Here is a 72,089-nt window from a genome sequence, read left to right as displayed (position 1 = left end):
GCTGTGGAGGAATAGTAAGGTCGAGGAGGCGACCTGGGAGCTTGAGACAGCGATGCGGGATCAGTATCCCGAGTTGTTCAGGTAAATTTCAAGGACGAAATTCTCATTAGGAGGGGATAGTTGTAACGACCCAAATTCGCTATTAAGGCTTAAGGGCCTTGATTAGTGTGCCTGGAGGGCATAATGGGAATTATGTGTGGTTTTAATGATTTAGATGCATGATTATGATTTAAAACATGTTATATGATTGCTTGAGTATTTGAGATGCATGACTATGTGTGTTAGTATGCATGTAGGCCTTGATTAGGTTAGAAGGGCATAATCGTAATTTTGGCCATTATGGGCATAACTGCTTCGATATATGTGATAATTGTCGAGACCACATTATTATGTGGATATATCCATTATCTGTGACTCGAGACGATCCTAGTGAGCAAAGTAGCGGAAAAGTCATAGCGGGGATTTATACCCGGCTCGGGGTGAGCTCAGGGGTATAAATGGGAATTTAGCGGATATACTGGGGTTTATTTTGACGTTGAGGAATATTATTGGTGATTAATTAGGTATCGGGAACTAAGCGGGAAATAATAAAGACACTCGAGGAATTAGCGGGAATTGGGTGAAATGACTAAAATGCCCTTAAGTGGACTAAAGGGTTAGAATTAATAGGGAGGGCATAATGGTCATTTGCTTTACAGAAGTTAAATTATACTAAGGCTTTATGTTAGTGGAATTTGTAGAATATCAAAGAAGTCTGAAAAAGAAGGAAAAGGAAGGGAAAAGAAAGAGGGAAAAACAGAGAGAGTTTCTCTGAGTCGGTTCAGGCTTTCTTCATCTGTTTCTTGAGGAATTTTTGGAGTAAAGCTCAGAGGAGAGCTGGGGTAACTAGACATCAAGGATCTTGACCTAAGACTAAGGAATTGGCAGAGGTTTAGCAGGGTTTCATTAACACTTGAGGTAAGATTCTAGAGTTCATCCATTTCTGTTTCTGGTTTTTGAGTTGTGGTGTTAAGTTGAATTGAATGGAACTTTGGAGAATTCAGGCTTAAGGCTAAGGAGAAGCAAGCCAAGGAAGCATAGGGATAGCTTGTGGGCGAAATCCTATCAAAGGTATGAATTCTAAGCTCTAACTCTGATGTTCAGCTGGTTTTTGTTGGGTTTTAGAGTTTAGAGGTGACTATGGTGAATTCTGAGTTTGTGGTTGCATGTGCTTGGGCATTAGATGTTTGGGGTGCTTGGGATGAGTGGAGTGTGTTCATGAAGTTGTTTTTAAGTTTGGGTAAGAGTTGGAAGAGGTTTGGTTGAGGTTGGATCGAGAAAATCGCAGAAGAGAAATTTTAGTGCTGGGCTGTCTGTGACTAGCGCTACAGCACTAGCCTTTGGGTGCTGTAGCACTAGGCCATAGTGCTGAGGGGAATTTGGCTTCTGTCTATAGTGCTGTAGCGCCCTCCCAAGAGCACTGTAGCGCTACCCTGCCTTCTGTAGGGGATTTTAGGGTTATTTGCAAGGGTTTTTGACCTAAGGTTTGGGGTTTGATTCCACCACCTTGTTTGGTGGAACTAGGACTTCCCGGGGGCTCGGGATTGGCCCCGGGACTAGGTTTTGAACTTGAGGGTTGATGATGACTTTGGCCATGATTGTGTTTAGGTGAGCGCTAGGGCTCGAGGGGGACCGTGCTCAAGGTGTCGAGGGATCAAAGCTTGTGAATTGAAAGGTAAGAAAACTGCACCCGGTTACATGATTGTGATGGGACTAAGTGCTCCCGAGAATTGTATCGTGTCAATGTTGGTATCACGCCATGGGACATGTAAAAGCGGCCTAAGAGTGTCGTACATACTATTAGCGCACAGAGTGCGATTTGGCCACTGGGAGCCATGAACACTGGGATAACAGAGGGAGCAGCCTGTGTGCGCTAGCCCTGGTTATCGTTATAAACTGTGCATGTTATGAATTGATATGCTTAATATGTGGAATACTTGACTATACTGAGTGGTTATTTGACTGAGGCTATGTGATGCAATGTGAGATATTGAACTGAGTGCTAAATGCTTATGCTCTGTTGTTGTTGTGTTTTCTTGCTGGGCCTTGGCTCACGGGTGCTACATGGTGCAGGTAAAGGCAAGGGCAAGCTGGACCAAACCTGAGGTGGAGAGCTCCGAGGTGTAATGTACATAGCCAGCTGTTCGATCACCATGGTCGAGGAGTGGTCCAGGACAGGGATTACCTAACCACTTGTTTTGCCTTAGTATGGCTGGCTATTGTATCTGAGTCTTACAACTTTTGTAAACGATCTTCAAACTTGTATTTCTGGGATCCCGTGTAATCAGATAATGTTTCTTAATGAAAAATGTGGCTTTGAGACAAAACGCTTTTAACCCTAGTTCCTTTGTAGCTTCTGTAACACGATTTTAAATAAATGACTTGATTAGCAAGTCCGGCACTTTATAAACACACAGTGTAACGATCTTGGCTATCCAGGGCGTTACATATAGTTTGTTAATTAAAGTTAACCAAAAGACCTTTCTCTCATAAAGGCTTAAAAATCACATAATCGTTTAGCTAATACATAGAGATGTATGTTGAACCTTTTAATGTTCAAAGCTAAAAGAAATAATGAATAGTGAGTCAATATTGATTGACATTTATTTTTGATATGTTTAACTTTGATTGAATGCAAAGAAATTTCTAGAAATTTTCATGCAACATTTAAAGCAAAGTAACTTAGAGACTTACTTGATCTGGTCAAAAGGAAGTCTAAACTTGAATTTAGAATTCAAGTAATTTGCACGTGAACTTGGAATTCAAACCCAACTCACATACAACTAGAATACTAAGCAAAATTAGTATTTTGGAAATGGAATATAATCATATGAGATAAGATTAAATAAATAATGAATAATCATTATCGTCTTAATTTTAACACTTGTTATACTCTATACATATTTGATTGTACAACATCAAAGACTTAGAAGTTGGGACTCACAAGTGGTTATGTGAATAAATTAAAAAAATTCCATGGAGTCATATAGTGAAATAGTTTAATAATAATAAAAGATTACAAAAAAGTTTGTATCTCTTTAATACTACTTTAATGAAGCATGATTATTATAATCACTATATTTTCTAGTTAAATTGTACTAGAAATAATGACTACAAGTCAATTAAGTAAGTTATTGATAATTAACAATGATAAAACCAAAGAATATCACAAATTATATAAGGCATTTTTGTAGTGGGAGCATTAGTTAGTAACTACTCCATCACAAATATAAATATAGTTTAATTGTGTGTGACACATTCTAACTATACTTCATTCACATACTAGTATATAAAATGAAAAAGGTTTTTTTACGGAAAACAATGGTTGAAACACCATGAATCTAGAAATGAAATTTTTAATTCTATGACATATGGATACTAACATCCAACTAAAGTTCATTGAACTTCAGTTTGAAACAGGACATTCAAGATGAAGAGGAGAATAGAGGAAAGTACAGACTTTTCAAAATTAGGTTAATAGCCTAAGGCTATGAACAGAAAGAAGAATTTATTACTCGAATAAATATCTTCTATTGTAATCAAACTTGAATCTGTTTACATACTCTTATCCACTGCTTTACGCATGGATTATGAGATTAATTTAAATGGATGTCTAAGTAGTCTTTACTCAATGGCTAACATGACAAAATCATTTGAAGATCTCGACCAGAAATATTATGTTGTGATTTTTATTCTTAATATTGACAATGTTCTAATCATTGGGAATGATGTAGAGAAATCGTCAATAGAAAATAAATTGTTAGCTGAACATTTCTAAATATTATATTTAGAAAAGCCAACAATGTTCTATACATTCAAGTCTATAGAGATTGAAAGAACAATCTTTAGGCATTGTCTCAAGCGACTTATATAGATAAGAAGCTTAAATGCTTTAGTTTAAAAAAATCCAAGAAAGACTTTTTGCCTTCCCGGTCAGGAGGATGTATTATCTAAATAATAATGCCCATTTGTTCTTTTACTAGAAAAGAAGGACATGAGACATTTATTCCTACAACTCAGTGATAGACTATTTAATGGATCGAATGTTGTGTTTTCAAATTGACATTTGTTAAAAAGTGGGAATAGTCAGTAGTTGTCAATCCAATGATGGATTGAGTCATTGAATAATTATAAGGACTTAATTTTGAGTATCTTGAATATAATAGAGATTATATATATGTGCATTTAGCCAGTGATGTAAAAATCAAAAGGATGAACTTCTTTAAATCTTTAAAGATTGATATCATAATCAACTTCCATAACTATGGAGGAGACACATTAATTTGGGAATGTATTAGACATTTCAGATCAGTATGTTTCACCACAAAATCCAAAATATAACAGCTACGAGCAGTTAAATAGGCTATTTGATTTAGTTAAGTTCATTGTCATTCTAGAAAGGTTTTTAGACTAGAATAAACAACTAGTAACTCATCGCGAAAGCAATGGAGATACAAATATTCTAGAAGAACTAGAAATCATGAGAGGGTAAAGCACATGAAATGAAGTATCATTTAATTTAAGACAATTTCACATAATTGCTGTAATGATCTTAAATTTAACTTCAAAATAGTTTCTTACAAAACTATTACAAAGACTTTATCAGACAAGTTCGGTCAGGAGAATGTGATTGACATATTGAAAGAGATGCCTCAATTTGCTTTAGGGTAAGTGGGAGATTGTTGGGAATAGTGCTCCTAAAGCAATTGTAGTTGACCAATGTTTTAAATGAAATAAATAATTGAATTGAATTATTATATATATACTATGTCCGATATTATGTTGATAATATTAAGTAAATATCATAACTGTGCTATGTGTGTACTACTACACTGATACTATATCAGTGTTGTTTTTATTTTATTTATTTAATTAATTAATAATTTGAAAATAGTTTTTTCAAATACGTGGCCAAGTGTTTAACCTGTCAGCAGGTGAAGGCTGAGCATCAGTGACCAGCGGGGTTGTTGTAACCTTTAGGTATTCCTGAGTGGAAGTGGGAAGACATTACCATGGATTTTGTAAGAGGTTTACCAAGTATAATGGGGCTACATGGCTCGGTGTGGGTGATAGTATACAGGTACACCAAGTCAGCTCACTTTTTACTAGAGAGGACGACCTATACTGTGGATCAGTATGGGAAATTGTATGTGAGGGAAATTGTACGTCACCATGGGGTTCCTAAATCTACATTATCGGACTGGGATCCCATATTTACCTCTAAGTTTTGGGGTGGGTTGCAAAAGTCTATGGGGACTCAATTGAAGTTCAGTACAGCCTTTCATCCTCAGACAGACGGATAGCTTGAGAGGACAATTCAGACATTGGAGGACATGCTTAGAGCATGTGTGCTAGATTTTGAGGGGTCTTGGAGTAAGTACCTTCTGTTGATTGAGTTTTCGCATAACAACAGTTATCAGTCAACAATTGGAGTAGCTCCGTACGAGATGATATACGGAAGAAAGTACATATCGCCCATTCATTGGGATGAGATGGGAGAAAGGAAGTAGTTGGGACTGGAGATGGTTCAGAAGACCAATGAAGCTATTGAGAAGATCCGAGCTCAAATGCTCGCGTCGCAGAGCAGACAAAAAAACTACGCTGATCCTAAGCATAGGAATGTGTAGTTCAAAGTAGGGGACCACGTGTTTCTGCAAGTTTCGCTGCTGCGAGAGGTGAGAAGGTTTGAGAAAAAGGGCAAGATGAGCCCTAGATTTATATGACCATTTGAGATCTTGGAGAGGATTGGGCAGGTAGCCTATAGATTGTCTCTGCCACCATCGTTATCATAACTTCACGACGTATTCCATATCTCTATGATTCAGAAGTACGTCTCAGTTACAACTCATGTGTTGAGATATGAGGATCTGTAGTTACAGATAGATTTATCATATGAGGAGCGACCAGTACAGGTCCAAGATAGGAAAGACAAGGTTCTATGGAACAAGAGGATTCCTCTAGTCAAATTATTAAGGAGGAATAGAAAGGTCGAGGAGGCGACCTAGGAGCTTGAGTCAGCTATGTGGGATCAATATCTCGAGATATTCAGGTAAATTTCGAGGACGAAATTCTCAATAGGAGGGGATTGTAACGCCTTGGATAGCCAAGACCGTTACACTGTGTATTTATAAAACTGCAAGACTTGTTAATCAAGTCATTTAGTTAGAAACGTGTTACTGAAACTATAATTGAACTAGGATTAAAAGATTTTGGTCACAAAAGTTGCATTTCATATAATTAAACATTTCAGTACATGGGATCCCAAAAGAATTAGCGTTTATAAGACATTTTATAAAATTTCAGGTTATAAGTACAGCTACTAGGCACTCTAAGGGCAAAACAGACATTTAGGCTTTCCTGTCCTGTACCACACCTTGGCCGTGGCGGCCGATCAGCTGACTACATTCAGCCTCAAAGTTCTCCCACTCAGGACTGCTCGATCTTACCCTAGCCTTTACCTGCACCACGTAGCACCCGTGACCCAAGGCCCAGCAAGAAAACAAAATAACAGAGCATAACCATCAATTAAACAATCAGATAACTCAAACAGTATAATCATATACTCAACAACCCAAAATATCCATATAATTAGGCATTTAGCATACCAAGCTACTCAATTAACATTAATAACCAATTCACATATAATATACAGGGTCGACGCCCTTAGGTCGCAACTCCAAATCATCCCATTGACTCTGGCCCGCTTAAACTGAGCTCAGTGAATATTAAGCTGTCCTCAACTACCAGTGGCCGAGCTGTACCATGTGCGCAAATATTGATTTCGACACTCTTAGGTCGTTAATCATATGTCCCATGGCATAATACCATCTATGACATCATATAGATATAGGGAAACTCTTGGTCCCAACATAATCACATATTCAGGTGCAGTTTTCTTACCTTTGGATTCTGGTAGCTTTGACCAATGATGACAACCCTCAAGCACGATCCCTTCCGAGCCCTAGCGTACAACTAGACATGGTCACAATTTATAACCATTACCAAACTTCAATCCGAAAACCTAACCTCAGGACCAATCCCGAGCCCTCAGTAAGCCCAAATTCCACCAAACGGGGTGGTGGAATCAAACCCCGAGCCCCTAGGAAAATACCCTAAGAAATAACCTAAAAACCCCCTTCTGGATAAAGGATAGCACTACAGCGCCATAAAGAGGGTGCTATAGCGCTACAAGAAGAGCCAAAAAGCTCTGAAACAACAGGGCCTAGCGCTGTAGCGCCCAATGACTAGCGCCTAGTCACAGCACATCCAAACCCAGACTTTCTTCCTTCGATTTTCCCCGAGCCAAACCTCTCTAAAACTCATCCAAACCTTAACCATATCCCAAAACAAGCCTACCAACATCTATAACACATCCCATAAGACCCAACCATATGAAAATCAACCACATGCACCCCAAGATAAAGAATTCACCATGATTGAGCTTTAAGCTCAAAACTCAGCAGAACAACAGAAATTCAGGATTTTAAAGCTAGAACTTCTTACCTTTGATGGAGGATTTCGACCTAGGTTATCTTCCACACCTTCTTAGCTTTCACTCCTCAAACAATAGGCTTAATTCCCTAGACTATCCATCAAAACTTAGCTTAGAACAACCATTTCAACACCAAAAACTAGAACTAAAAAACACTTTGAAACTTACCTCAAATGGACTGAATTACTCTTGCTAACTCCTCAAGACAAATCAAGGGGCCAAGTGTGAAGTCTTAGCCTAAAGTTCCTCATAATTTTAGTCTCAAATTCCAGCAGAAAGTGTGAGAGAAACCTAAATCGTGAGAGAGAAAGCAAGACTTCTGTTTTTCCTTCTTTCCTTTTATTTTCCTTTTGTCTCTTCCCTTCCTTCAGACTTCTAAATTTTTCTACACATTCCACTAAAGCAATAAAGCAAAAGTAATACTTATCTCAAATTTTTAAACAAAATGACCAATTTTCCCTCCCATAATTCCTAAGCCTTTAAATCAATCTAGGGGCATTTTGGTCATTTGCTCCCAATTCCCGCTAATTTCTCGAATGTCTCTAATATTTACCGCGTACTTCCTGACACCTAACTAATCACCAATTATATTTCTCAATATCAAATAGACTCCAATATATTTCCTAAATTCCCAGAAATACCCCCAGGCTCGCCCCGATCCGGGTATAAATTCCCACTGTGACTTTTTCGCTAGACCGCTCACTAGGATCGCCTCGAGTCACAAGCTGCAAATATATCCACATAATAATGTGGTCTCAAAAATTAACACAAATATTTACATTTATGCCCTCAACGAGACAAAATTACGAATATGCCCTTATAACCTAATCAGGGCCTACAAGCATACTAGTACACATAGTCATGCATCACATATATCCAAATAATCATATAAACATGCTTTTAATAATTTAAGTCACATATAATCCAGTTATGCCCTCCCGACACACTAATCAAGGCCCTTAAGCCTTAACTCTCTCTCTCTCTCTCCCTCTCACTCACGATTTCTCTCTCTTCCTCTTCTTGTGTCATGACACTAAGGGGAAATCAGAAGGAAAACTTGAGGAATTAACTGAAGAATTTGAGCTAGAAGTCAGGGGGAATTTAAGATAGGAACAACTATGTGATCCCTGAAGGTAGAGGCTTAAAATTGAGGTAAGCATTATGTTCTGTTCTGTTGGAATTTAGATTTCTTAGGATGAATCTGTTTAGATTTCTAGTAAAGCGTTATTGTTGGTTGAGAGGATGGGATCAGTGAATTTTTTGTTATTTTATTCTTAAGATATGTAATTAAGAGTCCTAGACTTGGTTTGGGTTTGGGAGTATAATTGAGGTGGAATTTTGAAGATTTAGCTGGGAAAAATGATGGAAAACCCAGGGGATTTTGGGTTCACGGGGGCGCGTCGCGACCCAGTTCATGGGCGTCCCGGCCCGTGTACCCCAGATGGCCTTGGGAGGGTTGCTGATTGTAGGGCTCGGCCTAAGGGCGCCGACACCTAATTTTTTGAGTTACTGATCGAAATATTTGTTAAAAGTATATGTTTATTGTTGTATAGTTTTATATTTGTATTCTGCTAATTAGTTAAACTGATTGGATTAAAGATGATTACATGCTCTTGTTGTTATTCATGTTTGTTGTTTATGGTTTTCTTCCTGGGCCTTGGCTCACGGGTGCTACGTGGTGTAGGCAAAGGCAAAGGGAAACTGGGCCAACCATGAGTTGGAGAGCTCTCGGGGCCGAGTGTACATTGTCAGCTGCTTGACCGCCACGACCGAGGGAAAGTTACAAGATTAGAGCTCTAAATTGTATTTTTCCATTAGACTGGCTTTTGTTGTATCATCTTTTGAAAGTTGTGTTTACCACATTAACCCTGTTTTTGGGATCCCCTGTATCAAACATTTGTTTTAATGAAAACTAACCATTTATGATCAAAATATTTTAACCCTAATCTGTTAGTTGACTTTAGATTCACATTTATGTTCAAACGACTTGATTAGCATGTCTTGTACTATTTTAAAGTACACATTGTAATAGTCTTGATTATCCAGGGCGTTACAACTTGGTATCAAAGCGGTCTAGGTTTAAGGGTTCCTGAAGACTAGTTGGGCATGTACACTTGCCGCAAAAGACAAGCTCGACTAATGGTTTGGTAACCATATATGTGATTATATGCATGCTTATTAGCATTGATGTTGTATTTGAATAATTCTTTAAATGCTTGTTTGCGTCCTGATTACATATTGTTTGTTGAGTTTTGATGTTGGACCATGGAAAGAATGTGAACCTGTCATCATTGCCTGACTGTCGAGTCATTGATTGCAAATAGACTTGGACAGCTATTCTTCCAAGGCAATCAATGCGACTAGCTGGCACAAGAGTTGAGGCTAGAGATGATGAGCAGACCAGAACCCTCCGCCAGTCCCTGATAAATGGCAGAAAATACTTGTTGATATGCAAGCCAGGCTATAGATTCAGGAAGAGCATATTCACCTTTTGAGACAACAGGCTCTGTCAGGGAGTGTTGCACCTATTGTGCCACTTGCTGTGGCGCCAGCTGTACAGCCACCTGAGGTTGGGAACAGGTGGGAGCTGCTTTATGAATGATTCAGGAGATAGCACCCTCCATCTTTGAGGTAGGACCAAATCCACTGAAGTCTAAACAGTGGATGAATATGATTTCCTCCATCCTAGACTTTATGAGGGTGGAAGGTAATGACAGGATGGTTTGTGCCACCTATATGCTTATTGAGGATACCCGTATTTGGTGGGAGGTGGCATCACAAACTCGGGATGTTTCTACTTTAAATTGGAATGGGTTCAGAGATCTGTTCAACCAGAAGTATTACAACGTTGCGTTAGGGTAGCAAAGGTGAATGAGTTTATGGGGTTGGTACAGGGCAGCATGATAGTTACAGTGTATGCCCTGAAGTTTGATAGCCTGGCAAAGTTTGCACTAGACTTAGTGCCTACAAATGCAACCAGACAGAAAAAATTTGTGTGAGGGCTTAATGCTATGATAGCCCGAGATGTGAATATCACATCAGTATCTAGGGAGATGACTTATGCTCAGGCTATTGAGAAGGCTCTTATTGCTAAGGAGATAGAGAATCAGCTGGAGGGAGAACGCTGCGAGATGATATGTTCGCAGGGAAATGCCTCCATATATAGGGTCTGGTAGGGGCGGAGGCCCTAGTGATCAGAAGAGGAAGACCCTAACGCCTTGACCGCTGTTGGTCCTGATATGAGGGGCTGGGGTGCTCAGGGTGACCGCCAGGGAGGCAGTGAGACATGGAGAAGTTATCCAGAGTGCATAAGATGCAGGAAGCGCCATCTGGGCCAATGTCAGGCCAAGTCTTGTTACTTGTGTAGGGTGGTTGGACACCTCAAGAAAGAGTGTCTGACACTGAAAAAGGAGGAACCAGGGAAGGTGGACAGCTTGACTCCAACTAGAGTGTTCACCTTGGCGCCGGTAGAGGCCGAGGCTAGTCCTCAGTAGTGATAGGTCAACTTTCTAGTGCTGGCTCTTCATATACTGTATTGATTGACTCTGGTGCTACACATTCGTTTGTTTCTTGTAAGGTAATTGATAGATTGTGTAGACCTATTGAGTATTTCGCTGCGAGGTTTGGGACTATACTGCCTACAGGGGTGCTAGTAGTTTCTAGGAGATGGATTAGAGCATTGTCAGTGATAGTGGATAGAAGGGAACTATCAGTAGATTTGATTGAGTTGGGTATGGATGATTTTGATATGATTTTAGGAATGGATTGGCTAGTCAGATATGGGGCCACTATAGATTGCAGGAAGAAGATGGTGACTTTTGAGCCTGAGGGCGAGGACCCCTTTGTTTTTGTGGGTGCTATGCATGGACCCCACATTCCTATGATATCAACACTGAGGGCTAGGGACCTATTACAAGAAGGATGTATAGGTTTTCTAGCTAGTGTGGTGGATACCACTAGAGTTATGCTAGTGGGGTTGGGAGAGACTAGATTTGTATGTGACTTCTTGGACGTATTTCCTGAGGACTTACTAGGACAACCACTGCACAAGGAGGATTAGTTCGTCATCGAGTCAGCATCGGGTATAGAACCAGTGTCGAGGGCACCATATAGGATGGCTCCGGCAGAGTTAAAGGAGTTGAAGATATAGTTATAGGAGCTTCTAGATTTGGGGTTTATCAGACCCACCTTCTCATCAAGGGGTGCTCCAGTTTTCTTTGTGAAGAAGAAGGATGGGACTCTGAGAATGTGTATAGACAATAGGGAGTTGAAAAAGTTGACCATCAATAACAAGAACCCCTTACCAAGGTGTTGACCCACGATTTGGCCAACTGACACGGAGTCAGAATATGCTTGATATGAATGAATGCGTAGAGAAAAACGTAATGACAAAAGTAAATAAGACACAGTATTTTATAGTGGTTCGGCCCCAAGATCTGGTAATGACCTACGTCCACTTAGACTGATATTGATCTAAGGATCAAAGGAGTGAACAAAGAACAAGGGTTCAATGAGTTTCACTTACCTCTGAAGAACAATACAATATTGCTAGGAGAATTACTATAGTCTCTAATGATTCAAAAGCCAAAAGTCCCTTCCTTGAGCTATCTTTTGCTATTTATAGGCTCAAGGGGGATTACAAAAGATTGTTACAGATATTCTCTCCTGAATAATCGGATATCCAGGAGATTGTGTGAGATAAATTCGGGATTCACAAAGATCTTCTCATAAATGTTGTTTTGTATGTGGAACTATCGACCAGACTGGTCGCAGGTAAGACTGGTCCGCACTGCCTCTAATGTGTCTTCTGGTTGATACTCTAGCAGAACGTTTCCAGGTGTCATCCACGTGTCCAGGGATCACTTGCCATGTCATCAATGCAAATTTTTTGGGTAACACAAGGATAGATGACTTGTTCAATCAGCTGCAGGGAAAGACTGTATTCTCGAAGATTGATCTTCGATCTAGTTATCACCAACTGAGGATCAGGACGAGGATATTCTGAAGACGGCCTTTCGAATGAGGTATGGGCATTATGAGTTCTCGGTCATGTCGTTTGGTTTGACCAATGCCCCATCACCATTTATGGATATGATGAACAGGGTGTTCAAGGACTTCTTGGATCAGTTTGTGTTTGTCTTCATCGATGACATCTTGGTTTACTCTAGTTCAGAGGTAGAGCATGAACAACATCTCCGAGAAGTGTTACCAAGATTGAGAGAGCATCGGCTGTATGCCAAGTTTAAGAAGTGCGAGTTCTGGCTACCAGAAGTGACATTCCTTGGACATATTGTTAGTGGAGATGGGATTAAGGTAGATCCAGCCAAGGTAGAGGTAGTTAGGGATTGGTCGAGGCCAAGGAACGCCTCGGAAGTTAGAAGCCTCCTTGGATTAGCAGGTTGTTATAGGCAGTTCGTGGAAGGGCTCTCAAAGATTGTCGCACCGATGATAGAATTGACACGGAAGAATTTGAAGTTCACTTGGTCAGACAAGTGTGAGGGTACCTTCTAGGAACTGAAGCGGCGACTGATTACCGCTCCTATGTTGAGTCTTCATTCAGAGGGAGAAAAGTTTGTAGTGTATTGTGATGCATCGATATTGGGGTTGGGATGCGTATTGATGCAGAATGAAAAGGTTATTGCCTATGCATCACAACAGTTGAAGGAATATGAGCAGCGATATCCTACCCATGATTTGGAATTGTTAGCATTGGTATTCGCACTGAAATTTTGGCGACATTACTTGTATGGAGAGTAGTGCGAGATATACATTGATCATAAGAGTTTAAAGTATTTCTTCACCCAGAAGGACTTGAACATGAGACAAAGACGTTGACTGGAATTGGTGAATAACTATGACTATGACATCCTTTACCACCCAGGGAAAGCCAATATAGTGGCAGATGCGTTGAGCCAGAGAGGCCCAGGATAGTTGTTTAGTTTAGAGCAGATATCAAAGGAATTAGCAGAAGAGATCGCTAGAGCAAGGATAGAACTGGTTGTGGGCCGGTTGGCCAATATTACTTTATAGTCTACCCTCCTAGAGAGGATAAGAGAGGGTAAGTTCTATGATGTGCAGTTGCAAGAGGTTAGAGAGAATGTCCTAGCTGGAGTGGCTAAGGATTATTCTATTTCAGAGACAGGTTTACTATAGTACAAGAATCGGATATGTGTTCCGATGGATTGGGGTATTAGATAAGAGATACTTGATGAATCCTATACAACACCATAATTACTCCATCCAGGAACCATGATGATGTGTCGGGATCTATGGACTTTATATTGGTGGCCTAGGATGAAGAAGGACATAGGTGAATACGTGGCCAAGTGTTTAACCTGTTAACAGGTGAAGGCTGAGCATCAGCAACCAGCGGGGTTGTTCCAACCTTTAGGTATTCCCAAGTGGAAGTAGGAACACATTACCATGGATTTTGTGGGAGGTTTACCCAGGACAGTGGGGCCACATGACTCGGTATGGGTGATAGTAGACAAGTACATCAAGTCAGCTCACTTTTTACCAGTGAGGACGACCTATAATATGGATCAGTACTCGGAATTGTATGTGAGGGAAATTGTACATCTCCATGGGGTTCCGAAATTTATAGTATCAGACTGGGATCCCATATTTACCTCCAAGTTTTGGGGTGGTTTGCAAAATCCTATGGGGACTCAGTTGAGGTTCAGTACAGCCTTTCATCCTCAGACAGACGGATAGTCTGAGAGGACAATTCAGACATTGGAGGACATGCTTAGAGCGTGTGTGCTATACTTCAAGGGGTCATGTAGTAAGTATCTTCCGTTGATTGAGCTTTCGTATAACAACAGTTATCAGTCAACGATTGGAGTAGCTCCGTACAAGATGTTATACGAAAGAAAGTGTAGATCGCCCATTCATAGAGAAGAGATGGGAGAAAGGAAGTCTTTGGGATTGGAGATGGTTTAGAAGACCTATGAAGCTATCGATAAGATCTGAGCTCGAATGCTCGCGTCGCAGAGCAGACAAAAAAGCTATGCTGATCCTAAGTATAGGGACGTCAAGTTCCAGAGAGAGGGCCACATGTTTCTGAGAGTTGCACTGCTGGGAGAGGCGAGAAGGTTTGGGAAAAAGGGCAAGTTGAGCCCTAGATTTATAGGACCTTTTGAGTTCCTGGAAAGGATCGGGCAGGTAGCCTATAGATTGGCTATGCCACCATCGTTATCAGAAGTTCATGACGTATTAAATATCTCTATGCCTCGAAAGTACGTTTCAGATACAAATCATGTGTTGAGATATGAGGATCTGGAGTTACAAATAGATTTATTGTATGAGGAGCGACCAGTGCAAGTCCTAGATAAGAAAGACAAGGGTCTACGGAACAAGATGATTCCTCTAGTCAAAGTATTATGGAGGAATAGCAAGGTCGAGTAGGTGACTTGGGAGCTTGAGTCAGCTATGTGGGATCAGTATCTCGAGTTATTCAGGTAAATTTTAAGCACGAAATTCTCAGTATGACGGGATAGTTGTAAGGACCCAAAAATGGTAAAAAGGGTTTGGTACTTGGATTAGCGTGTCAGGAGGGCATAATTGGATATGTATGTGATATGACATTGAAATGCATGACTATGTGACATGCAACATTTATATGATTATGTGAATATATTATGTGCATGTTTATGAGTATTAGATATGCATCATTTACTGTTTGTAAGGGCATGTTTGTAATTTTTGGCCTGTTAGGGCATAAATATGATTATATGTGTTACATGGTTGAGAACACATTACTATGTGGATATATATGCAATGTACGGCTCAAGACAATCCTAGTGAGCGGATTAGCGAAATAGTCACAGCGGGGTTTAATGCCCGACTCGGGGTGAGCCTAGAGGTATTTTGGAAACTTAAGGAATAATTTGGGGGTTTATTGAGTAATGAGAAAGTATTTTGTAATTAGTTGGGCGTGATGGGATTAACCGGAAGCTGCTAGGACGACTCGAGGAATTAGGAGGAATCAGAAAAGTGACCATTTTACCCCTTAGAATGAATTCGAGGGTTGGGTTAGAGTCAAGGGTTGGATAAGGCTAATTGACTTAGTGGAAAACTTAGGCAGAACCAGAACACTCTCAAACACTCCCCTCAGCTCTCTCTCTCTCTCCCTTTCACTCACGATTTCTCCCTCTTCCTCTTCTTGTGTCTTAAAACTATGGGGAAATCAGAAGGAAAACTTGAGGAATTAACTGAAGGATTTGAGCTGGAAGTCGGGGGGAATTTAAGCTAGGAAAAACTAGGTGATCACTAAAGTATAAGGCTTCAAATTGAGGTAAGAAATTATGTTATGTTCTGTTGGAATTTAGATTTCTTAGGTTGAATTTGTTTAGGTTTCTAGTAATGCGTTATTGTTGGTTGAGAGGATGGGATCAATAGAATTTTTGGTTATTTTATGCTTAAGATATGTAATTAAGAGTCGTAGACTAGTTTCTAGACCTTCTTTGGGTTTGGGAGTATAATTGAGGTTAAATTTTGAGGATTTAGCTAGGAAAAACGATGGAAAACCCAGGGGATTCTGGGTTCACGGGGGCTCATCGCGACCAAGTTCATGGATGCCGTGGCCCGCTTGCCCTAGATGGCCCTTGGAGGGCCGTTGATTGTAGGGCGCACCGCGACCCTAAGGAGCAAGTCGCAGCCCGCCTCCCCCGCATGCAAGAGGTTGTGCCTCTAACTTAAGGTGTGCTGCGACCCTCAGGGCTAGGTCACTGCCCGCCTATGAAATTTGTGTGTAGGTTTGTTTTTAAGCTTGGGGAGGCTCGGGAATTCAAACCTAAGTGCTCATGACGAATTCTACTACCCGGTTTAGTAGAATTCGAGGTCTCGGAGGCTAGTATTTGTTTCCAAAACATTTATTTGAATTAGGGATTGATAATTATCCATGGTTATTTGTGACTAGGATTATCATTAAGGCTCAGGACTGGACTGAGGATCGTGCTCGCGACCACTCTTTATTTATCGCTCAGGATTTGAGGTAAGAAAACTGCACCCATGTGGTTGTGTTTGGGACTAAGGTTCCTTGTAATTGAATATATGTATTGTGTGACTGTATGGCTGTTGTATGCAATATGAAAGTACGGCCTAAGGGTGTTGGGGCTGATGATAAGCGTACTGAACGCAGCTCGGCCTAAGCGAGTCAGGATCAGCTATATAACCAGAGGGCTCGGCCAAGGGTGCCGACACCTAATTGTTTGTGTTATTGATCGAAATATATGTTGAAAGTATATGTTTATCACTGTATATTTTTATATCTGTATTCTGATGATTAGTTGAACTGATTGGATTAAAGATGATTACAAGCTCTCGTTGATATTCATGTTTGATGTTTATGGTTTTCTTGCTGGGTCTTGGCTCATGGGTGCTACGTGGTGCTGGTAAAGGCAAAGGGAAACTGAACCAACCATGAGTTTGAGAGCTGTGGGGGCAGAGAGTACACCAACAGCTGCTCGACCGCCAAAGCTGAGGGAAAGTTACACGAATAGAGCTCTAAATTGTATTTTTCCATTAGACTGGCTTTTGTTGTATCAGCTTTTGAAAGTTTAGTTTACCACATTAACCCTGTTTTTGAGATCCCATGTATTAAACATTTGTTTTAATGAAAACTAACCGTTTATGATCAAAATCTTTTAACCCTAACCTGTTAGTTGACTTTAGAATCACATATATTTTCAAACAACTTGATTAGCAAGTCTTCCACTATTTTAAAGTACACAGTGTTACGGTCTTGATTATCCAGGGTGTTACAACTTCAAGATGGATGAGAATACATCAATTGATGACAATATAGATGAATTCACTAAGTTAGTTTCAGATCTGGAAAATCTTGAAGCTAAAATAGATGATGAAGACCAAGCTATTTTTCTTTCGAATTCTCTCTATCGGCAATATTACCAACTTAGGGATACTATCAAGTACATCAATGACACTTTGACTCTAGAGGAAGTGACAGAAGCTGCTTACTCCAATGAGCTGGATTTGAAAGCCAATAGCAAGCAATCCAAACAAAATGGAGAAGGTTTGAGTGTTAGGGGAAGGTTGGAGAATAGGGGAAATCAGAAGAAAGTAAAAGGAAGGTCTAAGACACAACTAAGAAATGGTGCTCAAGGATCAAAGGTTTGTTGGATTTGTAATATGGAAGGTCATTACAAGAAGCAATGTCCTCGATGGAAGTCCAATAAGGATCATGTAATAACCAAGGTTATTATTTTCTTATAAGCTCCTTAATTATGACAATAGGTTAAGTTTTATTAGTTTATAGTTATGACTTGAGAGGTGGAATTTAAAAAGAATGCTTTAAGTTTAAACTATTTACTTTAAGGTATGATCTTATGACTTAGAAATAATAAAAATTTAGATAAATTATAACTATTATAGCTAGTAATTTATGGGATTTTTAGCATATGATTAAATTAGTGTATAGTTTTAAGTTTTTAATTAAATTATGCACACATGTTATTTGGTGGTCTAAGAGGTATACATTTGGCATAAAAATAAGTCACAAAATTTGAATTTTACATAACCATAGCTTACATTCCCTATAGTTTATTAGGTGGAATTTTTGTGAATTAATTTAATTAAGTATTAGAGCTAAATTGAAGAACCAAATGAAGTTGTACTTAGTCTTGGGCGCGTAGCATAGAAATATGCTAGATTTTTTACTCATTTTGAATTTACATGATAGTTGTCACACTAAGCTTCAACTAAGTGACTAAGTTGGTGATGGTTGAAACCATTTGAAAGCTTTTGAATTTGAATATGCTAGGTGTAGGCGTGGGAGACTCTTTGGGTAAGCTAGTTAGGACTTTGACTACCTATGGTTACAAGTGAGTATTTTTAGCACTTTGAATAGGTAGGAAGATGGGATGGCCAAAACTACTATTAAGGAAGGAGTTTTTCAATTTTGAAAATTTGTTAAGTGGAGTTGGAGAGAATCAAGGAAAGGAGTTGGGGTTGGAGCCTATAAATAGAGTTTTCCACTACTTCATTATTCACACTCAAAACAAAGCTTTCAAGCCTCTCATTTTTGAAATCCATAGCTCCCAAAAGCTCTCACATTGTTTCCCCATAAACACACCATAGCTGAACCACTATATTCTTATAGTGCTCGAGAATTCATTTCTTCTTCTATTTTTCTATTAAGCCTCAAACACTATTGTCCTTATAAACCCTATAGCTGAAACACTAAACCCTATCAAGACAATATATAACTAAAATCTACTCAAGTATTAAAGCTCTTGGTGTCGTTGTTGGAGATAGGCATAAGAGTGAAGGCTCGGGATTTCATCTTTTGGTTCTAGGGTGAAGGTATGACTTAATGAGGTTTAGAATTTTTGGAAGTATAGTTTTATTATAAGTCTCTAATTTAAAAATTTTATGTTATATATAAAGGTTTTGGGCGATTCTCTATAACAAAAACAATTTCTTTTCTTCTCTTTTTCCACAATCAAGGTATGGAAAATTAGGTAGTTGAGTTTATGACCTAGCTTGTGATATGTATGACTCTAACATTTCAGGTACAAAAAGAAGATAAGTGTGGCTGGACCTAAGGTGTTAAGAAATGTATGACGGACCTAAGTTGATGTATGGTAGGCTCGCTTGCCAAAATTGTATGACGGACTTATGTCCAAGGCTTAATTTCCACCCCTGTATAAGCATTTATCTTTGTCTTATACATGTCTTGTTATTATGACCTATGATTATGATTATGACCTATGGTTAAGATCTAGATTATGTTAATGTTTTAGGGAATTATGAACTTTTGTATGATTTATGATATGTCTGTTATGATTACTTGTTATATGACTTTTGTTTGTATTTTCCTTACTAGGCTTAGAAGCTCACTCCTTATTATGTTGTTGTACAGAAAATTGAGGATAGAACGGCTGGTGGCGAGTGGGACCTAAGAGCTTAGTGATGTATTCGTGGGGACCATATAGCCGAGGAATGATCTAGCAGGCCTATTGATTAAAGCATTTTATTTTTAAGTTTTATTTTTATATCTTAATGCTGCTCGTTTTATATTGTTACAAACCTTATTCTATTTTTGTAAAGACACGGGATCCCTTGCTAATTATGATTTTCTTAAATAAATGAGCAATATTTATGTTTATGATCCACGATTGTGTTCTCGATAATATTATGAGAATTTAGGGGGTTACAGATCAAAAGTCAGAAAAATAGACTTTTGGAATCACAGCAACTGTCTCAGATGAGTTTGGTACAGTCGATGTTTTGACACTCGTTTTAGGGGTTTTAACAGTTAGTAATGCTGATTTAAGGGAAGAATTGATCTTAGATTCTGGGTGTACTTTCCATATGACACCTAAAAGGAAATGGTCTATTGAATACAAAACAATTCATGGAAACAAGGTACTCATGGGCAACAACCAGGTATGTGATGTTGTTGGTGAAGGGAGAATAAAGCTAAAGTTGTGGGATGGTACAATCAGGATTTTGACTGGGGTTAGGTACGCAAGGCTTAAAAGGAATCTGATTTCTCTAGAGCAGCTAGATAAATTAGGTTGTTCTTACAAAGCTCAAGGTGGAGTTTTGAGAGTGGTAAAGGGTTCTATGGTGGTGTTGAAAGGAGTTCTTGAACACGAGTTGTATGTTCTACAAGGTTCGGCCATTTTGGGTGAAGTTGGTGTCTCGGTTCAAAGGGATGATCAAACTGAGTTAGGGCACAAAAGGCTAGGACACATGAGTGTTAAGGGTCTGCTAGAACTCGCAAAACAAGATCTTTTGGATAAGAAGAACATTTCAAATTTGGAATTTTGTGAGACTTGTGTGTTGGGTAAATCACACCAACTCAAGTTTGCTACAACAGCTCATAAAACTAAGGGAAGTCTAGACTACATCCATTCGATCTATGGGGTTCACCACATGTATCATTCTCACTCTCTAGGTCTCAATATTTTATTTCTTTTATTGATGATTATTCTAGGAAAGTTTGGTTGTATTTTCTTAAAACTAAAGATGAGGCTTTTGAAACATTTAAAACATGGAAAGCTTTAGTAGAAAATAAAACTGGTAAAAGAATAAAGAGACTTAGGAAAGATAATGGTTTAGAGTTTTGTAACAAAGAATTTGATTCTTTTTGTGTTGAAAATGGAATAGCTAGACATTGTTCATGTCCTAAAATGCCACAGCAAAATGGCATGGTTGAGCGTATGAATAGGACTATAATGGAAAAGGTTAGGTGCATGTTGAATGATTCTGGGAGGCCAAAACATTTTTGGGCTAAAGCAGCAGCTACAACTTGTTATTTAAAAAATAGATCACCATCTACAGCCAATGATTTCCAAGTTTCTGAAGAACTTTGGTCGGGTTCACCTCCTAGATATTGTTGACCCTGATTTTGGGCAACTGACACGGAGTCACAATACGCTTGACGTGGATGAATGCGTTGAAAAGAACGTGATGACGAAAATAATAAGAACACGATATTTTATAGTGGTTCGGCCCCAGGATCTGGTAATAACCTACGTCCACTTAGATTGTTATTGATGTGAGAATCAAAGGAGTGATCAAAGAACTAGGGTTCAATGAGTTTCACCAACCTCTGAAGAACAATCCAATATCTCAAAAATAATTACTCTAGTCTCCAATAATTCAAAGGCCAAAAAGTCCCTTCCTTGAGCTATCTTTCTCTATTAATAGGCTCAAGGGGGATTACATGAATTTGTTACAGATATTCTCTCCTAAATAATCGGATACTCAGGAGATTGTGGGAGTCAATTTCGGGATTTACAAAGATCTTTATAGAAATGTCATGAAACATGCGGAACCTGTGACCAAGCTGGTCGCAGGTAAACTTCGGCTGCTTACTGCTTATAATTTGTCTTCTGGTCGATATCCTAGCAGAGTTCTTCCAAGTGTCAGCCACGTGTCCGGGAATCACTTGCCACGTCATCTACGCCAGTTTTTTGGATAACATTTGCCCCCCAAGTTTATTTATTACGAGCAATAAATAAACTTTTGAGGAAATGACCCTTCGGTGACCCCGCCATACGTGTTAGAACCCTTCGTGTGTTCTTGTAAAAAGAAACCTACTCTTGTCTAATCATGACTTTTCGCTTCCCCAGTAACAATTCGACGGCTATCTCGTTTCCCCATTCTTCGAAAAAAGGAGAAGCTGATGATTAATCCTTTTTAATGCCACAGACAAAACTTATATATAACATCTCTGAAGTTCTCTTTTCTTTTTACGCACGCCATTACTCTTTCAAGAAACCCTAAAACTAGAGCTTCCATTTTCTTCTGGAAACCGTCCTTCTGCGTTTTCAAGACTCAGCCCGAGAGTTCCCTGATCTCCGAAAACTCTTACCAATCTCCACGACCTTCTTTCTGGTAAGTCTTGGAATATTTATGTTTCATATTTTTGTAATGCATGTTTTTGTATGTTGACTATTGAGTTCATCTATTTCTGGGTTGAGATGCTTGTCAGTAGAATGTCTTGTGGGTGAAAAAAGTTACGAGTTAGTTTGATAGTTGAGATCATACTTTTTAGGACGTAAAACCAAAGTAAGAGTTCGATTTTTAGGCCAGCCGAAAAAATAGGTTTTTCCCGCCCTAAGGGGAGTTGAAAAAGTTTTTATGAAAAACTTTTTGTTTTCACCCTTTGATCCGTTTCTCAAACTGTTCGTGTGGAAAATTTTAGCTTTTGTTAGAATGCTGCTGTATAAAAGCTTAACTTTTATACTCGACCAGCGTTATTCTAAAAAGTCTTAAAAATTCTCTATCCTCACCTCCCCATTCTTCTGTTTGCAGACTTTAATGCCAGATTTGTGGGGAGGTGAACGGCCCATCGACGACGATCTTCTTGCCCAGCTGTTCGAAGGCGAGGAACAACCGTCCGACTGAGTTTCCGAAATCCCATTTTCACGATCTTCTTCTAGACCTCGTCCATCACCTCCTCAAATGGCCCATTCTAAATCTTTAGGCAAGAAAATACCTGACTCCGAAGATAGCCCAAACTCTCCTGCCCAGCCTGATTCACAGGCTAGGGTTCCTTCGACCAGTGGTCGAGAAAACCCCGCTCCTGACCCTAATATCCAAATCAGAGCCCGCCCTCATCATCAAAATCTTCCTGATGTCAAGTGGTATCTCTCCCCGACCAGCCAAGTGACTCCTCGGATGCTTGCCAACTACCTCAGGAAGTATCCTCTCACAGGGGTCAATCTCAAAATTCCTGCTGCAGACCAAAGGGCTAACCTTCCCGGAGGTGTATACAGTGCTTGGTCTAGGTATCATATAGAGGCGGGGGCTATCCTCCCTCTACATCCTTGTTATCAGGGGGTGGCCAACTATTTTGGTGTCGCCCCCTTCCAAATTACTCCGAATGGATATAGAATGCTGGCCACACTCTATATCCTGTACAAACTTAAAAAATGGCCAGAACCTACCCCCCATGAGGTCAATTATCTCTTCGACCTCAAGTTCAACCCTCAACAGTATGGGACGGGCTTCTTCCATCTTTGTCACCAGGAGACAAACCGGACGTTCCTGAGTGACACTACGCACATATCCAACGTGGGGCAGTATAGCAAGGAGTACTTCCTCACTCCAAACATGACCACCAACAACCTGGCCTTCGCTCGAGGAGGTAAGTGCTGTTTTTATTGGTCGATACTTTTCATTAGCGAATTTCCCTTCATTTTTCTTAAAGTACACTTTGTCTTTCAAGCCCATGGTTACGTCCGACCCCAACACCAGACATGGTGTTGAGGTCCACCGCACTGGCCAGGATGACAAACGCGGAAAAAAGTGTCAAGTCCCTGGTCACTGATGAAAATCTGAGGCTATCTGGCCTCCTGGCTCCTCTCCATGAAACAAGAGGACCTGTGGTAACAGATGCCACGGCCGAGGGGGATCCCGAGCAGCAGCCCCCCGCGTCCCCTCCTCGAAGGAGGCCGATGGGGGTTATAATCAGGGAACCCACGAGCAATCCTTCCGCAGAAAGGCCTTCTGCACCCCAAGGCAAGGGGAAACAAAAGGCAACAGAGTCTGTTGTGGACTTGGGTGAATCCTCTGATGAAAACGGTACAGTTATTTCACTTTTAAATAACTTGCCAATTCCCTGTCACTTGTTTGAGGGGGAGGGCAACTTTGCGTATACTCCGAATCTAGGGCCAGACTTCTTCATGCTAGATAGTGAGTGTATGACTAATAGAGTCAATAGTATAGCGACCATTAGTTGTAGCTCGGGTATTAAACTTTGTGACCTCTTTCCTGTTTTATCAAGAGTTTTTATCTGCCTTTATCTTATCATTTGCATATGTTTACTTGTATGCAGATATGGCCACTCCCAACGTCTTCGATTTATATCAGACTGAGGAGGAAGTAGAAGTCCCTCTGGTTCGGCGAAAGACGTCCAGGAGGCATAACGGCAAATCGAGCCAAGGACCTCCTGCCAAGAAGGGTCGAACAGAAGATCCTTCCAAGGACGTGCCAACTGGGCAAACTTCTACCCAGCCTTCGGTTCTTGTTGAGAAGGAAACCCCGCCTACCACGACGAACCCTCCACCTGCAACCGCCAAAGAACAAACCCAGCGGGACGAAGCTCTTGGGGCCAAACTTTCGAACCGCGCCTTGTGAGCAGCCAAGGACCGCCTTGCACACATCATGAGGTACGACCGTTGCAAGGATGCGATGGCTGAGGCAGAGAATATGGGGGTCGACCAAATTCTGAACAGGGCCCTAAATGAAATGGCCAGCGTAAGCATTTCTTATCTCTTTGGCTTCCGTCTTTTATTCTTTGCAACAGACTCTAACTTTATCCTTTGTCCACAGGCTTTGCTGACTGCAACTGCTGCTTGTACCCGTGCCCAAGCTACCATCGACCAGGCTCGGGCAAAGGCCATCAAGAGGTACCAGGCGAAAGCTGCTGAGGAGATTCAGGCTGCAGAAGCCAGGCATGTGGGGGAGTTAGAGGCGGTCACCCAGCAGAAGGATGCTGCGGTGGCAAAGCTGGCGGAGGTCGAAGCTTCGAAGGCAGCTTTGAGGAAGCAGAGGGAGGAGTACCAGGAGGCTATCCGAGTCCAATATCGCGAATGCAAGAGACTCAAAGAGGAGCTTCTTGCCAAGGACAAGGCCATGGCTGCTCTTGAGAGCCAAATAGAGCAGCTGAAGCTTACCAACGCCAAAGATCTGGAAAGGTACAAGAATGTGACGCTTCGGTGTTTCTACAGTTTCTGGAAACACAACCGGGGGGCCAACTTTGACTACCTTCCAGAAGATGCCAGGAATGCTGAACTGGCCCGCTGCACTACTCGATTGGCCGAAGAAGAGGCAAGAGCAAGGATCCCTGCTTCCCCAAGCATCATTGGCACAGAGGAAGAAGGAGTTGTTGAGGATGCGACCAATCAAAATGTTGATAAAGACCCTCCTGCTCCTGATGCTTCTTGAACTTTTTTATTTTTTCTTTCTTTAATTATACGACCCACGGGTTGTGATGTAAAGACTATATCTTTTTGAATTTGCTGCATGGGCAGCAAACTTTCCTTTTATTTGAACAATTACATCCAAGCAGTGATGCTTGCGGTGTAAAAGACTGCATTATATCATTATAATATTTTCATTTACTATAAAAATTGTCCGTATGACCGAACTTAGCATAGTACTTTGGTTTGCTTTTTTCAAAACATTTTTGAAAAATGCTCTAAGTACCGAAGCATGCTTTCACTTATTTTGTTCATGTGTTTACGTACCTCATGGTACGCTTTGCTATCGATGTACCTTATATGCCCCCCAAATGATCGAGGAGCTTTAGGTCCTTGGTCACTTGCCTTGACCACGACCTGTGCGAACATTACTGCTCGTAGCAAAATTTAACACTTGTAATACAGCAAAATAGCACATATAATGAACAAATACTTGTAAAAATAAATTTACAAAAGTTGGCAAGAATGACTGGCTGCGCACAGTCCCTTATAATCTCGTATTAAAAATGGACTAAACATGTCTTTACGAGTGATCCTGAAAAAGGATCTTACATATATAAGCGATTAGCCATACAACGTGGCTAACCCTTTTTGCAAAACTTGTAAAAAGTAAAATTTAATACAAGCCAGTCCTTTAAAAAGGATTGTTCACTGATAATACTTGCGCAGGTGTTCTCCATTCCAATAACGTGGAACGAGATCTCCATTTAGGCGTGCAAGTTTGTAGGTGCCCGGGTGAAGGACTTCTTCAATCTGGTAAGGTCCTTCCCAATTAGGTCCGAGTACTCCAGCAGTGGGGTCGCGAGTATTCAAGAAAACTCGTCGTAGCACCAAGTCACCAACGTTGAATTTTCTTTCTTTTACTTTTGAGTTAAAGTACCGGGCGACCTTTAGTTGGTACGCAGCAACTCGGAGTTAGGCTTTCTCCCGTATCTCGTCAATTGAGTCTAGGGACTCCATCATCAATTGGCTGTTCTGGTCCTGGTCGTATGTTATGCGTCGATGTGAGGGGGGATCTAACTCGACAGGTAACATAGCCTCATATCTGTAGGCTAAGGAAAATGGGGTATGACCTGTTGCTGTTCAGTGAGACGTTCTATACGACCAGAGGACTTCAGGCAGTTGCTCTGGCCATGCTCCTTTAGCGTCTTCAAGCCTCTTCTTCAGGGTGTCCTTAAGAGTTTTATTCACGGCCTCTACTTGCCCGTTTTCTTGTGGATGCGCAACTGAAGAAAAGCATCTAATAACTCTGTGCCTTTCGCAGAAGTCAGTGAATAAGTCGTTGTCAAATTAGGTTATGTTGTCTGAAACAATCTTTCGGGGCAAACCATACCAGCAAACAATGTTCTTGATGACGAAGTCAAGAACTTTCTTGGTTGTTATGGTAGCGAGTGGTTCAGCTTCGGCCCATTTGGTGAAGTAGTCAACTACCACAACTGCGTATTTCACTCCACCCTTTCCCGCTGGCAGGGATCCAATCAAATCTATCCCCCATACCGCAAAAGGCCACGGACTCTGCATCTGTTTCAACTCATTTGGAGCTGCTCGTGGGATTTTGGAGAACCTTTGACATTTATCGCATCTTCATACAAACTCCATTGAATCTTCTTTCATAGTAGGCCAGAAGTAGCCTTGCCTTAGAATCTTTTTTGCCAAACTCTGCCCCCCAACGTGATCCCCGCAGAAGCCTTCATGCACCTCTTTCATTAGTTCCTTAGCTTTTTCTGGTGTAACGCATCTGAGTAGTGGCATTGAATACCCTCTCCTGTACATAACATCATCAACCAATATGTACCTAGCAGCCTGCCTTTGTAGGGTTCTGGCTTTGTTTCTATCTATTGGTAGCACACCATTTGTCAAATACTCCAAGTAAGGTGCCATCCATGTATCCTCCATTCGAATTTCCATATTAGCTTCAATTGCTTGTATGCTTGGCTCACTCAATCTTTCTACTGGCACAATGTTCAAAGTGTCAGCATCTTTTGCGCTCGCGATTTTGGCTAAGGCGTCTGCATTTGAATTCTGATCCCGCGGTATTTGCTGGAGGGTATACTTCGTGAACTGGGCTAGCAGGTCTTTGGTTTTGTTTAAGTAGGCCACCATTTTTAGGCCTCATGCTTGATATTCCCCTAGAACTTGATTCACCACCAGCTGTGAGTCACTGTAAATATCAATCGTCTTTATGCTTATGTCTTTCGCCATTCTCAACCCAGCGAGGAGTGCTTCGTATTCGGCTTCATTATTTGACGCGGTGAAGTCGAACCTAATGGTGCAGTGAAATCGATACCCTTCCGGCGTTATCAATATCACACCCGCTCCTGCGTGAGATTCGTTAGACGATCCATCTGTGAATAACTTCCACGAAGGAGCTTCATCTTGAGGCTCAGGCTCACTAGGCTGTTCGCACTGCTCGCTGTCTGGGAGTTCGGTGAACTCTGCAATAAGATCAGCCAAGACTTGTCCTTTTACTACTGCTCGCGGTGAATATGTTATATCGAACTGCCCTAGTTCGACTGCGCATTTTAATAAGCGCCCACCCGCCTCTGGTTTCTGGAGGACTTGCCGAAGGGGCTGGTCGGTTAACACTGTGATAGGATGGGCTTGGAAGTAAGGGTGCAGCTTCCTTGAGGCCAGGATTAAGCAATATGCTAACCTTTCGATGGGTGGATATCTCAGTTCTGCTCCGATCAGCCTCTTGCTTACATAGTAAACCGCTTTTTGTACGCCTTCTTCCTCTCGTACTAGCACCACACTAGCAGCAACTTCAGTGATCGCCAGGTAAATGAACAAAGTTTCTCCTTCGATTGGCTTTGATAAAATGGGAGGTTGTACCATATGGGATTTCAAGGCCTGGAAAGATTGCTCGCAGTCTCCTGTCCATTCAAACTTCTTATTGCCCCTAAGTAGATTGAAAAAAGGGACGCATTTGTCTGTTGACTTCGAAATAAATCTACTTAGGGCTGCGATCCTCTCGGTTAAACTTTGTACATCTTTGATCTTTTCTGGCGATTTCATGTCGATCAGGGCTTTTATCTTGTCGGGGTTGGCCTCGATTCCTCTTGAATTTACGATGAACCCCAAAAACTTCCCTGATCCAACTCCGAAGGAACATTTGAGGGGATTTAACTTCATCTGGTATTCGTTCAATACATCAAAACATTCTTGTAAATCCTTCACATGTCCTTCTGCCTTTTTAGACTTTACCAGCATGTCGTCCACGTATACCTCCATGTTTACTCCGATCAGCTCTTTAAACATGTGGTTGACTAATCGCTGGTAAGTCACACTTGCATTTTTCAGTCCGAAGGGCATTACTTTATAACAGTATAAGTCTATATCGGTCTGAAAGTTGGTATGATCCTCGTCGGGGGGATGCATGCTAATCTGATTGTAGCCCGAATATGCATCCATGAAGGAGAGGATCTCGTGTCCTGCAGTGGCATCGACCAACTGGTCGATTCTTGGGAGTGGGAAGCAATCTTTTGGGTAGGCTTTATTGAGGTCTGTAAAATCTACGCATGTTCGCCATTTGCCGTTAGGCTTGGGAACTAGTACTGGATTGGAGACCCACGATGGATAAAACGCTACCCTGATGAACCCATTCTCCTTTAACCTTTCAACTTCTTCTTTTAAGGCTCTTGATTGATCTTTATCGAGCAGCCTTCTTTTTTGTTGCACGGGTGGAAAAGTCTTGTCTATATTCAGGACATGGCTGATAACTGCAGGGTCTATCCCAGCCATGTCTTTGTGCGACCAGGCAAAGACCTCCTGGTTCTTTTGCAAAAATTCCACCAGTGCATGCTTCGTGGTTGGTTCTAGGTTTTTCCCGACCTTCACGACTCTGGTCGAGTCTTTTTCATCGAGTTGGACCTCTTCCAGGTCCTCGACGGGTCCAACGTTCTCTTCAAAATCCCCAAAGTGAGGATCTAGATCTCTATCCTCACTTTGGGCAACACCTTATTTGGTGACTTCCTCACTGGATTGGGTTTGTGTATCAATTTCCATCTACAACCTGTCTGAGGTAGTGCATTTTTATGTTCCCTTTTTCGCCTTCGTGACTGAGGCGTTATAGCACTCTCTGGCCTCCCTCTGGTTTCCCAACACGCGTCCTACCCCTGCGTCTGTCGGGAATTTCATGGCCATGTGCCACATAGAGGTGACGGCCCGTAGATCAACCAGTATAGGCCTCCCAATGACGGCATTGTACGCTGAAGGACAATCAACTACTATAAAAGTAGCGAGTAATGTCCTGGTAGCAGGCCCTGTACCTGTCGTCACTGGTAGTCTGATTGATCCTACGGGGGCAAGTCCCTCACCAGAGAAGCCATATATTGTCTGGTTGCAGGGCTTCAAGTCCTTAACAGACAATTTCATGCGTTCCAGCGAAGACTTATACAGGATATTGACCGAACTTCCTGTATCGACCAGCACTCTTTTCACCATCATGTTGGCCATTTGGATATCCACGACCAGAGGATCGGAATGTGGGAACCGGACATGTTGGGCATCGCTATCAGAGAAGGTTATCTCACCCTCTTCTGATCGAGCCTTTTTTGGCGCTCGGTCCTCCACAGTTTTTGCTCCAGCTGCTGCCCTCATAAAGTTCTGGATGTAGTCCTTCAGCGATTCTCCATCCTGCTGGCGAATTTCAACCAGCTGGTTTGCCTCGGTCGGATGCACACGCCCTGCGTAGAACTGTCCGTAAAACTCCTTTACGAACATCTCCCAGGAAACTATGCTCGCAGGAGGGAACTTGAAAAACCATTCCTGCGCGGCATCAGAAAGTGTTGCAGGGAAGATCCTGCACCGAGCATCTTTGGACACTTTCTGAATGTCCATTTGTATCTCAAATTTATTGACGTGAGATACCAGGTCACCGTACCCATCAAAGTTCGGAAGCGTAGGCATTTTAAACTTGCTAGGAGTCTCCGCCATAGCTATCCTCTGGACGAAAGGAGTGCCTTTCCTCCTGTCGTGGTCGATATGAGATGTCCTTCCCCGGACCAGTTGTTGCACCACCTTGTTGAGGGCATTTATCTGGGCCTGCACAGCGACAGGAATTGATATGTCCTCTGTTGCAGGGGGGATGTTCTCGCCATGCCGCTCGCGGCGATCGTTGAGCACATCTCTCAAGTCCTCGTCTCTTCTCCGCTGCTCGCTAGCTCCAAGCCGGTTGAAGACGTTATTTTGCCTGGGTTGCCCCCCAGCGTCCCGTCTGCCGGGTTGGTCATCTTGAGGTGGCTGGCTCTTGTTTCCACCTCTTTTGTCATTCCTTCGACCGGAATTTCCTCTGCCGGAATCGGCTTCATCATAACCATTGCCATCTCTGAACCGTGATTGGCTGTGACGGGATCGACTATTCCCTCGATTTCCTTCCTGGGCTGAAACGTCCCGGGCGTTAGAGGGTGGCCTGCATTGGTTGTTGGGTCCCCGTGCATTATCATGCCGTGGGGGACCGCAGAGCCTAACTCTGAGTTCCTCCTGGTACTAGGAGGATGCTGTCCTCTGTTCGGAAGGTTCGGCTCGTCGCCCCTATGGCGTTTAGGACTACGAGGCTGCTGCCCGGTCCTATTCTGCCTCTGCTGTGAGGGATTGCCACGACCAGCTTGGGAAGGAGGCTGTGCCTTAGGGTCCCCCAGCGGGACATCGTCCTGAGGCGCTGGTGGCTGCTCGGGCCTTTGTGGGCTCGAGGGTTGGATAGGCGGACTAGGATTGGGACCCCTGTGGGGTGGCCCATTTGCGGGTTGATCAGGCTGCGAGGCAGGTGCAGCCTGATTCCTAGCCAATTGCAAGGCCGCCTCGAGGGTTTCCATGGCTTCGCTCTGGTGACGGTCCATCTCCGCCTGCCTCTCACTTAACTCCACACGCTGCCGTTCAATCTCTTGCTGCTGTCGCGCCATAATTTTGGCAGCACTATCTTGGCTGGCTCTCAGATTGGCCAGTTCTTCATGCAACGCCCCCAAAGTGCTTTTCAATGTCGCGTCATCCATTTCTTCCTCCTCAAAATCCAAATGTGGCTCATCCTCAGCCACGCTTGCAGGAGGAGGAGGAGGCGGGTTTGATGGTGCAGCGACAGCCTCCTGTCCAGTTTTCCTTGCAGTTTTTGCCATTGGTTTTCTCAACGGTGATATATCAAGCTCTCAATGAAAGCACCGGAATGTTGACCCTGATTTTGGGCAACTGACACAGAGTCACAATACGCTTGACATGGATGAATGCGTTGAAAAGAACGTGATGACGAAAATAATAAGAACACGATATTTTATAGTGGTTCGGCCCTAGGATCTGGTAATAACCTACGTCCACTTAGATTGTTATTAATGTGAGAATCAAAGGAGTGATCAAAGAACTAGGGTTCAATGAGTTTCACCAACCTCTGAAGAACAATCAAATATCTCAAATAGAATTACTCTAGTCTCCAATAATTCAAAGGCCAAAAAGTCCCTTCCTTGAGCTATCTTTCTCTATTTATAGGCTCAAGGGGGATTACATGAATTTGTTACAGATATTCTCTCCTAAATAATCAGATACTCAGGAGATTGTGGGAGTCAATTTCGAGATTTACAAAGATCTTTATAGAAATGTCATGAAACATGCAGAACCTGCGACCAAGCTGGTCGCAGGTAAACTTCGGCTGCTTACTGCTTATAATTTTTCTTCTGGTCAATATCCTAGTAGAGTTCTTCCAAGTGTCAGCCACGTGTCCGGGAATCACTTGCCATGTCATCTACGCCATTTTTTTGGATAACAATTATGATCTTATAAAGATATTTGGTTGTTTAGCATATGTGCATGTAAGTCAAGGTAAAATCAATCCTAGGGCCAAGAAAGGTTATTTTTTAGGCTAATGTGATTCAGATTTTGCAGGTGATTTGGACAAGAGAGGGTCCATTTCAGAATATGTTTTTACATTGGGAGGAAATACCATCAGTTGGAAGTCAAGTTTGTAGCATGTGGTGGCTTTGTCAAACACGAAAGCGGAATACATTGCCTATACTAAAGCTGTAAATGAAGGAATTTGGCTCAAATGGTTGGCTAGTGAACTCGGATTTGAGAAGGTAAGATTGTTGTATTTTGTGACTCCCAAAGTGTTATTCATTTATCTAAGAATAATATGTTTCATGAGAGGACAAAACATGTGGATGTCAGACTTCATTTTATAAGGGATATTGTCTCCAAGAAGTTGATTGAAGTTGAGAAGATTGATAATGAAATAAATCTAGCATATATATTTACTAAAGTTGTTCCAGTTAGCAAGTTCCAAGAGGCTTTGGATTTGCTAAAACTTAAACTGGATTAGTCTCATGTGGTAAAAGGGTGCCTTAGTCGGATTCATTGTTAAATAGAGGCAAAGGATGAGATTATTGAAGAGTTGCCTCGTTTTTATACAGTGGTCACGACCTGGATCATGTCTGGTCGTGGCCTCCAAGTTAGAGAGCAGCGGCCGCAACCAGGAATATTTGTGGCTGGGGCATGTGCCCATGTCTCAACATGCGGTTTTGGATGTCTCGACATTTCTAGGTTTTATATCATAAAATCAGTTTTGACGGGATTTGCTGATGTGGCAAGTTCTCTTATTAGAACTATATTTACCCATTTTGTTCAGAACATTCTAGATTGAATCAAAGAGTGTATTTTGTAATAGAGAGAGATTTCTAGAGAGAGAGATTAATTACGGCAATCTCTAGGTTTTGTAACTTTCTTTTAATTTTTCTTGTACACAATTGCGGTTTGAGAATGGTTCTTTAGATCTCTATAAATTACATTGGTAGCTGTAATCTCTTCTATTTTTCCTAGTAAATTTCTTTTAGGGCTTTGCCTTGCCTTGGATGTAGGTGGCAAAAGTATCTTGCTTTTTTCTACTGAACCAAGTAAACTTGGTGTTGTGTGTTTAAGTTTTTGTTCTGGTTTATTGTTGTTGTCCCCAAAATTTCGTTTGATGACGTGGCAATCGGATGGGACAAGTGGCAATGCATGGTCAGTAAATGATACATTAATAGTCAATAAATGTGTTGACTAAAGAAGTGAAAAGGTTGGGAGTTGACCTACGGAGTTATGATATTACTGGTCAGGAAGTAAATTTAGTCGACCGGTGGTGTGTCATGCCCGACCGTGGTGTGATTTTCCATGCCCGACCGGTGGTGTGCCATGCTCGATCAGTGGTGTGATTTGCCATGCCTGACCCGTGGTGTGCCATGCCCGACCAGTGGTGTGATTTTCCATGCCTGACCAGTGATTTTCCATGCCTGACCGGTGGTGTGCCATGCCCGACCAGTGGTCTGATGTGCCATGCCCGACCAGTGGTGTGCCATGCCCGACCGGTGGTGTGCTTTGACCGACCGGTGAGTTGTCTTGGCCGGCCAGTCACTTCGGGGATGGATTTGGTCAGTCGACGGATCAGAATCTCAGAAGTTACCGTCTAGTGACTCTTTAGTAAAGTCTCAGTAACAACTTCAACCCGACTAGCTCGCAACTACCGCACAAATCTCTCAGATATCCCGAAGTAATAGTTATACTGTTGTAATTTGAATTTGTTTATTATTTATTAATTAAAGTTGAAACAACCAAAAGACCCCGTCAAAACGGGATATTTTTCATGTACGATCCATGAGCCTATAAATAAAGGGCTCATGGCATCATTTTGAAGGATCTAATCTTTTTGAGACTTTAGGACTGCTACTTGGGGCATTTTTTGAGAGAGCTTAGAGAGAGAAAGCTTGTATTCTCTAGAGAGAGAAACTCTATATTTTCTACTTACAATTAAGAAACTCAATTGACTCAGGTTCATCTGATCTTAAGTGTAGGATACATATATCAGAACTCCAAGTGGATTAGGCTATTACAACCAAATTGGGGCTGAACCACTATAAAATTACTTGTGTTATTTATTTTCTATTCAAGGTTTATTGTCGTTTTTGCATCTACTCGTAATTGGCCAAAATTTTGGTCAACATTTTTGGTGCTTTCATTGAGAGCCTGAATAGAAGAAACACACTACTATCCTACCAATATGGCGCCCAGGAAGCCCAGTACGTCAACTGCAAAAGAAACTGTTAAACCAGAATGTCCTGCACATGAGAACCCTAACACTGAGCCCAGGGTCTTTCTCAAGGAGACAACTTCAGGAGGCCATGGGGGCTTTTCAAGAGGATATGATGCAAGTTAACGCTCCACAGGAGTCTTTCGCTAAAGAGATGATCAGGCACAGAGCTGCGTTAGAGCAGCAAAGGCGCGATATGGAGGCCAGAAGCGAAGAGATCAGACAATGACACGAGGAAGTTGACCGGAGAAATCGTGAAGCAGCACTTGCTCTAGAAGTGGCTACCCAATTGGACCAAGCTAATGCTCAAGCCGCAGCATGAGCAACTGTCTAGGGAGCACAAAAGGACAACGCTGGTCAGAAATCCCCTACTGGGAGGACGGACTCTCGGGGACCTGACTGGAGTCAAAGAGATCAGACTGGTCGAGCAGATGACGGAGTCCGCTGTAGAACTGCATCAACACAAAGGGAGAACTCTAGAACCCCTTCCAGAGGTCACCAGTCAGATAGTAAGCACACTCTGCCCGAAAACAATCAAACCAAAGCTCCTTGAGATAAAAAAAAAACTCCTTGCAACAAAGATGGACTTGGTCGAGACGAGGGGGACAGTCATCAGACCTACTGGTCAAAAGAAAAAGAAAAGGAAGGCACTGACCAGCAAGGAGGAAAAGGCTGCCCGGGCCGTACCGAAAAGCCGCCACTACATTCCGGCCAGCAGCATAGTGAGAGAGAGCAAGTTTCGCTCAGTAAGCCTTCTAAAAAGTCTAAGAGCACAGTGTTTAATCTGTTAGGAGGACGCACTTCCCTGAAGGATCTAAGGGACGTTATCAGCAACAAGAGGAGGATCGTCCTGGTCAAAGGGCAAGATCTGAACCGCCCTGCCAGTCAAGTAGAAATACTCGACAACAGTGCACCACATAGAAATGCCCGACCGGGCGGTCAAGACCTTGGGACTCCGTCGGTTGCCCCAGCCATTCAAGCCCAGCTTGACACGCTAACGGCTGCAGTGCATGGTTTGTCAAAACATCCTTCCGGTATGGATGCGATAGACCACAGGAGTGGCAGTCCGTTTTGTGCCCAAATCAGAGCAGCCAAGCCACCGGAAAAATATAAAGCACCGGTGCTGGCAGTATATACAGAAAAGGCAGATCCTATTAGACATGTCAGAAAATTTGAGGACCAGATGGAACTTCTCAAGGTAAGTGACAATTATCGGTGTAGAGTTTTCCCGACAACATTGTCAGATACTGACCAGGAGTGGTATTGGATGTTTAAGCTGAATTCCATTACCTCTTGGGAAACATTCAGGAAGGAGTTTTGTAGACAATTCAGCGCTACCCAGACTCCACCAGTTTATGCCAACCACTTGGCAGATATCAAACAAGGAAAGGATGAGTCCCTAAAGAATTATATATAGAGATTCATGAGAAAATCCAATAGAGAAACTGATGTAGGAGACGAGGGGAAGATAGTTGCCATATCCTCTGGAATCACTTACCGGAGCCCTTTGTGGGATAGTATACATAGAAATCTAATTTCAACACTTCAACAATTTCTTGACCGAGCGGACAAGTATATTAAATTGGATGATGCAATCGAGAAAGAGGAGAATGGCATAAACAATCCGGGCAGATCGGCTGACCCTCCTAAGAATGGTGAAAATGGTCAGAATGGTGGAAAGAAACGTGGGAATAATGGGTCTGACCGCCATGAAGACAAGAAGGCTAAGTCGAGTTCAAACAAAAAGCCAACCAAGTATGAGCCTCAGTTCACTAATAACACCACTCTCTCAGCCAGCCGGGCAGAAATATATCTTGCTAGTCATGAAGAGGTTCCCTACAAGAAACCTCCACCCATCAGGAAAGAGAAGAGTAAGAGAGACATGAATAAGTTTTGTCGTTTCCATGGAAATTATGTGTAACGCCCTACTTCCTTAGAGCCGTTACCAAGTGAGTTTTAAGACAAAACAGTGTGCAAAGACTCGCTAACCGAGGTTTTTCAACGAAAGTGTGACTAATTAAAAGTTAAGGCTGTAATCCTTGAAAATGCGTCGTTTCATTTAAAACTTCTAGTGTTAAACATTTGGGATCCCAAAATAAGGTTTGAAAACTGTTTACATCTTGAAATAAGTTTACAGTTGATTAGTTATAAAAATCAAAGATTATTACAGCCATTTTTCGAATAAACCTCCAACCAAAGCAGTCGGGCAGGCCAAACATGTACGCGTCGCTTCACGCTCTCCGTGCTCATGGCTGGTTGACTCAATCTTTGCCCTTACCTGCAACACAGAGCACCCGTGAGCCGAAGCCCAGCAAGAAAACTCATGCAGCTCATAACATATGCAAATTATACAGTTAATCATATCAGATAGTCCACAGATAAACAGGTCAACCATTAGACTAAGCAAACACGGCCATGCCGCCCCAGAAGCCTTACCAAAGCCTGGGGTCTCGGTCCTCACCGTAAGGATATCTCATGTATCCATTGGGTCCTACCCTGACTGTAAGCATCCCATGTGCTAAGTGGTACTTCCGGCCCCACTGCCGTTCTCGGCCTTTCGCCGTTCTCGGCTCCATTGTCGTTCTCGGCCTTGCCGCTCTCGACCTTAGCCGTTCATTTCACTATAATCACACATATAATACATTTCCAAATAACCATTCACACATATAATAATTCACTTAAGGTTATACATTAGCACATAATACAATCTAGGGCCATGCCCTGCAATAACACTATGGACCCATGCCCTATTCTCGGGTGCTACAGTTTTCTTACCTGTAATCCGAGCTTCCTGATGCACTAAAGCCGCGAGCACGGTCCTCTAACCCGAGCTTCACAAAGACCTAGTCACAACACGTACAAAACATCCTTTAATACTAATCAATTCAAAAATCACTTCCCGGAACCAATTCCACACTCTCGGGACTCCCAAATTCCTAAAACAAATCATTGGAAACATCCCCCGAGCCCCCGGGACAAATGCCCAAAATTGCAAAATTTCCCATCCTGAAAAAGGCGTAGCGCCGCGGCGCTACCCGCAAGGGCCGCGGCGCCCAGCGAAGTCAGAAAGTTCCCCTGACTGTAAACAGCCTCGCGCCGCGGCGCTCCTTCGCGAACTCAGAATTTCTGGGTTTTCTCCTTCAATTCCCTCATCCCAAAACACCTCTAAACCATCCCAAACACATACCTCAACCCCAAAACCAAATTGAAACCTCAAATGAACCATCTAACAACCTATAGACACTATCATCAAGATCAAAAACACAATCACACCCCAAAATCCACACCTTAGATTCCTAATTTCAGCAACTCATACAAAACTTAAAAACTTAACTCATGCTTTAAATTTCTCAAATCAAAACAGAAACAAGCCTTAAATTTGCATAAAACTTCTTACCTCAAATGGAGAATTCACCCCAAGCTCCCTTGATTCTCCTCCTAAACTCCCACTTCAGCCACTTCTATTCTTCTTCTTCTTCTTCTTCTTGCCCTAGCTTTTCTCCTTCTAGTTTTCTTTCCTTCTCTTCAAATTTTATCAAAACCAACAATGACCAAGCCCAAACCGTGTACCCCTATAACACAGCTCAAATTTGTCTAAACCCCTTGCCAAATGACCATTTTACCCCTCCAAATAATCCTTTCCTAAGTAAGCCATCAAGGGCACTCTAGTCTTTTCACTTATATTTCAATTCTACCATTTTCCAACTAAACTTGTTACCCACAGCAGTAACTAATGGTTACCCAGGTTACTCAATCACCAATAACCATTACCCGCTAAGTCTCAATTTAATCATAACAATTCCCAAGGTACCCCTAGGCTCCTCCCGAGCCGGGTATAAAATCCCGTTGTGACTTTTGAGTAAACTAGCTCTCTAGGACCGTCTCGGCACGTGCATCACAATAATAACACCACACTCACGTGGTACAAATCACATAATACAATTATCACATATATGCCCTCAGCGGGCTAAAATTACCAATTTACCCCTATCATGCAAACGGGGTCCACATGCATATTTATTTCACCTAACATGCATACTAACCACATAGTCATGCATCTCGAATGTTCAATTAGTCATATAACATGCTTTAAATCATAATCACGCATTTACTCATGAAAATCACACATAAATCCCATTATGCCCTCCAGGCACACTAATCAAGGCTCTTAAGCCTTATTAGCGATTTTGGGTCGTTACATTATGGTCATGACATGAATGAATGCAATCACCTCAAGGATGAGATAGAATTTCTTCTCTGGTCGGGAAAGTTGAAAAAGTACCGGGCAGAGAAACCCCAAGGAGAAGGATTTGGTCGGTTGAAGGATCAGAATCTCAGAAGTTACCGTCTAGTGACTCTTCAGTAAAGTCTCAGTAATAACTTCAACACGAATGGCTCGCAGCTACCGCGCAAATCTCTCAGATATCCTAAAGCAATAGCTATATTTGTTGTAATTTGAATTTGTTTATTATTTATTAATTAAAGTTAGTTGAAACAACCAAAAGACCCTGTCAAAACAAGATATTTTTAAAGTTAGTTGAAGGATCTTTTTGAGACTTGAAAACTCTCTAATTTTCTTGAGGCATTTTCTGAGAGAGCTTAGGAGAGAAAGCTTGTATTCTCTAGAGAGAGAAACTCTGTATTTTTCTACTTACACTTAAGAAACTCAGTTGACTCAGGTTCATCTGATCTTAAGTGTAGGATACATATATCACAACTCCAAGTGGATTAGGCTATTACCAACAAATTGGGGTTGAACCACTATAAAATTACTTGTTCTATTTATTTTCTATTCAAGGTTTATTGTCGTTTTTGCGTCTACTCATAGTTGGCCAAAATTGTGGTCAACAATTGTGTTCATTTTTCATCTATTCTCTTTAGGTTTAATCCTAACATTTCATAGTCGGGCTTATTCGATCCAACTCTAAAATCCACTCAGCTTAGTAAGTTACCATTGGCCACTCACTATTCGAGTATAATTTATTTAAAAGGAATGCGAGTGTAGGTTCTGATATCCCAAAAGGGATATTTGCGGCATAAGTACCTAAAGTTTGACGTTTGTAACCGGTATGGACCCAATCTTTTTTTTTAGCGAGGAAAGTACCCAATGTCACTAAAAGTGTAATTTCATCCTATTCCATCTATTAGGTCTGTTAATGTGATGACTAGACTAACACGTGTCACCTCGTAATTGGTCCAACCATTAATATTTAAAAAATCATGTTATATAATTTTAAAACTGAAAAATAATTAAAAATAAATTTAAAAATAAAAATTAATTAATTAGAATTTTAAACTGATTTTAAACATAAAAAAAAATAAATTAAATTAACTGTACTAGTGTACTGTGTGTACTGTAGTGCTTGTTCTTATGACTGTACTCATTTTTGTTGAATGACTCACGAAATCAAGGGACCCCAAAGAGAGCTATTATATTGGTCCTTTAGAAGAAGATTCCACTCCGGTTAAATTGAATCAGTGGCCTTCTCAAGGTACCAATACATAATGTTATTTCTATGTGTTTGTGTATTTATTTATGTGAGTTTGAGAACTAATCTTATTGGCAATTTGTTGTTACGAAAATCCAGGAACTCTACCTTCTTGGAGACCTTCTATAGAGAACTTACGTGAGTTTTCATGGTTGTCATCATTACCCATTTGTCCAATTCACATTCTCTCTTCACTTCAATCCATCCAATAAATGAGCCACTCATATTAAAGAAAGTTATAAACACCATCAAATCTAATACCCACAACTAAAATCAATAACCCATACCCACATCTAAAATCAATAACCCATATCTCAAATCTAATACTAGATATGGAGCCCATCGAAGTACCCACCCCGGATTTGAAGAGCACCTGCGGAGACCTCCAGAGCACCCACGATCTGAAGCTTGTTCGCCTCCTCCTTCGATGGCCACTGGAAAAGCTTCCATCTCCGCCCACTGCATGAAGGAAGAAGAAGAAGAAGAGGCAGGAGTGGCTTGACTCCGTCGCGGTGGCTTGCCGGTGCCGAGGAAGAAGAAGAGGCTATGTGGGAATGTGAGGGAGAGGGAGAGATAGAGATCGGGGGGAAAGAGAGAGGTATAGGTTTAGGATTTTTAATTTTAATTTTTTTTAAAAATTAAAATGAGATATAAAATATAAAAAAATAAATACATAATTAAATCAGTTTTATTTTTTTAATTTTATATTATTTAAAAATATATTTTTTAATTAATTTTCTATTTAAAAAATTAATTAATATTATTTTTTAAAATAATTATTAAGTATATCAATAAGAAGATGACACGTGTCAGTCTAGTCATCACATTAACAGACTTAACGGATGGAATTGGACGGAATTACACTTTTAGTAATATTGGGTACTTTACCCGCTAAAAAAAAGATTTGGTTCATGCCAATTACAAATTTCAAACTTTGGGGACTTATGTCACAAATAACCTATCCCAAAACAACAAACATATAAATGGGAAAAATCACAACCTTGTTTTCAATAAATTATTTGTCAAAAATGAATTCTTACAATTATTTCACTTAATTTACACTATTTCGTAAATTTATTTGAGTCACTTTGGTTTGGACCCATGTTGGAAAACTCAGATTCAATTACTGTGAAATTAATAATGATCAATGGCCCCCCAGCCCTTGGTCCGTACTCTAAAGTCTAAACACTGAAGATAAGTAAAGAAGAGCTAGTCTGTTTAGACTATGTCCCCACCCGTAAGTACCCCACCTTCTCTAGTCTCTACCTCTTCTTAATAAACTTTTCATGACAAATTCTCTACTTTGTAGTGAGAGAAACCTACGGAGAGAGAGAAAATATTCGATTTTGCAGATTTAACTCTCTCAATTTGCTACTCTAGCACGTGGAACTCCACAGTCCCACCTCTAAGTCTTTATGTCTAAACTCTAAACACACACAATCCCTTCTCTCTCTCTCACTTTTCTTAAAAAGCTTTCATGAAGCGTTGTAAAGAGGAGGGTAATGGATAGTTGAAAGCATTTAATAGCCCAAAACATTCAATCAAATTTTCTTCTCTTTTCTCGGGAAAATTTAATATAACATATAGGAAAATCAGTCTCATGAGACCTTGGATGCAAAAGAAGGTAGTAGTAACAGTAGTACTAGTAGAAGAAGTAGTAGTAAAACTACTTGTAATGCACTGGTCGACACGTGTCCCATTAGTCAGCAAACTTGAAACCCATGGTGGTGAGAGTAGAATTGCCCTCGCTGTTGCGGGTGGTGCTGCTCCTGCTCAGCCTGTTGTTGCGGCAGCGGTGGTTGCCGTGTCATCTCTTTCTGGCGACGGAGCTCCATAACTTTACGGTGCGAGTTTGAGTGCTGGGTCAGGACAAATGTCGGGCTCGCTGCGGGTCTGTATTCGGGAACGAGTCGACCCGACTTGTACCTGACACCACAAGCGTTACAAAGCGTTTTAGGTCCCATTGGACCGGTCCTCCATTGTGGTGTCTTCTCCGATGCGCAGTGCGTGCACCTACGCGCTCCTCCCGATGCCGACGAAGCAGCGTTAACGTTCGACGGCGAAGCTTCTCTCTTCGATTTGGTTTTCGCAGCGATCGATGAGGATGATTCAAGCTCCGGGGGTGGAGTAGATATAGATCCCCAGCTAGTGTTGGCGCCGGTGATCGGAACTCTCGATCGCTTGCTTCTAGCTCGTCCGGAAAACGACGCGTCGTTAGGGTACGTTAGAGCTCCGGGGATCTCTCCGGTGGGTAAATCGTAAAACGAATCGTCCACGAATCTCGATAACCATTCCAGTTCCGCTACGTCATCACTCTGCTCAATACCAAATCAAATTCAAACAAAAAAATATATATTATAAATAAATGAATGAAAATGAAAATGGAGAAAGTGAAACGAAATGAGATTGAGAATTGGTTGGAGAATTACAGGGACGCAGAGGTCGCTGGTGAAATCAGGTGTGTTAAGAAAATGAGCTGAAGCAGAGGTCTGAGGAAGAAGAGGTGGAAGATAATGGTGGTGGTGAGGAACGTCGGAGTTGGAGGAGGAAGAGAGGAACTGGTTGTCCTCGTTGTTGGAGAAGTCAAGAAGGTCGTCAATGCCGAAACAGTCTTGCTGGTGGGTTGGCAGTGATCCGTACACGTGATCCATTTCCAATGGCAGATAAAGTAAAGAGCAACTATCCGAGCTGGTCGACCTTCTCTTTATCACTGTCACCTCTCAGTCTCACCTCTGGTTTTAGAGAGAAAGAGATGAGAAGAGAGAGAGAGAGAGAGAGAAGGGGGGGAATGAAGAAGAAGAGATTATATTGTTATAATTGATTTGCGGGAAAGAGGGGGCAGAGGAACGTGCAGAGAGTGACCAATCCACGCTCACCATCAGAGAGAGAGAAACAAGTGAATATAAAGAGCAGTATTATTATTATTATTATTATTATTATTATATATACATGAGTCTTCCTAACTTAAAATTTATATATTTTTACCTATTGTCGTAGTCTATACTTACCTATTTTTGGTAAGGTGAATTGGAGGATGAATTTGAAGGTATGGAATAAGCTATATCTATTTTTAATTTATTTTTGTTTGGAAGGGAATTAAAGGAAGGAAATAGTAATGCATTGTAGGCCCACAAAAAATAATAATTTCAAAAAAAATATTATTATTATTTTTAGGGAAATTACAAATAATACGGTAATTTAAAAAAAAGTTTGATTTATACGGTAATCCAAAATAATTATTAAAATACGGTTGGTTTATATACAAACAATGGTACGTTTTCCAATCAACTATAAATCTTTTATTCTATTTTCTTTTATATTGTGATAGCATTAAATTATTTATATGTATATTAATTGAATATAAACACATCTTGACGGGGGTTTTTATTGATTTTCAATATTTGAATATTAGTATATATGTATATATAAATATATAATATTCTTAATTTTTTTTGTTGTCTTTTTGTGTCCATTTTTAATGAAAATTCAAGCTTAACAAATAATATAATAATAAAAGTGATAACATCATAGCTACTATCTTCAATAAAGTAGATTAATTTATTTTTATTTAAAAAGAATGTATTTATTAATATTAAAATAAATAGTTATTATACAAGTTACAATATGCTGTTAATTAAAATTACTATTAATAACTATATGTTACAATATATAGTTAAAGATAATCACAATATTATTATTCTTTATAAAAATATTGTATATATTTTTTAAATCATAGCTAGTTAAGTCTCAATACTCAATGTTAAACCAAAATCATAATATAATCCAAGTTTCAAGTTTTGTTACAAAAATATATTTAAAGTTAAAAAATATTTTGTAAATCTTTGTAATAATCATGTTAAATAAATTTATAAATAATTATGTAAATGTGAGTTACAAAAATAAACTTTTTAGTTGTGAAATTAGTTTTGTAAATTGTTGTTACAAAAATGTAAAACTTGTTTAAAAAAAATATTGTATTTCACCACTACATTCAATAAAGTGTTTTATAAATAATGAATATTTTAAATTTGTATTTTTAAGTTGTATAGCATAAATATGATGATTCATGTAATTTTTTGGTACAATATTGTAATAATATAGAAAAATATAATATTTTTATGTATATTTTGTTTATGATTTCTTAACTATAAAATATTTTCGTAAATATTAGTTACAAAAATATTTTTCTTAGTTGTAAAACTAGATTTATAAACTATTGTTACAAAAATAAAAAATTTAGTTACAAATTTGTTTGTAAGTTTTATCTACAAAAAAAAAAAAATCTACAATTCTATAACGGATTTTGTAAATATTATTTACAAACACGTAACAGATATTTACAAGTTTGTAACAGATATTTACTAGTTTGTAAACATTGTTCACAAAAAAATGTATTTTACAACTTTTATTTATGATTTTGCCACTCCGTATTTACAATTTTGCCATTCCGTGTTTTTATCTAAAAATTCCGTATTTTTGTAATGCACTGTATTTTTCAGATTTTTTTAACTTTTAGTGCATTTTTGTAGATTTCCCTTATTTTTAAATAGTTAAAATGACTATTGGGCCCAAAATATTCAGCCCAAAGGGCTTCTCCATTTTAAGTAAGTTGAAACGAAGCGTTTTAGCCCCTGCAGAAGCTCCAGAGTTAGAAGTCCTGGGTCAGAGGCAGTCTACATCTCTGTCCTCTGCATACTTAAAAGGTCTGAAAGCATTTTGGAGAGAAATTCAGTTATTCCTCCAACCAATCAGGGAGCAAACTTAACCGACTAACCATCTAATATTTCTTATTCTATAAATACCTTGTTCTCATTCAAGATAAGGGAACCGAAATCTGACTTAAGCATCTGAGTATCTTTCTTGCAGGTACTCCCAGACGGTTCGACGTTCAGTAGAGTCATCTTCATTGACGTAGAAGGACCGAAGAACCCGTGTGGGACGGCAAGTACCTCCAATTTTAGAAAGACAAAGTTGTTACATCAACAAATTGGCGCCGTCTGTGGGAAACTCTCTCGCAAAATCTTTAAATCAAGAAACTTCCGAACGATCAAGATTCACTCAGCCATGCTGCCAAAGAACAACAGAGCACCAGGTAAAGTCGCCCAGATCGCCCCCGCAACGGATGTCGGCGACCAAATCGACAGGATGTGTCGACTGCTGGAAGCCAATCAGCAATGATCCGACGAAGCCATTAGGGCACTGACCGAAGCTCAGGCCATGCTAGAAGCTAAGATCGCTGAATTGCGAAGAATAAACGAAGCCATGCATAAAACCCAAGACAAAGAAAGTCTCGACCTTGATGGGACAGGAACTCAGGTCGTCCAGATTGACTCACCTGAAAGAAATGCTCGCCACATCAGGGAAAGGTCTCAGGGTCTTGTGCCATCATCTCCAGCTCATCACCATCAAAGGATTGGCGAGCAATGAACGGATCGGTGCGAAACACATACGCGAATCGACGCAGAGCCCACAAAAACAGCCCAACTAGCTGCTGAGAAGAGACCCTTACAAACCCAAACACGGGCCCCACAAGGCGCAGCAGCTGAAGAACGTACCCCCTTTGTCAGGCTCTTGGGAAGCTGGAAGGAAGAGATGCTGCGAGAGGTGATGCAGAAGTTCTCGGACGGGAGATTTGCGTACGCTTCTGACTACGTAGATTTGGTTTTAAGAATTGCCGAGAAATCTCCTTTCACTGAATGGATACAGAACAAACCCAAGCCAAGGGACTTCGTGATTCCCCCTGCCTGCATACAATGGAAAAGGAGACCCACTCAACCGCCTATTCCAATTCCAGCAGAAGTTGGCCTTCGAAGTCAAAAATGAAGCCATACAATGCAAAATCTTCTCCACAACCTTTTCTAGACCAGCCTTGCTATGGTTCAGAAAACAAAAGCCTGGCTCGGTCAGCAGCTTCGGGGATCTTCGCAGAGCCTTTCTCCAACAATATAATGCCAACCGCGAAGCACCAAGAACGATGGCAGATCTCTACCGAATTGAGTAAGGTGAAAATGAGCACCCGAAATCATACCTGCAACATTTCATCGACCTTGTACACCAGGTCCACGATCTAGAGCCAGCAACCGCAATTAACCTCTTCATCAAAAGTCTGCAAGTTGGGTCCCTATTACACGAGAACCTCACTATGACACCACCGTATGACATGGCTGAAATCCAGACCCATGCTGAGGGCGTCTTTAGGGTCCTGGAATTTCGAGAGCGTGCGTAGAAGAAGTCCGCCCTTATTTCAACTCCACCAACAAATAACCCTCCCCCTCCATCTACAAGGGATGACAAAAGAAAAAGGCAGGAGACTGACCACATGAAAGGGGGGAAGAGGCCAAGAACGAGTCGAGATCCACCACGATACATCTCTTTCGAGTACACCGTTCCTCAGGAGGTCATTTACAAAAAAACAAAGACAGACCCATCTGGCGGGAACCATACAAAATCACCACTCCCCCCAAAAGAAGAGACAAAAACAAATTCTACATCTTCCACAAGGACCATGGCCACACAATTTCTGAATGCCACAACCTCCACAACCAGATCCAGGCCTTCATGAGAAACGAGCGATTGACTCAGTACATTAAAGGATCGGACAGGCTCGACGTCCCACGGCCCAACACCTATTCTGCCCCGACACCCCCAATGGTGATGGCCTCCCAAAATGTGGCTTCCACGAGCTCACAAGAACCTCTCAAACAAGTCCCCATGATACACGGGACCGTGGAGCTGACCACGGAGCAAGAACAGATCATCAAAACCCATAAAAGGATGGAGGAAAGGGTAAAGCAGTACAGATCATTAGGTCACACCGTCCATTTTCTTACCTCAGAAGACAGGTACTACCCAGCCTCTGTAATAACCTTTACAGAAGAAGACCTACAGGCGGTGCACCTACCCCATGATTACCCTTTGGTCATCTTGCTACAGGTCAGCCATTGCCAACTGGGAAGAGTTTTAGTCGATGGGGGCAGCAGCATTGATGTCCTCTTTTGGGAAGCTTTTCAGAAGATGGGTCTCGAAGAAAGTCATATCAGACCCTCTGTTACACCAATCATGGGATTCAACAGCCAAAGGGTGTACCCGAAGGGTGTTCTCAGGTTAAATGTAGTCGCTGCAGAATGCACTTTTTCAGTAGACTTCCTCATAGTGGACTCCATCACGAGCTACAATGCTATCATGGGGAGGAACTAGATCCACAGGATGCAAGCCGTGGTCTCCACTTTGCATCAACTTATGTCAATCGCCTGACGGGCACTACACCATCGACATAAAAGGCTGCCAGAAGCAAGCAAAGAAATGCTACCTGACCCTGAAGGAGATAAACGAAATTGACACATCCTCCCTTAGAGACGACCCCACCAAATAGCAATCAAAGGACAACTTACCAGCATGTCTCAGAGGCATAGAGGTAGAAGAAGATATGATAAGCCTCAAACAACACTCGACGTTCTAGAAGAAATCTGCATAGATAGGAATGATCCATCCAAAAAGTTGCTAGTAAGTGCCCGACTACCCGAGATAGAAAAGTAGGCCCTAATCTGATTCCTACAAACTAGAGTTGGGACTTTTGCCTGGTCCCCACACGATATACCGGGAATAGATCCTACTGTCATGAGTCACAGCCTCAACATATCAAACAACTTCCCACCCGTCAAGCAGAGGCAGAGAAGGTTTGCTCCCGAAGTCAACCAGGCCATACAAGAAGAGGTACAACGGTTACTAAGCATAGGAGCGATTGAAGAAGGCCTATATCCCAGTTGGTTGGCCAACCCTGTAGTGGTCCCGAAGAAAAATAGAAAAAAATGAGTATGCATAGATTACACTAACTTGAACAAGGCGTGTCCTAAAGATAGTTACCCTCTTCCAAAAATTGACCAAATGATATATGCCACGGCAGGTTATGAGAGAATGAGTTTCCTTGATGCCTACTCAGGGTACAATCAGATCCCAATGAAAGCAGAAGACTGGATTCACACAGCTTTCACAACAGAGTGCGGTGTATACTGTTACAAGGCCATGCCCTTTGGCCTGAAAAATGTAGGAGCAACATATCAGAGGCTAATGAACAAGCTTTTTTCCTCGTTTCTTGGTAGGAACATGGAAGTATACATTGATGACATGGTGATCAAATCTCGACAGGGTATCACACATGGGGAAGACCTAACCGAATGCTTCAACATACTCGACGCCTATCAAATGAAGTTGAACCCAGGAAAATGCGTCTTTAGGGTATCCTCTGGCCAGTTCTTAGGATATGTGGTCAACTAGAGAGGCATCGAGGCTAATCCAACCCAGATTGCCTCGCTATCTGAAGTCAAGGAGCCTAGAACCATCCGGGATATCCAAGCTCTGACAGGAAAAGTCGTAGCCCTGAGCAGGTTTATATCACACATGTCTGATCGTTGTAATCCTTTCTTCCAATGCATCAAGAAGTCCATTGTGACAGTCAGAATCCCGTGATCCATGAGGGGAAAGACCGGGTAAAAATATGTGCAATCCCACACCGCCTGGAGAAGGTCAAGTGTGATGATTCTAAGACTGTGTAGGTATGGGACTACGCAGTTGAAGACAGCTTAAATGGATTGATGGGTACTACCTATATCAACAAGATGCATCTTCTTTTCAGTAGCCCATCACTTGAGAACTCCAAAGTTAAGCGTGCTTGACCTGGAGTAATCTAAAGATGGGTGACCTCCTTGGAAGTTTTCCCAGGAAGCTTGCGAGTGAGGACAAAGCACGCTGCAAAGACTCGTGTTGGTTTGTAGGGTCAGTCGTCATTCCAGGAAGCAGCCATAGTGACGTGGGGCGTTACATCCACCAACACCACCTGGGGGGCAGAACAAAATAAAGCCTTCGAGGAATTAAAAGCCTATCTAAGTACTCCCCCCATATTAAGCTCTCTCATCCCCAACGAAGATCTCTTCTTATATCTGTCAGTTTCCCACTTTGCAGTGAACTTTGTACTCTTTCGGGAAGACAAAGGCCAACAGAAGCCAGTGTTCTACTGTAGTAAGATGCTACTAGACGCTGAAACACGCTACAACATGATGGAAAAATTGGTCCTCGCGTTAATTACAACAAAGAAGAAGCTTCGAATTTATTTTGAAAGCCATACCATTATAGTATACATGGACTATCCATTAAAGCAGATCTTGGGCAAGCCCGACCTCTCTGGCAGGATGTCCAAATGGGAAATGGACCTCGGGACATATGATATATAGTTCTCACCATGAAAAGCAAAGAAAGGCCCAGTACTAGCTGATTTCCTGGTCGAGATACAATCTTTCACACCCGAGACCGCGCCTGAACTGCTGAACTCTGAAGAAGAATGGATATGGACAATGCACACAGATGGAGCCTCCAATTCGCAAGGAGCTAGGATCAGCATCGTATTGGAGGTACCCTCTGGATTACAAGTTGAGGAAGCCATATGGTTGGAGCAGCACGCCACAAATAATGAAGTCGAGTACGAAGCCCTGATCTATGGTCTAGAATTGGCACGAAGCATGGGCATCAGACGACTGAGAGTCAGAGGGGATTCAAAGCTGATGATAGAGCAAATGGCCAGCAATTTCGACACCAAGGCACCCCATCTGGCCAATCTGTTGGAAAAAGTATATGCATTAAAGTCACTATTCTAGCAGTTTGAGCTTGTACAAATACCAAGGGAACTAAATCAGAGGGTTGATGCCCTCGCAAAGCAAGCCTCTGTGGGAGAATGTTCACGACACTCAGCAATTTCCACAAATCGTCCACCAGAAGCTATGGAAATTCGCCAGAACCAGAGTTTTGGATGGACCAAATTATCCGCTACCTGACCAAGTCTGAATTTCCAGCCAATACAAAAGACGCAAAGCTTCTGAGCCTTAAAGCTCAAGGCTACTCCATTATCCATGGAACGTTGTATCTCAGATCATTTAGCGGCCCTTATCTTCGATGCTTACGTCCCTCAGAAGCTAAAAGATTATTAGAGGAGATCCACGAAGGAGCATGCGGAAACCACACAGGGGGACGAAGCTTGGCACACAAAGCACTCACAACAAGATATTACTGGCCATACATGATGACAAAAGCACATGACTATGCGAAAAAATGTGACAGATGCCAGCGATTCGCACCTACCATCCATCAACCTACTCAAGTCTTACATTCCACTATCGCCCCTTGGCTCTTTGCAAAGTGGGGGATGGACGTAGTTGGAGAACTGCCCAGAGCCGCTGGAGGAAAGCGGTACGCTTTGTTAGCTACTGATTACTTCACTAAATAGGTCGTAGCAGAGGTCTACGTTACGGTAAACAAAACAGACACCATGAGCTTTATATGGAAGCACATCATCTGCCAATTTGGGATCCCATGGGAAATAATCGTGGATAATAGAATCCCGTTCCAAAACGCCAAAGTACAAGAACTGTGTGACACCTACAAAATCAAGTTAAGTTTTGCTTCTGTCACCTATCCCCAAGGCAACGGCCAAGCAGAGGCCTCTAACAAAGTCATTTTTGCCAACATTAAGAAAAAATTGGAAGACAAAAAAGGTGCATGGGTAGATGAGTTACCAAAGGTACTATGGGCATACAGAACGACAAAAAGCACCTCCACAGGCGAGTCGCCCTACGCCATGGTGTACAGAACAGAAGCAATTATCCCTATAGAGGTGGGCCTAACAACTCTTCGGACAGAATTCGCTTCTGATCTGACTGCGAACAACATACAACTAACCCACAACCTCAACCTCTTGGACGAGTTACGCATGATAGCACATATAAGACACGAAAAATACCAAAAGGTAGTAGAACGTTATTACAATAAGAGGGTCCCTTCATGCACATTTAAGATAGGAGATTGGGTTCTGCGTAAGGTCGCTGGCAATCCAAAGAAGCTGGAGCCAAACTGGGACAGACCCTTCGAAGTAACAGAAGTGCTGGGGCGAGGATCTTACACTCTCAAAAATATACATAGTGGCAAAAATGTACCGCGTACTTGGAATTCAATGTCCTTGAAACAATATTACTATTAATATTTGTATGTAATCTAAAATTCAAAAGTAATAAAGCAACTTTCCTTTCTTACATTACTCTTTTACTTAGTCAATATTTGCTGACACAATTCTGCATGAGGAATCTTTCATGGGGCACCATAAATAATACACACATGTGACAACTGCCACATTACTTACTCTACGCTAAGAGCTACTACCACATGCATACTTTAATATACCCTTACCTACCCATATGAGACACAACATTATTGACGTGCACTAAGCTCCACCTACCACGTCCGCTATAAATATGGCCTTGAAAGGGTCACTTCAAACACACAAAATACACACGGAGGCATGGTGCCTCCGTCACTACAACAACTCTCTTGCGAACATAAACTTATGGTTTCGCCTAGCGAACCCTTCCATTATAAGTCTCTCTAACTCATGGCATTCGCACAATGTGTCCACCATCAAGGCACGCATTACCCAGCTAAACATATTCTAATCTAACCTGACTAAACTAACGGGGAGTTACGGTCAGCCATTTCGTAGTCTAATCTGGCCTGACTACGCGAGTTTGGCTGACCGACCAGGGTAATTTTCACCATCTACCATGTCCTCTTACTTTTATGTTGCCGCAAAGGAGCCCCATCGGGTCCAGAAAATAAAGGAACCCCACCATGTAGCCTAATCTGCCCTAACTACTGCAGCAGAACCATCGGACATCCCACTTCGGTTCTGCCTCAGTTACGAAGTAACTGGTTTGGCTATCCAAGGCTGGGAGGAGCTTTTCCAACACTCACACCCACATCTTACACGCTGGCTACATCTGTTTGGTTTGATAGCCTATCCCAGCAAAAGGTACCAAATAAACCATGGTACAGGTGCAATGGAAAAATGTCTGATCCCAGGTTCTGCCACTCTCAGCTCTTCCTCGGCGCCTAGCCCCGCATGCTGTGTTCTGCGTCCGAGCTCAGCCACGTCGTCCCCTCTGGAAAATGGTAGAGAATCTAACTTGCTCTTTCACGCACCCAAGGGGACGACTTAGTTCTAATGAGAGAGCAACACAACTCTCTCAAAACATATAAGGGCAACACACTCGAATATCTCAGCAATCACACGAATAATGAACATAAAATTTGTAATTCAAAAACTTATCGAAAGATCAGCTTTATTTATATAATATGTTCTGTTACATATCACTTTACAATTATTTACATCACTCGCCAATATTTTTGTTTGAGACACAAATAACGGTACTTATTGCACACATCTCCTATGACTGTCTAATCCCATTCAATACGACGCGTATACTCCACCATCGCACTATCTAGCTTCGGATGACCTTACCTATATCGCTCACATGCTATGTAATATGGGATTCCACTTCTCACTAATTCATTTAACGCCCACGTTGAATACAGCCACTGCGGTTTATCAAAGATCCACCTCAGAAATAGCACATTTACTCAATCACGGTGTTCCCCTGAAATGGAAATATCATCAGAACCATTCAATCACCTCAAAATCATGCCGCATAACTAACTCAACACTTAACTGGGCATTCTCTCCCACCATCTGTACAGGTTCTTACTGTATCTCACGCGCAGACGCCTAAAGGGTCTATGAACCTCTTATCAACATGTGTCAACTGAACCTCATCAACTGCAATATTTTAACTATCATAATATCAAGAAAACACATTCACCAATGACCAAGCACAGAACACAAACAAATTTTTATACATTGTATTAGTATTTTGCACATCATTACAACTACAATTGTCCAAAAAATAACAAATAAAGAAGAGTAAACACATATATACAAGTATAGAAAAACTACGTTGATCATTCTACGACACCTATTTCACCAGTCGGCCTTGCTTCTGTCGATGGCGTAGGCTCCACCACCCTTTGTCCAGAAGCCTCTGCCACGGCAACAGTGCCTGCAACAAAAGACACCTGCCCTGCAATATCACCTTCTTCGCCAGGCTCCCCACTTGCAGTATAAATTGAGCCCAATGTGTCACCCCCTTGGCCTTAATTTTTCTAGATGTTGCGCTGGGTAGTTGATTTGCAGATTCCCGAGCTCACTAAGATACTGATCGACGTCATATTCTCCAACCTTCACATCGATACTTTGACAATACATCTCCAGCTTAGTCCATTTCTCCTCTGGGGTCTGCTTCTTATTACGCAGTGCAAGATCTAGATACTTTGCAGTGTCCACTTCGGCAATCCTCACGAACTTGCGTTCGGTAATCTCGCGATCCCTGATGCGCTGCCTCGTGGCTTCTACTGCTGCCTCTTCCGCCTTTTGCAATACAAACCAGTCGACTAATCAATAGATTAAACACAAAATTCGACCATAATATCATCATAACAATTTATACAACACATACCTTGGCCATTTCTTTCAACTGTCCCTCGATTCTGGTTACGACCTCTTCTTTCTCTATCAACTTACTGTTTAACTGGAGCTCTACCTCCAGCTTCTGCTTACGTGCGCTTGCAACATTCATTTCCAACCCCCCCACCTTCTACTGCAATTCCTTCTTCTCCTTCTCCAATATCTCCTTATCTGTTTGCAAGGATGCTACATCTTCCTGTAAATCACTATTCGTGCTATCTAGATTCTCCATCCACGCTTCATGCTGCGCGTAGAACTGGCTCTTTTCCATCCACTTGCTAGTCATCGCCACTAGGTCTGCCTTCAGCTTGTCACGTTCCATCTCTAGTCCTATAGACCCTACCAACTTCACCTCCGTGGCCACCACTTTCTCTTTCACCTCGACTAGCTCCGTTTCTAGCTTTTTTATAGCCTCTACAAGCACGTCATTGTTAGCTTCAGCCATCCGTCTCCCCACGCGTTCCTCCTCTAGCATGGCCACCTGTTTAGCCATTTTAGAACTGTTTTGAACACCCGCTGCATATTCCCTTCTAGCAGCAAAAATGCATGCATAGCTCTGCAGAAAACCCAATAAACTTGTCAAACATCAAATGCGACACACACTATGTGACACCAACTCTAACGCATACAGGGTATTTGTGCACATATATTATTAATTAAAACTCACCATCCATATATGGTCAGATACTTGTCAAAGAAAATCGCCCTGACCGCTTAACGACCTAATCGCTTCAGTAGGGAGGTGTGACCTACTGATCCGCAACATCTCCTCCATCTCCTCCATTGACGCTGAGGGCACATACTCTGGCAGCCCATCACCTTTGCCAATTGCTTCTCTTCTCTCCCTGCCAACGTAGCAACAGAAGCAACAGGGGCAACTGGTTCCCCGTCTCTTGCTAGTGATGACACCACTAGGCTATCAGATGCCAGAGCAATTAATCCCATCTCAGGAAGTTGTGGCATGGAGGGACAAACAAACAACCCTTCACCAACATCCTCACCTAGTTCACTCGGCAAAAACACTGGTGTTTGTACCGCAGAAGATGTCAGCTATTCTACAAAGGTGTTGGGTCACTCAAAATTACTTGTCCTCTCCGGGGAAACAATGATGACCTCCCCCAAGGGTGTCCCAGTCGCTGCAGAGGAAGCTATCCAAGCATCGACACCCATGTTATAACCGCCTACGGCCTTGGTAGCTCCTGATTTTTGACAAACAAGAGCAGTTTCCGAAGTGATAGCTTGGCCCGCATCGATTGGTTGATAAGGACTGCCCGTGGTCCCTGAACCACCCTCAAAAGCATCTTCCAAAAAATGATTCTTGCATGAATCAAAAGTGGGGCGCTTCCCCTCTGATCCATGCCTATGGCCGACATCAAACCCTTCAGTCAAGGCAGAGACAGAAGACACTGCCTCTGCCAATCTTGGACAGGTGTTTGGAGATCTCGCCCCCACCAACAAGCCATCATGCACTCGTGTAGTAGATGTCGCTTCTTACGGCTTGGCTGTTGTAGAGGAGAGAGCCACATGGGGCAGAGCGTTCTTCAGGCCTTCTCCCGAAGAGGATCCTTGTGCGGAAGAGGTAGAGGATGGCAGAGGTAAAAGATCAGCTAGGGCAGACCCCAAAGGTATCTTGGGTAAAGTCAGAGCTTGCCCAAGTGGTAATTTCCCAGGCATAAGTTTGGGGATTGTCAAAGAAGAGCTTTCGGTGGCAGAAGCACACCCTTTTGAAATACGAAGCCTGGACGAAATACATTTCCCATCGTTCGAATCTTCATCAGAAGATTCTTCTTGAGACTTCCTCTTTCCCAGGGCATCCTTTGGTAGAGGCACCTATTGGAAAGGTTGGACTTGCAGAGCAGCAGAGGGCGTGGAAGACCGCCCATGAATGCGAGAAGACCTGCGAGCCAAAGTAGATTTGTTAGGGGATGATTCTGCGGCAGGGGGTAGATCAGAACCATCCCTCTCCTTGCTCTCAGGGACCCCTTGGCACTTAGCACAGGCTGTGAAGGTCTCAGAACATGACCTTTCATACTCGATCTTTGATAACGACAGAGTCGAAGAAGCAGGGGGAGACCTTTTTAAGAACATTCCCAATTGCTTTGCACACGTAGCAGTAACCTTCGCGAGGGACATGTCACCCTTCAGTGTTCTAACTCGCATAGCCCCAAGATCAGTTCGATCCATGGAAGCAGAGATGAGTCATAATCTGCATGCAGTAGGTATTCATTACCCCTCTGATACTAATGGCATTTTCTTTGGACTCGTGAAGGAGCCATTTCTCTGTCAACAGGCTTTGTCTCTCAGGGCTCATGTTGACCTGAGGCCACGAGAAATCTGGAACATAGAATAAAATTGCAACACAGAGGACCAGATCAATAGACAATCCTTTAAACGTAGGATATCTACACAAAAGAACAGAAAGAACAAAGTAAAAACGAAGCTCACCTCTTATGAAAACCCTGGCTAGAGGGAAGATTTCTTGGGGCAAGAATTTGGGGTACCATGAACCTTTGAATGTAAAGAAATACTTGTCCCAATTCCTGTGGGAGCTGTCGAAATCGGTGAAAATTGTTCGGACTTTTTTGGGAGAAAGGTAGAAGGTCTTCCAGGGCTTGCCTTCTATTGCTTTGTTTGTGGACTTGGTGAAGCACGCATAGATATCATCCGATTGGATGTCAATGTTCTTGAGAGCTCCAATCATCTGAGCCCCAACTATAATCTGAATGGCGTTTGGGAGAAACTACGAAATGTGTCCCCTAGAATTTGAAATTATCTGGACTAGCAAAGCAGGAAGAGGAAACCAGAGCCATTCAATGTGCCTCAGGCTCTTGACAATCTCGTTGGGCTTGACCACATCTTTAAACTGCCATTCTCTTAGCTCAGAATCCATGAGCATTTGGACCGTAACATTGTCTGGGATGTCGAACGATTTGCGTATACGATCGAGTGCAGCTTTGTACCCTTTGCGGTCCACTAGTTTGGGAGACGAACGTGAAGACATGGTTAGGAAAATTGGGAAGATTGACTACCTACAGAAGTGAAGGGGCAAATGAACTTAGGGATTTTTTCTATGTTCCTCTCCGAAAAAATCGAAATGAGAGTTGGAAGATTTGACAATGGAGTGATTTGAATTGGAACAACAAAGTGGGAAAGGAAATAACTTAATCAAGTGCAATGCTTGGTAATTGTGTTCACATTAAATTCGAAATGACATTTGTTAGAGAACAATGTGACTATGCGTGTGCAGCACACCTCGATTGACGGGAAGCGACGACGTTGGGCGAAAATTTTGGTGATGAAGAGTCAGCCCAAGGTTCGAACGGTTTGGTGTGCATACCACATTCGAAACTCGAGCCGAGGGGCATCTTTTGGGCCCAAAATATTCTGCCCAAAAGGCTTCTCCATTTTAAGCAAGTTGAAACGGAGCATTTTAGCCCCTTCAGAAGCTCCAAAGTCAAAAGTCGTGGGTCAGAGGCAGTCTACGCCTCTGTCCTCTGCATACTTAAAAGGTCTGAAAGCATTTTGGAGGGAAATTCAATTATTCCTCCAACCAATCAGGGAGCAAACTTAACCGACTAACCATCTAATATTTCTTATTCTATAAATACCTTGTTCTCATTCAATATAAGGGATCCGAAATCTGACTTAAGCATCGGAGTGTCTTTCTTGCAGGTACTCTCAGACGGTTCGACATTTAGTAGAGTCATCTTCATTGACGCAGAAGGACCGGAGAACCAGAGTGGGACGGCAAGTACCTCTAGTTTTAGAAAGACAAAGTTATTACATCAACAATGACTAAATTCGTATTTCCTACTCAATCAAATTTTGGCTTTTTCCATATTTCTTACCAAACAAAATCTTAAAAATTATTATTCTTCCTTTAAATTTTTGTTAATAATATATCTTTTTTCTCTGGTCTCCTAGTATCTCATTATTTATATATTTGAGGTGAATAAAAAAATTAAAAAATACAATATTTCAATAATATAAATAAAAAATAAAGAAGACAATATATAAAAGTTTGATGTAAAATAAATAAATAAAAATTTTGGCAATGTATTTTAAATAGATATGTAAATGTGGGCTAGGCTGGCCCGGCACAACTCACATTTTTGTGCCTCTAAATAATTCAGGTTGGGCTCGTATTCAAATTTGTGTCGGGCTGGGCTGGCCCATATTTGAAAGGGTAAGCCCAGCACAACCCATAGGCACGGCACATGTTGTACCGTGCTTCATGTCGAGCCCAAATCAGACTGGACCACTTTTCTTATTCGGGCCGACCAACTTTTAGATCTATTTTATTATTGCCAAAAAAAAAAATGTGAGGATGGGGAATTGAACCCCCGCCTTCTCTTTAACAATTAATGGACTCGCTACAAATTCAAATACATTTCTTTGTTTAAATTATAATTTGAGATATTTTTATATATTTTTCAACAATACTTTACATAAAATTATATCAAAGATAACTATTAGAATTTGAATACCTACTAATAAATACTAAAATTTTTAACTCACAAATCTTAAAATAAATTAATATAATTATAAAATTATAAAAATTGAGAAAAATAATAGGCTTTTATTATCATTTTAATTTATAGATAATTGAAAAATAAAAAGTTATTATCATTATTAATATCAAAATATCAGACTTTTTATTGTGTCATGCTTTCGGACTAGTTTGTTCGTACTTTCGTGTCGTGTTGTGCTCAGGTCTATGTCATGTCGTGTTGTGCCAATTTTCAATTTATGTCGTGTCTAGCCCAAGCCCATATTTTTTCATGTCGTGCCGTGCTCGTGCCTCTTAGGCTCTAATTTTAAATAATAAAGTAAAGAAGTTATTAGAAATGTTCTTAGTAAGTTCATATGTTCTAGGGATGTCGATTAGGTGGGGAGTACCCTCTGTCTTTGCCATCCCGTATCGCTTTCCATCTCCACCCCTATCACATCTATGGTGGAAAATCCTATCAGGATCCATTTAGTTAACCAAAAAATAATATTTTAAATTAAAATGACTAAACACAATTATAATCCAAAGTTTTAAAAAAAATCATTTTATTACACGTAGCTTATGATTTAAAATTAAAATTTATAAATATTACCTTAAATAAAATTAAAAAAAATCTATTGGAACATAGGGTGATTCCTACCCGTACCTCCATTTTACTAACAATATGAACAAAAGCTTAACTTGGTCCTTATTTTGTTCCCCGATTAGACGGACTCTATAAAGAAGATTAACATCCCTAATGCACTACCTTATTCTTGTCACAATGAATAAAGCAGTAATAACCACCACCACTACTATGCATTAGCATGTGTACATCATGCCTAATAAAATTAGCATAAGATACGATGTGCTAATAATAAAGTGACATATATTATTAAATAAATTTTCCATGTTAAAAATTTTAAATTATTTGTTCTTTTTAAAATAAATTTCAAATAATTTTTGGAAGTTATAAATGTATTGTTTTTTAGATTTTTATTAATTAATTAAAAATTGGATAAAATTAGTGTAAAATATGACTTTTGCAACAAAAAGAAACTACTTAGCGACCTAAATACAATATTTCAGACTATATATTGACTTTTGATGCAACAACAAAAAAAAAAATTACTTAATGACTTAAGTGTAACCTTTTAAACTATTTATTGATTTTTTTTCTACCAAAAAAACTACCTTTTAAACCCTTATTACAGATTTTTTATATTTCTTTTGCATTTTCACGGTAATTTTTTTTATACCCATTTTTATATACCTTTCTTTTTGCTTTTACTGGTATCTCTAAACATATCTATCTTTGCCCTTTTTCTATTGTTTTCTTCAACAACCAAAACCAGACTCCTTGCTCACCACCGTCCGAACCGTATCCCTCTCTACAGACAAAAACCAGAGACAAAAACCACCTCCTTCTCCTGCTTCTCCAACTCCTTCTCGCTCACCACCGTCTGAACACCGCTGGAGTGTCGTCGCCATTTCAATCGCCTTCCCTCACCGTACCACACGCCATTTTAGTCAGCTTCCCTCACCGTTCCACACGCCAAATCGTTCCTCAAGTTATTTTTGAGCTTGATGTTTCCATTTTTTTCTATTTAATTGAAAATATTGTGACTGATTTTGAGATTGATTTTTTAAAAGAAATTTAGGGATTTTGGAATGCCTGTATTGATTGGGTCCTGATTCTAAGTTGCGTTGATCTTGAACTGTAGTAGTTTATCTTAAATCTTAGGATATCATGGGTGAAATGAAAAGATGCTAGATATTTAGTTTTGCTATATTCAATTTCTCAAAAGTGGAATTAAGCCAAGTTGCGATTGGAATTCAGAGGGCTCAAGTTAAACTTCCTATTGTTCAACATGTGAAATTTTTTGGATGACTTTAAGATAATTGTTTCCTAATTCAGGTTGGTAGGAAGTTTCTACTTATGTCATTATCTAATGCTAGTGAATAACTTTTATTTTGAAATATGTTTGTTTCTTCCTTGGAATTCGGTTCTAGAGCATCGCTTACCTTACTTGTGTCATGAGAATTGAGAAAGAAATGTCTGCAGTTGAAGGGCGTAAAGTGAAAGTTGTTGTTGTTTAATTGTTCTCATAGGATGAGATACTAGCATTTTTCCCTTAAAAAAGATTATGTCTTTAATCATAGTGCCATTATATATTTAAAGTGCTAGTAATTTCATGGACCTGCTAGAGTATTAAAGCACAATGACAGTTAATGCAATTGTTCCGATTAAGTTGACAACATTCTCAATGGAAATCCAGAATTTATGATCGAAATACATATTGATGGCAGTATTAGTTTGGTGTTTCTCTTGTGTTAAGTATATTGTTTTCTTGAGGTTATATTTTTTATGACTTGCTAAAGTGAATGTTGGTGTGAGAAATTTGTTGAGAGTTCTTGGTGTAAATTAACATTTCATTTTATTAGAATATTAATTTACACCAATTCGTTGAGAGTTTTTGGTGTAAATTCGTTGTGGTGATATTCATGACAAGTTTAAACATGGACCATTGATTTCTATGGTAAATTTGTCTCAAATTCATTGTTGCTCAATTGGAAATAACAATTTTGTGTAGTTGTCATCATTTCTTTTTATTTGGCTTGTACCCTTAATTGCAAGTTGTAGCAACTTTAAGGACTTATGGTTCATACACGGTTTTCATCCGCATCTCCTCCCTACCAAACAAATACTCCAACTTCTAAATCTAATATGAAATCTGCAGTTGCTTCTTCTAGTGAAACAAGAGTGAAGAAAAGACTCTATAACAGCAAACATGAAGCTATGAAAGCAAAAAGAACCAAAAAGAGCAAATTAACTATTGAAGTGAATCCCCTTTGAGGTACATTTTCAATTCCTTTCACTTTAGAAATGGTTCTTGAGGTCCCTATGTTTTAATGTTCTTATTATTAGGCCGCTTAGGCTGGTTGTTTATTATCTATTTTGGCGCTTTGTTGCTTTTACAATCAGTAAGTGTTCTTGTTTTTTTTTATTTTTTTATATTGTGCTATTCAATTTAATTTTTTTTAGTTTCTTTATTTAGTTGCTAAAATGTATTATAAATTTGATTTTCTTTGCAGCATGTTGATGTAGTTTTTTATTATTTGAGGAAGAAAGGTATGTTTTGTGACTCGACTGTTTTGAAGTTCACTACAACTGATACTACCTTTCAAAAGAGGATTAAAGCCATTTATGATTCTTTTTTATAGAAAAATTGCAATCATGGGGTAATGAATCGCAACCACGTTGTTGATGAGGTTATGATGGGCTTTGCATTGAATTGCAATAAATCCTGGCTACAAGTAAATCATGTTCTTTTTTCTATTTTAGTTAAGACTGAAAAGCAATTGCTCCTTGCTATATTGTCTTTCAAAGACAGGTTGATTCATGTTTACAATACTTTGAGTTGTGATCGTAAAGATCATGTTGCCTTGCTAGCTATGGAACCATTTCGTGTGTTGTTGCCTACTTATTTATTTGTCATTGGATTTTATGAGCGTACCGATATAGACTTCTCTTCAGAGCCTTATGTTGGGAGACCTCAAGTTTCTTCTTTTAAAGTAGTTATGGATGATGATATTTCTTCCGGGTCGTCTATGTGAGTTTTTCTTTCTTTCTAATTTTTAGAAATCTTAAATATTTTATTATATTTTATAATGTTTTTTTAGGATATAACTTATGTTATTTTTTTCTTTGTGTTTGTGCATAGATAGTGCGATATATATGTTCTCTTTTACTGAGTATTTCATTGGAGGGAAAGATATTTCAAGATATGATTTTGATGTCAAATGTCATAGATCTAGGCTCACTTATTTGTTGTACTCATATGCAATGGGAAAGCAAGAATGTGGATATGAGAGTGCATGAGAGTATGCTTGTCGTGATTAGGCAACTAGCAAGGCACAACCAATAAGACAATGGAAAATCTTTAGTAATGTAGTTGTTGTTGCCAAGATAAAATGCTTATTTGCTGTACTTAAGATTTACTTTTCAAATTAGAATTGTTTTATAATTTAATGTCTTTCTTTGAAAATTTTCAAATGAAAATTTAAAATGAACATATAAAGAAACCCTTAATCAACCTACTCAGCAACTCTTAAGCAACTCCTTATAAGCAACTCACAATTATCATGAACAACATAAAAGTAACCTGTCAAAAAACTACGAAAACTCTTAAGCAACCCATAAAGTAACATGATATGCAATCTATAACATTCCTAAGAAACTTTATATGTAAACATATAAAGCAAAAATTTTAAGCAACTCTTAAGCAGCCTATTCAACAACCTGCAGCATATAATCCCCAAAAACAACATATAAATCAACCCTTTTAAGCAACCATTAATCATTCAGCAACCACAATATTTATATGTGTTGACTGTCTCTTTCGCAATCAACTCTAAGAAGAGAGATTAAAGAAATAAGTGAATAGAACACAAGGATTTTTACGTGGTTCGGGTTATAAAAGAACCCTAGTCCACGAGTCTCTGGTATTAAAATGATTGGAATCTTGTAAGGGCAAGCTTCAATGGAGTATTCTCAGGCAGTGTTTAGATTGCTCTGAGTACAAGGTGTTTTCTCTCTAAAAAGTTGAACCCTTTACAATGAAACTCCCAGCCCTATTTATAGAGGTTGGGGTCACTAATATTAATCATAAGTAATTAATACACATTCTTCCCATTATTGGGGGATTAATACCACTTCAATGCATTGGGTTGCATTGAATAAAGACCATGACCCAAGTGAGATTTGCAGGGCACATTGCAGAAAAGTACCTACTTTATAGGGAACATGCCTCAGGTACTATCAGGGCGTGCTGCAAGTACCTCCATGTCAGACGGCGTAGTGGGTGTGTGAATTGTTGAGTCGTACACTCGACAACACTGTTGACAGATCACCCATAAAGGTTGGTCAGGTCATCCTCTGATGCTACTAACCCGCATTAGCTGACACTTGGCTTATCCTCTAGATCCCGAGGACAAGGTTCACGCCCTGGAATATAATTGATGGCAAGAAACAACCCGTGGACTGCCAAGCATCCTCAGAACATAGCCTTAGGAAGGCGTTCGTAGCTCTCGGGACATGCTCCTGGGGAGAAGTCGAAGTCCTCCCTCTATCTGAGGGGAATGATCTCCGACTGTAGAGCCGACCACTCAAGGACTTATCCTTGGGGCGCGACCTCATGAAAAGAAGCACATGTTCAACTCGGACGATCACATGTCCTTCGGTGAAAATACAGACAACAATATCAGCATATACAACAACCTTTATAATTAAGTAATCCTTAAGAAACCTATTCAACAACCCATAATCTCTGTCATAACAAAAAATTTAGCAAACCTTAAGGAAACCCGTTGTTTATCCATAAATCAGCTGCTGATGACGTGGCAAGGATTTACGACACGTGGAAGACATGTAGCAGAGATACGGCTCGCCTATCGACCAGCACTATTTCCACATGAAAAGATCAAGTTTATATACGACCAGATTGGTCGTATACTTCGTTCATTTACGTAAAAATCTGTACCGTTGTAATGATATCTGAGAATATCTCTTCATTATGACTTGCAGATCTGTTTATTAAGGATAGATATTATTTCCTAATTCATGTAATCCTTCTTGAGCCTATAAATACACAAGAAATAGCTCAAGGAAGGGGATCGATCTTAATTATAGTACTATTATCCATCGTTTATATTGCTTTCTTCCTCTAAGGTTTGTGAGATTCAGGAACCCTAGTTCTTTGATCACACCTTTGGAACTCAATATTAATAATAGTATCAAGTGGACGTAGGTCATTACCAATCACTGGGGCCGAACCACTATAAATCTCTGTGTTCTTTATCTTTCCATTAGATCATTTTCTCAAGCTCTATATTACTTTCCTGCCGTTTTCTAGACTCCGTGTCGTTGACCAAAATCAGGGTCAACATTCTAGTGCTTTCATTGAGAGACTTGAATCCAAGAAAATCTAATGGCAAAGACTACCAAGAAGACTGGACAGGTTGCCGCTACACCATCCCAGCCTCCTCCCCCAAATATGGCTGAAGACGAACCTCATTTGGATTTCGATGAGGAGGAAGTGGACTCTGAGGCCCTAAAGACAACACTGGGGGTGTTGCAAGATGATTTGGCCGCTCTGAGGGCCAATCAGGAGAGTGCCGCCGAGATAATGGCGTCACAGCAGAGGGAGATAGAACGCCAGCGCCAAGAGCTGAGCGAGAGACAGGCGGAGATGGATCGTCGTCAGAGGGATGCCATGGCAGCCCTTGAAGCAGCCCTCCAGTTGGCTAGGAATCAGGCTGCGCCTGCCTTGCAGCCTAATCAACCCCTAAACGGGCCACCTCAAAGAGGTCCCAATCCCAGCCCTCCGCTCCAGCCAACGAGCCCTCAAAGGCCGAAGCAGCCACCGATGCCTCAAGATGATATCCCACCTAGGGACCCTGAGATGCAACCTTCGTCCCACGCTGATCGAGGAAATCCCCCACGCCAGAGGCAGAATAGGGTCGGGCAAGAGCCCAGCAGCCGTAGACACCCAGGGGTGAAGAGCCGCATCCACCGAGCAGGGGACAGCGTCCTTCTTCCAACAGAAGGAACTCAGAGACAGGCTCTGTGGTCAGGGGCCCCCCACGGCATGACAATGCACGGGGACCCACTAACCAACGCAGGCCTCCCCCTAACGCTCGGGAAATGCTAGCCCAAGGAGGCAATAGGGGAAACAGTCGGTCCCACCATAGCTAGTCAAGGTTCAGAGGTGGCCATGGCTATAATGAGGCTGACTCAGGCAGAGGGAATGCTGGTCGGAGGAACGAGGAGAGAGGTGGAGGCAGAAGCCCCCCACCTAGAGAAGACTGACAAGCTAGTCATAATGCTGGGGGGCAGCCCAGACAAAATAATGTCTTTAGCCAGCTCGGAGCCAGCAAGCAGAGGCGAAGAGATGATGACTTGAGGGATGTACTCAACGACCGCCGAGATAGGCACGATGAGTACATCCCCCCAGCACCAAAGGCCCCAGCAATTCCTGAAGCCATTCAGGCTTAAATCGATGCCTTGAACCAGGCTGTGCAGTAGCTGGTCGGGGGCGGACATTGCACATTGAGTACGATCGGAGGAGAGGCACCCCTTTCGTACAAAGGATTTTTGTGGTAGAAACCCCCAGCAAGTTCAAGATGCCGACTCTGCCAAATTTTGACGGGTATGGAAACCCGGTATCTCATGTGAACAGATTTGAGATACAAATGGACATTCAGAAAGTCTCTGAAGATGCTCACTGCAGGATCTTCCCAGCAACCCTTTCTGATGCTACTCAGGAGGGGTTCTTTAAGTTCCCTCCTGCAAGTATAGTATCCTGGGAGATGTTCATGAAGGAGTTTTACAGACAGTTCTATGCGGGTCGCGTGCACCCCACTGAGGCGAACCAACTAGTCGAGATACGCCAGAAAGAGGGGGAGCCTTTGAAGGAATATGTTCAGCGCTTCATGTGAGCCGCAGCAGGAGCCAAGACTGTGGGCGATGAAGGCAAGATGATGGCCCTAACCGCTGGGGTTAGGCGCCATTCTCCCCTCTGGAGTAGCCTCATGAAGCAAGGGGTTAAAAGTACCCAGGAGTTTTTAGATCGAGCTGATCTATACATCAAGCTCGAAGACGCGATTGCCAATGAAGGCAAGACAAGGGGCCCATGGAAGAACCCGCCAAAGCCGCCAACAGGTCTAAGCCCAATGGCAACGACAAAGGCAACGGGAATGGCAATAGAAAGAATGGTGGAAAGCGGGCGAATGGCGAACCCTCGACCTCCGAGAGTAAGCGCCCCAAATATAATCGGTATGAACCGTAATTCACCAATTACACCGCCCTTGTTGAAAGCCAAGCGGAGGTTTTCCAAGCGACCAACTCGAGCATGCCCTACAGACGACCCGCACCCATAAGAAAAGATATCTCCAAGAGAGATTCAACAAAGTTCTGTCATTACCATAACAACTACGGGCACGACACCAATGAGTGTAACCAGCTGAAGGATGAGATTGAGTTCCTGATAAGACAGGGACACTTAAGAAGGTATGTACGAGCTGCGGGAGGTTCTCAGTGAGAGGCTCAAGGTGGCCACGAGTCGGGGCCTGCATTCCAGCACTCGCCACCTTTACAACTAGCTCTCGTGGCAGGTACCCTACTCACCATCTGCGGAAGCCCACATCTTCCAGGAGATAGTGGAAAAGCGAGGGAACGATATGCTCGAACCCTACGCCACGAACAGGACATCGAGATGATGAGTGTTGAGGATCGTGCACCCAAAAAGGCTCGAACAGAGGAGGAACCAATCACCTTCTCTGACAACAACGCCCAACATGTGCGATTCCCACACTCCGATCCCCTGGTCGTTGATGTCCAAATCGCAAATATGATGGTGAAAAGGGTGTTGGTCGATACAGGAAGTTCGGTCAACATCCTATATAAGTCCTCACTGGAAAGGATGAAATTGTCTGTTAAGGACCTAGAGCCATGCAACCAAACCATTTATGGTTTTTCCGGAGAAGGGATCAATTAGACTCCCAGTCACAGCAGGTACTGCACCTGCTAACAGGACATTATTCACTACTTTTATAGTAGTTGATTGTCCTTCGGCGTATAATGCCGTGATAGGGAGACCAATTCTGGTTGACCTTCGAGCTGTCACTTCTATATGGCACCTCGCCATGAAATTCCCAATAAACGCAGGAGTGGAATGCGTGTTGGGAAACCAGCGGGAGGCGAGAGAATGCTACAACGCCTCGATCACCAAGGCAAAAAAGGATGTATCGAGGGATGCCGCCGAGAAAGAGTTGCAAATGGCAACTGATGTTCAAGCCCGCTCAGGTGATAATCTCACCAAATAGGGCGTTACCCAAAGTGAGGATAGAGACATAGATCCTCGATTTGGGGATTTCGAAGAAGAAGTGGGCCCCATCGAGGACCTTGAAGTGGTCCAACTCGATGAGGAAAATCTGACCAGAGTTGTGAAAGTCGGTAAAAACTTAGAGACAACAACAAAACAAGCACTGGTGGAGTTCTTAAAGCAGAACCAGGACGTCTTTGCCTGGTCGCATAAAGACATGGTTGGGATAGATCCTGCAATCATCAGTCATGTCCTGAACATTGACAAAATCTTTCCACCTGCAACAGAAAAGAAGGCTGCTCAAAAAAGACCGATCAAAAGCTTTGAAGGAAGAAGTCGAGAAGTTGAAGGAGAATGGGTTCATCAGGGTGGCATTCTATCCATCGTGGGTCTCCAATCTCGTACTCGTGCCCAAGAAGAATGGCAAGTGGCGTATGTGCATGGATTTTATAGACCTCAATAAAGCCTGCCCCAAAGACTGTTTCCCACTCTCGAGGATCGACCAGCTGGTCGATGCCACTGCAAGACACGAGATCCTCTCATTCATGGATGCATACTCTAGGTATAATCAGATCAGTATGCATCCCCCTGATGAGGATCACACTAGCTTTCGAACCGATATAGGGCTCTATTGTTACAAAGTAATGCCCTTTGGTTTGAAAAACACTGGTGCGACTTACCAGAGACTCATCAACCACATGTTTAAGGAGCTGATTGGTGCAAACATGGAGGTTTATGTCGACGACATGCTGGTTAAGTCGAAGAAGGCAGAAGGACATATAAGGGATTTGCAGGAATGCTTCAACGTCCTAAATAAATATAGGATGAAGCTAAATCCCCTTAAATGTTCCTTCGGAGTTGGATCAGGGAAGTTCTTGGGATTTATAGTTAACTCAAGAGGAATTGAAGCTAATCCCGAGAAGATAAAAACCCTGATCGAGATGAAGTCGCCAGTGAAGATTAAGGATGTCCAAAGCCTGACCGGGAGAATTGCCGCTATAAGTAGATTTATTTCAAAATCAATGGACAAGTGCTTCCCATTCTTCAATCTACTCAGAGGTAATAAGAAATTTGAATGGACAGATGAATGCAAACAGGCCTTTCAAGCACTGAAAACGCATATGGCGCAGCCACCCATCTTGTCAAAGCTGGTCGATAAAGAGACTTTGTTCATCTACCTGGAAATCACAGATTACGCTGCTAGTGTTGTTCTGGTAAGAGAAGAAGAAGGTGTGCAGAAGGCTGTCTATTACGTAAGCAAAATGCTGATCGGAGCAGAATTAAGATACCCCCCCCCCCATTGAAAGGTTAGCCTACTGCTTAGTATTGGCCTCTAGGAAGTTGCGGCCTTACTTCCAAGCCTATTCGATTACGGTATTGACCGACCAGCCTCTTCGGCAAGTCCTGCAAAAGCCAGAGGCTGCCGGAAGATTACTAAAGTGGGCAGTCGAACTCGGGCAGTTTGACATATCTTACCTGCCACGATCAGCGATAAAGGGATAAGCCTTAGCTGACTTCATCGCCGAGTTCATAGAGCCCGCGGGTGGAGAGAAGATCGAGGAGCCTAACGAGCCTAAATGTCAAATCCAAGCACCCTCGTGGAAATTGTTTACAGACGGATCATCTAACGAATCCCACGTAGGAGAAGGAGTGATATTGATAACGCTGGAAGGGCATCGATTTCACTGTGCAATAAGATTTGACTTCACTGCCTCTAACAATGAGGCTGAATATGAAGCATTGCTCGCTGGACTGCAGTTAGCCAAGGATATGAACATAAAAGCGCTTGACGTCTATAGTGATTCTCAGCTAGTCATGAATCAAATCTTGGGAGAGTATCAGGCGCGAGGATTGAAGATGGTCACCTATCTCAACAAAGCAAAGGATCTGTTAGCCCAGTTCGACAGATACACTCTCCAGCAAGTGCCTCGTGATCAGAATTCCAACGCAGATGCTTTGGCAAAGTTGGCAAGTGCAAAGGACGCTGACACTCTGAACATAGTGTAAGTCGAGCGACTGTCCGTGCCCAGCATCCAAGAAACAGAAACCACTCTGGTCATCCAGATGAGGGATACATGGATGGCGCCATATGTAGAGTATCTATCAAGCGGTGTGCTACCCGCGGACAGAAACAAAGCTAGGACCCTTCAACAGCAAGTTGCTAGGTATATCCTGGTCGATGGAATCCTGTACCGAAGGGGATATTCACTGCCACTCCTAAGATGTATTACAAAGGAGAAAGCCAAAGATTTGATGAAGGAGGTAAACGAAGGTTTTTGCGGAACCACGCTGTGGGGAAAAGCCTGTAAAAAAAGATCCTAAGACAGGGATATTTCTGGCCAACCATGAATAAAGACTCCATGGAGTTCATGCGAAAATGTGACAAGTGTCAAAGGTTTTCTAAAATCCCACGAGCAGCTCCCAACGAGTTAAAGCAGATGCAGAGTCCATGGCCCTTTACAGTTTGGGGAATAAACCTAATCGGATCTTTGCCTACGGGGAAAGGTGGTGTAAAATATGCAGTGGTTGCCATCGACTACTTCACCAAATGGGTCGAAGCTGAGCCACTCGCGACCATAATGACAAAGAAAGTGCTTGACTTCGTAGTCAAAAACATCATCTGTCACTATGGATTACCAAAGAAGATAGTCTCAGATAATGGCACCTAGTTTGACAGTGATCTATTCACAGACTTCTGCAAACGTCACGACATTATCAAAAGCTTTTCTTTAGTCGCTCATCCCTAGGCGAACGGGCAAGTCGAGGTAGTTAACAAAACACTAAAGGATACACTGAAGAAAAGACTTGAAGAAGCTAAGGGAGCATAGCCAGAAAGGTTGCCTGAAGTCCTCTGGTCGTACAAAACTTCCCACCGAACAGCAACAGGTTATACCCCGTTTTCCTTGGCATACGAGTAGGAAGTCATGTTGCCCGTCGAGTTGGATCCACCCTCACACCGTAGATTAACATACGACTAGGATTCTAACAGCCAGCCACTGATGGAATCCTTGGACTCGATTAATGAATGGCATGAACAAGCCCAGCTCCAAGTAGCTGCATACCAGTAGAAGTCGCCCGGTATTTCAACTCCAAAGTACGAGAAGGAAAATTCAATGTTGGGGACCTTATGCTCCAAAGAGTTTTCCTTAACACCCGCAACCAAGCCGCTGGAGTACTCGGGCCAAATTAAGAAGGGCCTTACCAGATTGATGAAGTCCTTCACCCAGGCACTTATAAACTTGCACGCTTAAACGGAGATCTCGTTCCTCGATATTGGAATGGAGAACACCTGCACAAGTATTATCAATGAACAATTCTTCTTAAAGAATTGGCTTGTACAAATTTTACTTTTTACAAGTTTTGTGTAAGATCTTATTGATCACTCATAAAGACATGTTTAGTCCATTTACTACGAGAATAAAAGGGACTGTGCATAGCCAGTCATTTCTTGCCAACTATTGTATTTATTACAAGTATTTGCTCATTACGTGTGTTGTTTTGCTGTATTATAATTCTAATCATATTGCTACGAGCAGTAACGTTCGAGCAGGTTCTAGTCAAGGCAAGTGACCAAGGACCTAAAGCTCCCCGATCACTTGGGGGGCATACAAGGTACAAGTAAGCAAAGCATATCGTTAAAAGTTATGTAAACACATGAGCAAAATAAGTGAAAACATGCTAGGGCACTTAGAGTATTTTTCAAAATTTTGATATTTTGTTAAATCAAACCAAAGTGCTAAGCTAAGTTCGGTCATGCGAACAAATAGATGTTATAATAATATGCAAATATATTATAATATCAAAGCGATCCTTTTACACCATGAGCAGTAACTGCTTGGATGTAATTGTTCAAAATAAAAGTAAGAGTTGCCCATGCAGCAAAACCAAAGAAAAATTATATTGTCTTTACATCACTACCCGTAGGTCGTGTATTTAAAAAAGAAAGAAATGTAAAAAGAAAAGACTAAGGATCTTGAGGAGCTGGAGGATCCTGGGGAAGATTTTGGTCGACAGCTTCGTTGTCTACACCCTCCATCTCGGCGGCCAGCGAGATTTCGGGGGATGCAGGGACCCTCGATCTTTCTTCTTCATCCAACTGAGCCACGCAGCGAGCCAGCTTAGCTTCCCTCATATTCTCAGGAAGGTAGTCAAAGTTGGCACCCTGATTGTGCTTCCAGAAATCGTAGAAGCACCTCAGGGTGGAATTTTTGTACCTCTCCAAGTTGGCGGCGTTGGTTTTCTCCAAATCCTTAACTCGACCCTCCAAATCTCTGGTTTCTTGCCTACTCGCGCGATCAAGTCTAGCTCGAGCTGCTTAGCCACTTTGGAGTTAGAACGGTTGGACTCCTTATATTGGTCCCTCTGCTCGCGGGTTTTTTCAAGAGACTTCAGCATCTCTTCCAACTCCTTAGCCAGTTGGGCCTTTTCCGCAGTCACCGCCGCGAGCTGATCAGCATGTCTGGCGTCAACAACTTTGAGTTCATCCTCGTGCCGTTGCTCCGAGGTCCTGGCCTGCTCGGTGACTGCACCCAGGCGGATGCGGCCGACAGTAAGGGTTAGACAAATAGTAAACTAACGAAGACCTGTTTTCACAAATGGAGATGACTTACACTAGTGAACTCGTTTAGGGCACGTTTCAGAATTGGGTCAACGCCCATCGTCTCCGTGGCAGCCATTGCCTCTCGGCAGCGTTCGTGCTTCACGATCTTGGTGACCCTTTCCTTGATCAGCTTGAAGACACGACCGACCATCTCATTCCCAGCTGAGGCAGGGTCAGCTTGCTGAGGTTGGTCAGATGGGGCAGCGAGAGAATGAGTCGACTCAGCCGTAGCAGATGGAGCCTGCTGCTCGTGGGGAGAAGGCGAGTCACGGTGGCAGAGGGCATGTCCTCCGAAGGGCCTGCATTATAGGCCTTCTTCGCCTGAGGCTCTTTGCTGCTCTCCCCAATATGTCTCTTACTGGTTTTCTTCTTGCTTGGAGGAGCTACGGCAGCCTCTGGGGTGCTGTAAAAATCGAACACGTTGGTGGAATCCATGTCGGAAAAGCAAGAGATGTCAAACAGTAAGATAGCATGAATAGCCAAACACATTACATCAGAAAAAGAAACAGAAAAGGATTGCAAAGTCCAATATCTGAGCTATTATTACTGGCCGCTACACTACAGACTCTACTAGTCTTACACTCCTTCTTTGACACGAAGAAGTCTGGCCCTAAGTGTGGAGCATATTTAAAATTGCCGTCCCCGTCGAATAGATGACAGGAAATTGGAAAATTGTCTAAAAGAGAAATAGCTATACCGTTGTCATCCGACGAGTCGTCAGAGAGGTCGGCAGGCTCGGTGGCCTTCTGCTTTCCTTTCCCTAAGGGGGCTGAGGGCCTCTCTGCTCGAGGAGTGCCAGTAGGTTCCCTGAGCGTGACCCCAGTCAGTCTCCTTCATGGAGGTGAAACTTGAGGTTGCTGCTCAGGTTCCTCTTCGGCACGAGCACTCCCTGCCGAGGGCCCCCTCGTGTCCGGTTAAGGGGCCCAGAGGCCATCCAACCTAAGGTTAGCCTCTGTAACCAGATTCTTGACACTCTTTTCAGCATCAGTCATGCTGGCTAAGAGTGCCGATCTCGACTCCATGCCCGGAGGGTTTGGTTGCAGCCACGGGCCTGGAAGACATCAAGAGTTTAAAACATTGTGGAGGAAAACACTAAGTGAAGAAGTCAGCCAGCGATACGAAAGTTTTACCTCCTCGTTCGAAAGCCAGGTTGTCCGTGACCAGGTCATCCGTAAGGAAGTACTCTTGGTAGTACCA

General features: G+C 41.8%; 1 protein-coding gene across 1 annotated transcript; it reads right to left on the bottom strand.

Moving 5' to 3' along the window:
* Positions 1-41,058: 41,058 nt before the first annotated feature.
* On the bottom strand, positions 41,059-42,395 carry LOC133777610 (GATA transcription factor 4-like). The gene is made up of 2 exons (XM_062217300.1): positions 41,952-42,395; positions 41,059-41,837 (listed from the first exon to the last, which is right to left on the bottom strand). Exons 1-2 carry the CDS (start codon positions 42,171-42,173, stop codon positions 41,226-41,228), a joined length of 834 nt encoding a protein of 277 aa, XP_062073284.1. The 5' UTR covers positions 42,174-42,395; the 3' UTR covers positions 41,059-41,225.
* Positions 42,396-72,089: the final 29,694 nt, after the last annotated feature.

The sequence above is a fragment of the Humulus lupulus genome, chromosome 5 (assembly GCF_963169125.1).
Source record: "Humulus lupulus chromosome 5, drHumLupu1.1, whole genome shotgun sequence".
Taxonomy (NCBI): domain Eukaryota; kingdom Viridiplantae; phylum Streptophyta; class Magnoliopsida; order Rosales; family Cannabaceae; genus Humulus; species Humulus lupulus.
The sequence above is the reverse complement of the archived record's forward strand: the minus strand, read 5'-3'. Positions and strand labels throughout refer to the sequence as shown.

What these genes read in the sequence shown, in the direction of transcription:
- LOC133777610 (XM_062217300.1), bottom strand. Translation starts at nt 42,173, where the DNA reads ATGGATCACGTGTACGGATCACTGCCAACCCACCAGCAAGACTGTTTC. An exon ending in CCAGCGACCTCTGCGTCCCT is followed by an intron (nt 41,838 to 41,951) that starts GTAATTCTCCAA and finishes GGTATTGAGCAG; the next exon opens with AGTGATGACGTAGCGGAACT.